Source organism: Lactuca sativa, chromosome 8 (assembly GCF_002870075.4).
Source record: "Lactuca sativa cultivar Salinas chromosome 8, Lsat_Salinas_v11, whole genome shotgun sequence".
Taxonomy (NCBI): domain Eukaryota; kingdom Viridiplantae; phylum Streptophyta; class Magnoliopsida; order Asterales; family Asteraceae; genus Lactuca; species Lactuca sativa.
Genome location: NC_056630.2, coordinates 2,668,095 through 2,740,183, shown reverse-complemented (window position 1 = coordinate 2,740,183; position 72,089 = coordinate 2,668,095). Strand labels below are relative to the sequence as shown.

Below are 72,089 nucleotides of genomic sequence, written 5' to 3'. Positions count from 1 at the left end.
CACCCTATTTAATCCATGTTATGAGCCCCAAACTCGCCTCTTTCACCCTTAGAGTGTCATTTAGCAAACCCTAACCATTCCTTGAGTATTTTGAGCATTTCTTGTGTGAATCTTGAAGTTTTAAAGAGAAAAAGAAGGCTAGATCCAAAGGAGAAGAAGGAGATCCAAGATCTTGCATCCATTACAGAGTTTATTGAGGTATTAATCGGATCCCTTCTGTTTCTATGATTGATTATCCATTAGAAATCCCATTTAGACCATTCCTATCCATTTCTTAGCTTGATTATAGTAGAGAGATCACATTGGGTTGAATAGCCTTTAGATCTAGCCATGTTTCAGTCCTAAAAACTTAGATCTAGCATCTTTATGGAGCCATTTTGCATGAAAGCCCTAGATCTACTCTTTTAAGTGCCTTTAAACCTTTATGGATGTCGTTGTACACGTAAAGATAGGATATTTACGTGCTAATCAAGCCTTAGGAAACCAGATCTATAAGTTGTATGCTTTGGTCATGAGCAGAATCAACTGAATAGTAGTTGCATGCAACCGACTCAGCGAGTCGTTCTTCGGACTCGGCGAGTCAAATCGCGAGTCCCCGTTTTTCCCCTTCATGAGTTATGCCGAGTGGAACCAGAGAGTGATGGGTGGACTCAGTGAGTCGGAGATCAGACTCGTTCATGGAGGGACTCGGCGAGTCCAAGGCAATCTTCATATCTCAAGAACAGACTCGGCGAGTTGTTCATACAACTCAGCGAGTCACACTCATAGTGTTCATATGTTAAAGTAGAACTCGACGAGTTGTTCATACAACTCGGCGAGTCGGATGCAGATTGACTAAGTGTTAGTATCGAAGAGGAACTCGTCGAGACTATGCCAAACTCGATGAGTAGTAGCGAGCAGAAATGAGAAACGGGAGTAGGGACTCAGCGAGTTGGCAGCCCAACTCGACGAGTCAGGTCAACTGTATGTTGACTTTGACCAGGGGTGAAATAGTCATTTTACCCTCAGTATATTTATCAGTATTTGATTGAGTGTACTTTTGGAAATTATAGCTAGAGAGATATCGGAGCAGCAACAGACAGTTTCCAGAGCAGTTCATTCAGCAGCTAGACTACGAGGTGAGTGTCCTTCCAGTAGGAACGGGTCTACGGCGACAATGCCGGTCCGTTTAGTTAGCAGTCAGTTCCGGACTTCGGTCTGATGCAGTAGTTCAGGGTGCTCGATGTCTTTGTGATTCAAGCATGTCTATGTGTTATGTTTTCCAGACTTCAGTCCGATGCAATATGCAGTATATGTGTTTATGCTAGTTGATATGTGTTTATGCTATGCTATGTTCAGTCAGTTCCAGACTTCGGTCCGATGCAGGGGACAAGGTCCCAGACAGTTCCGGACTTCGGTCCTATGCAGTTAGTTTCGGACTTCAGTCTGATGCAGGGGACAAGGTCCCAGTGAGTTCCGGACTTCGGTCCGATGTAGAGGGCAAGGCCCTGGTCAGTTCCGGACTCCGGTCCGATGCAGTGGGCAAGGCCCAATATGTGTTTTATATGTTATTGTTTGGTATGTGGTAGTTTGGGGGAGCTCATTAAGCTTCGTGCTTACAGTTTTAGTTTTGGTTTCAGGTACTTCCGCAATTAAAGGAAAGAGCTTAGGATGATCGCATCGCACACACCACAACGTCAGTTTTTCCTGGGAGTTGATTAGTTTTTCGTAGATATGATTTGATACAGTCTTGATACAGTTTTCTCGTGATACTTTGTTATGGTTTGAGATATTGATGTATGGGTTTTCATTTTATGATATGGATATAATGATTTTAGTAATTATTAAACAAAATTTTTTGGGTTGTATTTTGGGTCGTTACAATATTTGACGGAAACAATTTCAATGATTGGATCCGTAACATAAGAATGGTCACCCGTTACGAGGACAAAGAGTATGTCTTTGACAAGGAGCTGAAGGAGATCGATATCAACACTGCTACTCCTGAAGAGATCGTTGCCTTTGAGGCCCACGAGCGTGATGCCATGAAATTCCATTGTATCATGCTAGCGACAATGACTTCCGAACTCCAAAAGTCCTATGTGTAATGTCCCAAAAATTATGACTAAAAATTTCTTTTTTAAATTAATAAATAAACCACAAATATCAATCATTCATTCAAAACATATCACATCCGAGTATGATGTCCAAAACATTCTTTTATTTTATTAGAGTAAAACATCCCAGGCTGACTAAACAATGGTGTGTGCCATGCGATCACCCCGGGCTCTTCCCTCTGCTACCGGAAGTACCTGAAACCAAAACTGAAAACCGTAAGTGCGAAGATTAGTGAGCTCCCCAACCTACCACATACCATACATAAACACATACTGCAAGCACTGGGCCACACCTGCTACTTCGGGCCTCTCTCAGTACATCGGACCCTGCCTGATCCCAGGCCCCGCCTGTCTCTGAGCCCCGCTCGATATACTGATCTGTTTTACTTTAGGCCCCGCCTGTCTCTGGGCCCTGCCTACTAAACGTATGCAAACATATAACCATGGCACATAACACATAAACTGAACATACCCTACTGCATTACTGTCCTAAGGCCTCGCCTGTCTTGGGCCTCGCCCCTGTCCTGCTACTAGTGAGTCATGGAACCCCATCCACACTCCTATTGATAATGAGATATGATCCCTTGGTTCCTTGGTTAAGGAGACCGCACCCTCGTTGCCTCATAAAATCTCCATAGGCTCATTTACAGCTGGTACAACTCCAAGGTCTCCGATGAAGTTTGTTATCCATATTTCATCCTTCGATGCTTCACTTGCTATTATGTACTCTGATTCGCATGTTGAATCAGTTACAGTCACCTGTTTGGAACTTTTCCATGTTACTGCTCCTCCATTTAGGGAAAATACCCAACCCGACTGAGAGCGAAAATTATCTCTATTGGTCTGAAAGTTGGTGTCACTATACCCTTTCACTCTCAAGTCATCTCTCCCACTGAGGGTAAGGACCCAATCCATAGTCCTCCACAGGTACTTAAGAATGTTATTTACCGCAATCTAGTGTGCTCTACCAGGATTCCCTTGATATCGACTAACCATGCTCAAAGTAAAATCCACATCATGTAACATCCCAAGATCTAGGTATAGCTATTCAATCCCCCTTCTTTTCTCTTGTTGTCAAGTTTAGACCTTTAGAGGAAATATGTGGCAAATGAGTACACTGGGCGTACTCAGGAGTATGCTGCGCGTACTCATGCATTTATTTTGGACGCGAAGTCGCCAAGGTACGTTGGGCGTACCTAGAGTTACGTCGGGCATACCCGGCCCAGGTGCAAAACCCTAATCTGGCTTGTGCACTATTTAAAGGGTGCTAAGGCTCATTTCTCAGCCTCCATACCAGTGAGTGAAACCCTAAGAGAGAGCCTCCCATCGTTCTTAGCGTGTGTGAGTGTTGTTGGAGCTAATTATGCATTGGTGACTTAGTGAAGAAGAAGGAAAGGAGCTTTTGGAGGCTAAAGCTTGAAGTGCAAGTTTGGATCTGAGATCTACAGAGAAAGGGGCTACACTTAGAGGTATAAAGTTCAAAACTTTCCTCTTCTTTTGGTTTGTTGTTGCATGTGCCATTTCTAGGGTTAAAAACCCCAAAGGTGGACACTTTATGAGTGTAAGGTGCTCCATGGTCCGAGATCTGTCCCTTTTCAGTGGTATTAGTGGTTTAGATCCATAAAGTTTCCATCTTGGTTATTGATATGAGGTCATGCTTGAGTAATAAGCCTTCTAGAGTTAGAGAATGGAATATTATGGGAGTTGGTGATTTGTTCAGCCATGCAAAGGCTTAAAGTCATCAACTTTATGGATTTAGAGGCTTAGATGTGTTCATATCTAGAAGTTGGCCTTGGGTCTTAACTGTTTAAGACCTCAAGAGCTAAAGGGCTGAAGCAGGGGAGTAGGCCGGGCGTAATCCTAGTACGCGCCGCGTACTAGGTGGCATTCCCTGATTCTGAGAGGCAGCCGGGTACGCTCAGCGTACACATCTGGTACGCGCAGCGTAACCCAGAAAGTTGACTTTTGGTTGACTTTTAGGGTATGGTCTATTGTGGGGCCTTTTGAGTTATGAGAGGGGTAAAATGGTCTTTTACCCTTCTGAAGAGTGTCATAAGAGGACATAGTATAGCCTTTGAGAGTTATATTAAATAGGGTATTTATTTCATGTGACTAGGCGGAGGCTAGACTAGAGTTTACCGAGTCAGAGATTTACCGAGTTACCAGAGGTGAGTCTTCTCGCTATACTTTACTTAAAGTGGTAAACAAAGTATGTGACAGTGTATTTCAGAGTTAGGTGCCAGTGTATTTGCATGCTATTTATGTGTTATAATTATTGTGATATATGATATGCATGATTCAGAGTTTACAAAGTTAAGATTAGTGGGTCCATAGAGTTAGGACCTTTGGGTCCACAGAGTTAGGGCCAGAGGGCCCACAGAGAGTTGGGACCGGAGGGTCCCACTGAGACACATTGACCAGAGGGTCAAACAGAGTTATAGCCTCGAGTGGCTAATATGTGTTAGAGTGGTATTTTGGGGAACTCACTAAGCTTTATGCTTGCAGTGTTATGTGTTATGTGTTTCAGGTACCAGTGATGAACGCGGGAAGGCGCTGACATGATTCATACACACACACACACATGATTTTAAGTATTTTGATCTTGGGGAATGTTTTGTGAAACAAAGATATGATACAATGACATTTTATTAATAAATGTGTTTGGAAAATGCGACAAATTGTTTTAATTTTCACGGTGTTACACATCAGGGCGAGTACATGTCATAGCATACATGATCGAGTCAAACGATAGAAGCATATGGTACTCGACTCATTTCTACTATTTCAGCATCGGTACTCGGACTCTGAGTCTTACTCAATTTGGTATTGCTCTAGATAGGCAATTCTCCTTTCTTGGAATTCTCCATGTTGAAACGTTTCAACACTTTGTCCAAGTAGGTACTTTGACTAAGTCCTATTAGTCTTTTACTCCTATTTCTCACTATCCTTATCCTTAGAATGTAAGCAGCTTCCCCGAGGTCCTTCATAGCGAAACACTTCTCAAGCCAGGACTTAACTTCCTGCAAGGTTGGAACGTCGTTTCCTATGAGTAGTATGTCATCTACATACAATACCAGAAAGCTAACTATACTCCCACTAACTTTGACATATACGCAAGACTCATCCTCACTTCTCGAAAAACCAAACTCTTTGACTTTCTCATTGAAAAAAAGATTCCATATGCGAGATGCTTGCTTTATTCCATAAATGGATTTCTCAAGTTTACACACTCTATTAGGGTACTTCGCACCTAAAAAACCCTCTGGCTGACTCATGTAAACATCTTCAGCCAACTTCCCATTATGGAAAGCGGTTTTGACATCCATCTACCATATTTCATAATCATGAAACGCAGCTATGGCTAGCATAACCCTTATAGATTTTATCTTCGCTACTAGTGAGAAGGTCTCGTCATAATCTACTCTAGGACTTTGAGTAAAGCTCTTTGTAACAAATCATGCCTTATACGTGTATACTTTCCCATCTATTTTGATCTTCTTCTTGAAGATTCACTTGCACCCGACCGTCTTACTGTTGGATTAGTGTCTAAGTCCATAACTATTTTGGTATGTACTTGACCCGATGGTGCATGGTCCTTTTGGGTTGCCTTCATCAAAGCAACTTGATAGGATGAATTATGGAGAGAAAGGATTAATTATGATTTATTATATATTATGAGAATAATATATTAAAGGAGAAATTATATTATTTAATTAATATTAGTCAAGAATTAATAAGAATTAAGTTTGTGACTAAAAGAGATTAATTAAACTTAAGGGACTGGAATTGTAATTATAAGATAATTGCAATTGGGCCATGGATTACCTTATATTATAAAGGTTGGACGAATTCTATGGGGAAACCTAATAGAAATCGTCCAAGGCCTTTAAGGAAAGAGCCCATGGGTTGCTTAGGGCTTAAGCATCCAAATTAGGGTTTCCTTGTTAGATAACCCTAATAGACTCACTATTTAAAGAACCCTTATGGCTCAAAAACGTGGTGAACTATTTTGATTAGGGTTTCCACACGTTTTGGGCAGCCTCCTTCTCTTATCTTCTTTATCCTCTTGCTCTTGGTGTTTGTGAACCATTAGAGGAGTGACATTTGTGACTCTAAGCTTTCTAAAGTCATTACAAGAAGGATTTGGGATTGTTATTGCTACATAACAATCAAGGTATGATCTAAACCCTAATTTATGTTTTATATTGATTATCATATGCTAGATCTAGGGTTTAAAGTCTTAGATGAATTGCATGTACAATAGAGAAACCTAGATCCAAGCATTAGGGTTTGTATGAGCACATAGGATGTTCTTATGGCCAAAACCCATCAATGGTATCAGAGCCTTGATTGGTTTCTATTGTATTGATGCCTTGTATGTTTGTTCAAGTTGCAAAATCGATTTTTTCCCACCTGCCTGATGAACTCGGCGAGTCCCATTGTAGACTCGGCAAGTAGGCTCCTACTCGGCGAGTCCATAGGGGTACTCGGCAAGTTCGAGCGTCAGAAAGAGGGGATTTCGGGATTTCTTGCTGTTTTACTCATGGATACTTGCCTTATCTATTTTAGGTCATTAAAATCCGATTTTAAACATATTTATGAGTATATCCTTGATTAAACAAAAGATAATTACCAATTGATTAGATAATAATTCCTTATATGATTAAAGTTGGATTATTTGTATTAATTGGGTAACTTATTTTGCAAGAAATTGAAATTATGTCAAATATAGATAATGATAAAATTAATTGTTTAATTTATATTATTTGTTATTTGATCCTTGTGTTAGGAAAAGTTTCAATTTCCCCCTTTAGGTTTTATAGTTTAAATTTGAACTCAAAAGTTTTGTTTTAAAATTTAAATAGTTGAAACCCTAATGTTTCGAAATGTTTCAAAAACTTGCCCTCAAGTTTTGGAATTTAAAACTTGATTACAGGTTTAATTTAGGAATGTTAAATTCTAAAACCCTAGTATTGTTTTGAAAGGTTCATATCACACCCTTATGGTTTTATTAATTAATTAAGGTGTATAATTAAAAGAGGTTTAATAAATCCATAAAAGTTTTGGTTTACAATTTAATTAAATTAAAAGTATAATTGTTAAATTTGATCACCTAGTATTTTAAAAAGTGTAAAATACACCCTATACTATATATAACATTAAAAGTCTAACATTATATATATGTATGAGTAAAAGTCAGTATTACCGTTAGTAGGCCTCATTCACGAAGCTGGTCTATAAGGAGTGTTTAAGGAAATTGCCTATAAAATGACGATTGAATGGGTATCCACTCTTACCCACCGCACTCTTGACTAGTGGAGGGTCGTTAGCCGAACGGGTAGGATAGGACAGAAACCTTCCATTATAAGTATAATAAAGTACGAAAGTAACTAAATGTTTTACAAATTCCCAATCTTAGGTACTTTAGGCAAAAGTGAATTGATGCATTTCCATGAAATTACACTTTGTGCCCTTGCAAGGACGTTAGTGGAGCGTGTGTGGTTAACCGACACACTAAATGGTTCTAAGCGAAGGTAGCAAAGGGTGACTCAATGTTTGTCATAGTTCGGTGGAGCGTGTGTGGTTTACCGGCACATCGAATAGGTGACTGTAACATGTGGGGGCACCATGTAAGTTTGCATGGTTATTCACACCCGCTTTGTGATCCTCGGTATCCCAGTCACAAACTAGAGGGGCATATCAAGATTTAAACATGCCATTGATAAGTTCAATGAATCTCAAAGTATCTAGGAGTTTTCAAAGCATTTAAGACTTAATCGGTTTTTCGATTTTCATGGTGAAAAATTAGTGAATCGTCATTCACTTCCCTTCAAGTGTTCTGCAATTTGGGTTACGGCATCCCTCTCCCGAGTTGTGGAATGTTGTGTTGGGTCCTAGCCTTAATATCTCATTTGGGTGATTTATTAAGGACTCAATCAATCAACTAAATTTAATTTGTTTTCTCCCGTTTTGTAGGTGTCAAAGTATGACAACTATGGTCTTCCCAAATCCCGTGGAACAAGCATTCCACATGAAGATGATATTCCACGATTTGATCGAGGAACAAGATATCATGCTTCACTTCCTCCACCTCCTCCGGTCATTCTCCCTAACCCACAAGATCGAAGAATTGAAAGGTTCAATGTCACTAAAGCCCTATTGGAAATGAAAGATGAAGATGGTAAACCCGTGTGTGCCCACGTTCTAGGAATGAAATCACACATCGATAGGTTGATAATGTTGGGTGCGTCATTCCCTGATAAGTTGGCTGTGAACTGGGTTTTGCAGTCACTCCCTGAATCATATAATGAGTTCAAAAGAAAGTATTATATGATGGATCATGACGATAACCTCATTGACCTAACTTACATGCTCATTGCTGCTAAATCAGAAATGATTTGGCAAAGCAATGGAACATATTTGTTGGGAAAGTCAACCAACCATGCTTCCGAGGACGTTCTAGGAGAACCGACCTGCGTTTGCTGTCAAGAGAAAGGGCGTTGGATACAAGTCTGCCCTAAGAGCCTGAAGAGTCCAGAAGATGGGAGAGTCAAAGAGTATGGCTGTGCTTCAGGTAAAATCCACTATCTAATTCCATTAAGTTCCTATTCGTTGATTCTTAATACATAATGTGATGAGATTACATTTGAATGTTTTGCAAGATCAGTGAAAAGAGAGGAAGCTTGATGGAAAAGCAAGATGAGTCTAATCACAATTGGACTTGAAGATTAGATTTTGAGCTTAGAAAGTTATGATAGAATTGTTAGGAATATTTGACTACATAGTTTTTCAGTTGATTTTGCATTGTAAGGACAAATATTTTCCGCTGCTTTTATGAATAAAATAAATTTTGTTTTGACTCATTTATTTATTTATTTATTTCCTTGCAATGAAATCGTTATGAAAAATTGATGTTTGCATATTTCTACAACGAATGGATGTGATTCTTAATTATGTTAATAGTGGAAATGTCAAGAATTTACCAAATAGGGAAAGTTTTTCATCGCCCAAGTTTCAAGTGGACAGAAACTTGGAATCATGCAACTTGGTTGCATGATGAATGAGAAATTTCATATTTGGAAATTAGACTAATTCGTTGACAAAGTGTCAAGTGAAGGACTAGGAGATCGAATAAACAAAGTTGTGTGTTAATCTAGTCTACCACAAGAATAACAAAGATGTTCATCATGATTTACTAAAAGTTTAGTAAATATGATTATACTTATAAGATTAAGCATAATTCTGAATTGATTGAAAATGTTTAAATCAATAGCAAAATGAATAAGAAGAATCAAGTAGGCAGAAAGATAAAAGTTTCTCTATTCTAAGAAGAAGGGAGAGTACCTTTTATTATGTTTTTATGATAGGTCTTAATGATTAAGAAGCATATCTCAATTGATCCTCAAAGTGAGTCTTAGTGCAATTGTATGTCTAAGAAGAGGAATCGAGAATTGAAGAAATGGTTAAATCAAGAAGCCAATCATACTTCGTTCCAAAACAAGTCTTAGAGTTAAGATTGTGATATTGAGTGACAAGTCTCAAGAAGGTTTATAACATTCATCAAATGTAGAATTTGGAAAAAGGTTTTCTTATTCTTGTACATTTGAAATTGGTAAGTTGTGGTGACTTGAATAAGACAAAGACCAACTAGGACCAATTTATGAAGTGTTTTGATAAAGGCTACGCTAACTCTTGAATAGTTGTTTGTCGAGAAATGTTTATTGACAAGAGAATCTTATATGTCAAGGAGTCAGTGGGAGTCTCAATGGTCTTGAAAAGGTTTCAAGAACAAATCAAAATAAACCTTATCGATCATCACTGGCACACGAGTTGAGGTTCACAACCTATCGTGTTGACACTATCTTGTTTCTATGTCGTTCCAATTGAGTTAATTATGCATGTGGGTCCTATGAGTTCTCATTTGAATGCATAAAAGGCAAGGACCTTGATCAATGAAAAGTACATTGATAGGAAAGGGTGAGCTGCTTAACTACTTGGAAGACATGGTGGGCAGCTGTGTTACCATAAGGCAAGAAATCAAGATTAAGAAAGTTCGGTCCATATGAGTTTGAATTTGTCGTAAACTTTGGTTTTGACAAATTCACATGGATAGGAACACACACACCATTAAAATCTAAGTGTCATAAGATTCCCTCCTTCATGAAAATGACTGTGAGGAAATGCTTTCACTAATAGAGATTTTAAGAAGATAGTGATTGTGAAATTGTATTCTCGAATTCGATTATGGTTACGGTATCCCTTTCCATGATTCGAATTATGAGATTTGGCAATTAGTCTTAATTGTTTAGACACACATATGAGCTGTCTAAAGGAAAGGTGTATAAGCTTAGATAAAGGATTATCAATGCATTAGATATTAGAAACATGAACTTAAGAAATTCAATAGGTATTGTTTTTTTCTGAAAGTTAAGATGTTTCTGAATACATGTCAAAGCTAGTGGGAGCATAAGTGTTATGTTTATAATAATCATTGTGATAGTGGGAGCATAAATGTTATGCTTGTATGATTATTAAGGCAAGTATTGCAAGTTAGCAATATTAATTATAGAAAACAATAGTCATACTTTGCAAAGTTGTATGAGTTGTAAAGTTGTTTTTCTATAATTAAGGGAGAGAATATTATGCTTCATTTCAAATCTAAAGGCTTAGGTTGTGGAATATTAATATTTTTAGTCAAGGATACACGTGTTCTTAAATTTCGATCATGATTACGACATTCCTCTTCATAATTCGAATTATAAGAACGTAGCACATAAAATATTATGGCAGAAGATTGATAAAGTATCAAATCTTTATGTAAGACATTATGCATTGTGTCCCATACGCTTTGGGTATAGGATCGATTGCAAATGCTGTAATATTTGACCATTCTAAAATTTTCCAAATGTCTAGCGCATTTAGGAGGAAAAGGACAAGAATCGGTTTTGACTAAGATAATTAAACAACTATCAAAGGACAATCCAAAGTTCGCCAAGGATTGGTCGCTTGTGAGTAGTTGGAAGTATATTATTGGATGGACCATATCGACATTATTATGAACAGAAAAGATTCTATTAAAAATGAGTTGTCATATGGAAAATATGGAAACGTTTCCAAATTGGGAATTGGATGTTGAGAATCAATGTCTAGATTAGAAACTTTTATGCAAAAGGATGTTCAAATGAATGTACTTTGAGTGAGAGACATCATATCTAAGGAATTTTCTTGTAACAATCTCCAATAGAGGACTTCGTAATTTCATTGGCAATAGTCATTGTGACTTTAGTGCAGTGACATTACGAAAGGATCATTGCATAAAATGTTAGAATCTAGTATATTCTATAAGTGGCAAGAATTTGATATTGTTTCACTTGTGGAAAGGATTAGGAGTTGTGAAATGAGTATGATTGGAAATGTGTTCATTTAATCTATTTCACAAAGTAAGAACCATAGGTAAACATTGTGTGCATGCTAAGAGCATGGGAAAAGTGTTGTAATAATTCAAGTAAGAAGTTGATTACCCGAAACAACAAATAATGAGTAATCGATATGGTGATAAATAAAAGGTGTTTTATTTATACTCAAAGGTTTGAGGCCATATGGGATTAGTATTATTCTTGTGTTTCACTTTGCATGTTTTGACTTCCTGAATAATTTAATTGGTTAAGAACAGTCAAATTATTTGAACGTGCCACAGTCGTTCATATGTTGGAAGTAGATATGAATGAAGACTGTCATAAATTGGTGTGTGGATTGTCTAAAGAGTATTAAACATAAGCAAATGTTTGTTGTAACGTTCATGAGTGCTTATGAATATGATTTGAGAATTGGAATAAACCCACGCTCACTTGGATCAATTCATGGATTTTTATCACAAGTGATTGGTGAGATGATAACATCTTATATTCTTAAAACCGAGATGTGTGAGTTGTATCTTGCGAGTCGGTTGCACATTGATAATATGTAAACGCACCAGTAACTTGGTGTTATAAAATATATTGTTGTGTGTGATTCGGTGAGTGAGTGCAAGCGAGCATTGAGTCAAAGTTTATCCATTCCTTTTATCCAAAGCAGGATAAAAGCGATATCTGTGGGCCCCTCGATGATTTAGTGATGGCACCTAAGTGCTTGGCCAAGCCGGGACTAATTTGATGTGTTCAAATTGTAGTCTGTTGTCAGTCATCATAAATATGGATTCGGGAAACAACACATAGACAGAGAGAATGATTTAGATCCATGTCTCAGTCTATACGATATCTAAAATGAAGGAATATATGATCCCTTATCTAAAGGGCACGCATATCTGATAAGATCAGAGTTGACAACGGCTTTGGAAAGCTATGATTGCAGATCAGGATCTGAAGTCATACGCAGAATAGTTATTAGACTTATCCAAGTGGGAGACTGTTGGATTAGTGTCTAAGTCCATAACTATTTTGGTATGTACTTGACCCGATGGTGCATGGTCCTTTTGGGTTGCCTTCATCAAAGCAACTTGATAGGATGAATTATGGAGAGAAAGGATTAATTATGATTTATTAATATATTATGAGAATAATATATTAAAGGAGAAATCATATTGTTTAATTAATATTAGTCAAGAATTAATAAGAATTAAGTTTGTGACTAAAAGAGATTAATTAAACTTAAGGGACTGGAGTTGTAATTATAAGATAATTGCAATTAGGCCATGGATTACCTTATAATATAAGGTTGGACGAATTCTATGGGGAAACCCATTAGAAATTGTCCAAGGCTTGTTAAGGAAGGAGTCCATGGGTTGCTTAGGGTTTAAGCATCCAAATTAGGGTTTCTTGTTAGATAACCCTAATAGCCTCTCTATTTAAAGGACCCTTATGGCTTAAAAACGTGGTGAACTATTTTGATTAGGGTTTCCACACGTTTTGGGCAGCCTCTTTCTCTTCTCTTCTTCATCCTCTTGCTCTTGGTGTTTGTGAACCATTAGAGGAGTGACATTTGTGACTCTAAGCTTTCTAAAGTCATTACAAGAAGGATTTGGGATTGTTATTGCTACATAACAATCAAGGTATGATCTAAACCCTAATTTATATGTTATATTGATTATCATATGCTAGATCTAGGGTTTAAAGTCTTGGATGAATTGCATGTATAATAGAGAAATCTAGATCCAAGCATTAGGGTTTGTATGAGCACATAGGATGTTCTTATGGCCAAAACCCATCACTTACGACCTGGTACATTTTCAACCAAGCTCCAAACTTGATTGTCCTACATAGATTGAATCTCGCTGTCCATCGCCTCTTTCCACTTTGCAGACTCTTGGCCCACCATGGCTTCCTTGTAGCTGTTAGGTTCATCAAAATTTATCAATGTACTATCACTGATAAATGTATCACCTTCAGTTGTTATATGAAAACCATATAATACAGGTGGAACGCTAACTCTACTGGAACGTCTCAGAGGTATGAACTCGTCAACTGGTTCAACAGGATTCTCATCGTCAGGTTGATTGCTAGTGTTATAGGTTTCTTCATCGCTTAACTCTTGAAGCTCTTCAAGGTCAATTTACCTCCCAATATCCTCTTGGCATATGAGTTCTCTTTCACGAAAGACACCCCTTTCACGCTATAAATACCACGTTCTCACTAGGTTTATAGAACAAATATCCAAAGGATTTATGTGGGTAGTCGATGAAAATACACCGCTCACTACGAGGTTCGAGCTTGTCGTGAGTCTCTCGTCTTATGAAAACCTCGCAACCCTAAACCTTTATATGTGCTAACGAGGGAACTTTCCTTGTCCACATCTCATGAGGTGTTTTGGCAACCTTCTTAGTTAGGACTAGATTAAGGATATAGGCGGCAGTCTCTAAGGAATACCCTCAAAATGAGATAGGTAACGAAGCTCAACTCATCATGGAATGAATCATGTCCAACATTGTTCGATTGCGCCTCTCAGCCACACCATTAAGCTGCGGTGTCCTAGGTGGCGACAGTTGTGAAACAATTCCACATTCTTTAAGATAGTTGTGGAACTTGATACTAAGATACTCACCACCTCGATCGGATTGGAGCATCTTTATCTTCCGGCCCAATTGATTCTCCACTTCTTGCTTAAACTCTTTGAACCTTTCAAAGGTTTACGACTTGTGCTCGATTAAGTAGCACTACTAGAAAAGCAGCCTTTTACGACGTGCAATACGTGTCGTAAAACGCTCAGACGACGCGCAAATGCGTGTCAAGGAAGGCCATGTCATAACGAGAGACGATATGCTTTTGCGCGTCGTCTATTTACGACGCGCATTTACGACACACATTTACGACGCGCATTTACGACACGCAATGCGTATACAGGAAGGCCCTGTCATAAAGGAAGATGACACGCATTTGCGTGTCGTAACCTTATGACGCACCTTTAGGACATGCATTCGTATCATTAAATCCCCAGTAATAAATGAAGATGACACACATTTGCGTGTCATAAACTTCAACAACCATTTACGATATGCATATACGATCTGTCTTTACAATACTCTTTTACGCATAATACAAAAATATAGAATCACATATACCAAAACAATCAATTTCATCTAATTACATCATGTCAAAAAATTTAATACATTGATATTAAAGGGATCTTATTGTACATTGTTATTAAGAGGTTTTCCCGAACTATATAACCTAATACTACATTGCTATAAAGGGGCGCCTTCTTGTTTCAGTAACTCATCATTAAGCTGTCTGAAGAAGCTCTAAAACCCTTCATGTATCTAACCAATCATCATGTCTCTTAGCTTCAATATCAATCCCAACTCTTGATTTACAACACGGAAATCCTACACAATAATCATGTTATATATATATATATATATATATATATATATATATATATATACATATATATATATATATATATATATATAGATATACGTAGAGATGACTCTTTAAGTGGAATAGAGTAAGCCCTTGAATTCCCATTAGCTTCAAAACTGATTTTGGAGTAGCCTCTAACAAAATATAGAAAAAAACTCCATAAGCTTCCTTTTTATTTCGTTTCTTATGTTTCATAAACAAAATTTTTAGGAATACACTTACTATTTGCTCATCCATGCTGGTTGACTGCTTATATGAACCGGTTCATGGAGATCTGGTGTCCATTTGAGATTACCAATACTTTCTTAGTGGTAAACTCAGTTGCATTGTGTGCAAAGGATGTGTGGGAATCAAGCTTAGGCATAAAAAACTATGAATTAGAATTATGTAAGCTCTGAAACTCTTCAGTGGTTCAATGTCAGGATTTGGTACATAATGCCTGTACATAAAATCCAAATTACTAATATGTAAAATATACACCTCAATAATAACAATACCATTTAATTCTTCAAAATAAAACTTTAAGTGACTAAGTACAATACATATGAACCTCTGAGTTTTGAGTTAGTTTTAGAGCTATATACTGCATAATGTGTATCTGTGTGTTTAAAGATATTGGTTTTTGTGCTCAAAGGCTATTCTATAGCTTAATTAGTGCTAAACTCGGTTGCTTTTTAAGCAGAGGATGTATGGAACACTACTAGAATTGAGTAGTTTTTTGAAATAATGAGGAAGAATTTTGAAAGTACAATGTCTTGAAAAGAAAAAAGTACCTGCTCTGTGCTACCAGACACAAGAAGGGTTCCAGTATCATTCATTGCTAATGCTAAATACCCAAAACATATAAAAATAGGCAGTTAGTTTTTGTTTTTACTATCTGCTCAATGATATGTTCACCTTTATAAATGTACATAATTCAAGAAAAAATGAATACCTCCCCATTAGGTGTCTTATGAAGGGTTTCATCTTTAAATCAAACTTTAACTCTTTTATCTCCTTACTTTCCTTGATTTACTGCCAATTGTACTTCAAGCTTCTTTATTGACTCCATACACTCTCTCTGATATTTCAATCGTTCCTTCTAAAAAATTAAGGGAGAAAACAACTCAAGTCTATAAATTAATAAACATAAACTTGAAAAAAAAAACTAAAATACAAATACCTCGAAAGCATCTTTATAACTTTTTTTAGCCTCAGTCATTTGTTTCTTTGCTTCCAACCATATTTTTTGAACTTCATCCTGATAAGCTTTTTTTCCCTCACATGTTCTACAGTGAGTGACGTTCTTGATTTTCTTGATTTACTGCTGCTTTTTTCTTTGATTCCAACCATATTACATTAAGGGAAAATTTAAAGTGAGTACCTTGGTTTGCTTCAAGAAGTTAGAGAAGAAATCAACAATAGTTCAGATCTCATCAACATTTCTGCATTCAAAATTGTCATAAGACAATTTTACCCATGATATACACCCTTGGAATGACAATGGGCAACTGCATCAATAAGCTGTTGAAAGTATCCCCCGACTTCCTTTTCTGGGAGCTTTCGTTTGTGAACCTGTCAATCAACACAAGGGTCATGGGGGTAGTTTAGTTATTTTATGTATCAAATAGTATTGCAGGACAACAAAAATAACAGGTTGCTAGAGATAACGTTTATTGGTGGCTAGTGTAATAACAACACTAGTGAATTCCTTAATATAACCACTTTCCTGAATCAGTCTTCCTAATCTTGCAAGAACACCATAAGCAAACAAACGACCTAAAATACAATCTTTGATTTCCTATATGACATAAAGAAATACACAAACATTTAGAAAGGTAATAAATAAGTTAGCAGTCATGTTCAAAAAAAGTTCAAAAGAAATTACAATCCCACTTGTTCCGTCATAGAAGAAGAGACTTCCAATAAGTTAACTATTAGTTTCAGCAAAGAGTCCAATGAAATATCAACAACTAAACTAACTAACATAGTCAAACCCATTACAATCTAGGGGTGTCGAACGGGTAAAATTTTCGGGTTTCGGGTAGAACGGGTATTTCGTTAAGAAAATAATACCCGATACCCGACCTATATTGTAATTCGGGTTTTCGGGTTTCGGGTATTCGGGTTTGAGGTCGGGTCGGGTAATTATCGGGTATACCCAAAAATTTCTTAAATGACACTTATTGATAATTTTTTTTTTAATTTTTTTTACATGTTAGTTGGTTTAATAAAGAATCGGGTAGGAAAATACTCTATACAATTAACAAGTACATATATAATAACAATACAAATCATTATAATATGTTATGTACTTTTTTAATTCCATTCCGTGCGATAGTGAGAAACTGAGAATTATGATGACGGTTCAGTACTTCAGCTTCAACGTCGTATTCCCTTTGCAAGTTTGCGTCGACTGTCGAGCTGTCGTTCATAAGAAGGAAACAAAGGGTTTTGTTTTATTTGAAGTGTGCGTACGTGACTGCATTGTATATTTGGTATTATTTAAAAAATGAATTCGGGTATTCGGGTATACCCGAAAATAAATATTCATACCTAAAACCCGACCTATATTATTATCGGGTTAACCTATTACCCGAATGTTCATACTCGTTACCCGTTCTACCCACCCAACCCGTTTCGAATTCGGGTAGAATGGGTTGGGTAGAACGGGTAACGGGTAAAGTAAAATTATCGTATAAGAGGTAGCCCATCATATCCTTGTAAGAAATGGAAGTATTTCTAGGATGTTAGCCTTAAAATTAAGTGTTAAAAGTCAAAACGAACCCAAACAAAATGTGATGTAGGCAAGGAAACAAATGTTCTAAACTTACACCCTTTTTCCCCTATGTAGATTTTCTAATAAAACAAACATGTCATAACATGAAACCACATATTTATGAAGCAAAACATCCATTCAATACCCTAAATTTTATTTTAGTATGCAATTAACAATCATAATCAAAAGTTAATTTCCCATATACACAAATACAAAAAAAAATCTCCAATCAAAGATTGTTAAAAAAGAAGGTTGACTTAGTCTAGTAGAAGAATCTTTGTGAATCATTAAAAAATATGGAGCGTAATAAAAATTATAAAAAAAAACTCAAAAATTAGCCCAAGCAGAAGCATGCTCACAACAGGTGTAAATCGACTTAGATGTCTATGGCGCCATTTCAGAGAAAGTTTACCTAGAGTGAAAAAACCTAGTAAATGTGATTTGGGAGTTATTGTAGATTCACCTATATCACTTATCCAAGAATCGTGCTTGGTGGAAGAAGGCAGTGGCGGTAACAGACATCATCTCTGTCGACTGATATTGGGGGAGGAACCGGAGTTAGGCTTAGACGGGAAGGGGAGTGCTGAATCGGTGGGGGATATCTATGAGAATGCGATATGTTATAGGCATACTTCAAAACTCTTGGTACATTACGACGTTACGAAGGTAGGATACGTGGCGGTAAACAAACTCTATAGATTTGATTTTGGGGGAAGGAGAATAATAGGGTTTATATATATAGTAATGAAATGATATTAAAGAGTAGAATGATGGAGATGGGGTGGGGATGAGATCCAAAGAATGGAAGAAAGGATAAAAAGCCATTGTATCTTTATTGTACGTGCTTGTTGTTGTAGGAGATAAAACTGAGGTTGACTGAAGAAACAAACGCCATAACCTGTTTCTACATTTGTAAACTGAGGTTGGGTAAAAAAGCCCTAGTTCATGGGTGCGCACTTGTGAGGTCTAGAGCATAAAAACCCTAGTTCTTCAGTGATATCGGGGACAAGAAAAGCCTTAAAATCGCCGGCGTTTCGAGTTTAAGGAGTCGTAGGCCCCTAATCGCCGACTCCATGAAAGATATTGTGAGGTTCGATTTTTGGGGAACGCGTACTTGAATTTTTTGGGGATTTGGTTTCCCCCGTTAGTTTCATGAAAGAAGGACGCGCATATTAAAATTTTATAAAGCGACATCTCTACACGACGCCCACTTAAATTTATGTGCCTTCCGTGTTTTTAATTTTTTTCGTTGGACATTAATTTTAGTGAACGCACAGATGCGTGTCCTTTATCCTTCAAATTTTGCAAAACTGACATTATTTTTTACGGCATGCACAAATGTGCGTCCTCTATCAACGCGTATTATTGTTTGCGCGTCATTAAAGGGCTATTTTCTAGTAGTGTAGATATATCCATATGTGTTGTAATCGTCGATAAAGGTTACATAGAAGCGGTTAGCATCCCTTGTGGCAGATTTGAAGGGTCCATACACATCGGTGTGTATGAGATCCAACAAACCCTCACCTCTTTCACAAGTACCATTGAAATGTGACTTGGTCATCTTTCCAAGAAAACAAGATTCTCACATGTCATCCGACTTTAAGTCAAATGACTCCAACACTCCATCCTTTTGGAGTTAGGCTATGCACTTCTTGTTGACATGTCCAGGACGATAATGCCACAAACATGCCTTGTCCAAACCATTGGACAAATCAATATGAAATACATTATTTCCTAAGTTGTCTACAATGTGATAACCCTATATTTTCCAAAAGCATTGTAACGCTCAAAAGTCAAATACAACTAAATTAACCTTGAAAACAAAGTGTTCAAATATCAAAGTTGGGATGCATCAAATATTAGATATCATGACAAGGTTTCCAAAAACATAAAGAACGCTCAAAACCGGGTTATATTGAAGAAATGATAACCACTCGTATATTTACGACACGCCGTTAAAACATTATTTGACGTAAAAAGTAAAATCTCAATAAAATGCATTTTAGCCTTAAGTATCTAAACAAAAGTCGTAGGTCTCGTTGAAAGGTGAGTGTGCATAAAAAGATCGCCCAAATTGGACCTCGTATGAAGAAGTTACGAATTTTCAAAGTTTCATAACAGTAGTAGAGGGCTAAAAACTCGAATTAAAGATCGAGTGTTAATTAGCTAACACAACCTAAATGAGAGTTGAAGATCTCCACAATAGGAGCAAATTGATAAAAAGACAAACGAAAACCGACGTCGAATAAAGAAACTATGAATTTTTAACGACCTTTAGGAGGCCCGGCCTATTAAAATTATATCATTAAAAATAAAGTCAAAACTAGTCGACGGAGTCTAAATGAAAGTTGTAGAGCATAATCTCACCTTCGCGTGGATATAAAGAACACGAAAAACGGAGCTCGTACGCGAAAGTTACGGAATTTAGAAGAGGACAGACAGGATTACGCCCCGCGTTCTCTGGGAGTACGCCCCGCGTACTAGACCCAGAGTCGAGTCCCATCGGCTGCCCCCTCTACGCTTAGCTAGCCCGGAGTCGTAATCCATGACGCATTCTTACGCCCAGTGTAACGAGGTACGCGCTGCATACTCCAGAATTACGCCCCGCGTACTCACCACTCCAGCACTATAAATAGATGGCATAAGTTGCGAGTTTTAGGCACACTCTCTCAAAACTCCATTTACTCCCACACACTTCCAAGCACCAGAAGCTGTCCCGACGACCTCGATTTCCGCACCCGAGCCCCCGACGAAAGATCTACGCTGCAGAGATTCCCGAGAGCCCGAGGACGCAACTTTCCGCGGTCGAAACTCTGCTCAACTCTAGCCTCTCTCTTCAAACTTAAAGAGTGAGTTCATACCCCTACTTTTCAATTTTTTTCATGTTTTAGGGGGGGGGGATACAAGTACATTATAAGTCAAAGTATCGTTTTTATAAACATCTTTATGCTTAGAGGACTATTATATCACCAAGTTATTCTTACTAAATGGAAACATACTTTTGAGAAGCTATAACGAGCATAGCTAACAAGTTATTCATACATTTTACATATACATCTTGACAAATGAAATACTTTCAAATGAAGTAAAGTCTTTATCATCGTATATCTGTTTATACCAAGTAATGTGAGACATTCAAACTTCAACGTACTCGTATGCATGCATTTCAAGTCTTGTATTATATACCATAATCTCTTGGAGAGAGAGCGTGATACTTGTGTATAGATCTATACGAGATTGACAATCCCGCACCTAAACTACTAGCTATAGTTAGACCGGCAGGTCAGGGGTGACAAATGTCATAACACTACAACACCTGAAGAATGTTGTTATAGGCCGTCAGTGTCAATAGTATGGTTATAAAACTCACATAAAAGTATAAAAACAAGTTTGATTCACGAGATTCATATATGCATTCAGTTTTCTACATCATTTTGGCACAAAGTTATCATTATTATTCAAGTATGGAACACACTAACACACATCAACTCTGGAAACTTTTTCAAACCATTTATAGAAAATATTGGATTTTCTGAAAACCTCGTTCATTGATTTACTACCAAAAAGGACATGCATTTCAATGCAAAACACTTATGAACTCACCAACTTAATTGTTGACACTTTTTTCAAAACCACTTGTATTTCTCAGGGAATCAGTAATACAGGTAACTACCAGCTTTTGGAGGGAGAACACTAAGGATGTTTTATTATTGAACATTTATCATCATATTGTAATATTCTTTTGCTAATATGTATAACGCAACAATATACGTTTTTATTATATATATGATGGTTGTGTTACTTTCTTTACAATATTCAATTGTTGTGATACTACGTGAAGTCATCCACCCCCGGATGTTTCCGCCATTCTGGTTTGGGGGTGTGACATACAACCATCACAGTTTCATATATACCATTATAAGGTAATGCTTCAAAATAAAATTTACCATCACAAAAAAGCATTAATATAACCAATTTCATTGTTGAATGAAAATCTAAAACCTTGTTTATACAAACCATGAAAAGAAATAATGTTTCTTGTCATATCTGGCGAGTAGCAATATTTGTTCAAATTTACCCTAACCCATTACTAAGCAATAAAGAATAAAATCCAATCTAGGTGACAGACGACATTTTCCTATTCCTCATGATCAAGTTCATCTTCCCGTACTCCACATCCCCACTTCTTCTTAGACCCTACAAATCAAAACAAATGTGAAAACCACATCCTGTATCAAGGACCCAAGAACTAGCATGTGATGAGTTATTAGATTGAATAGTGTAAATACATGTGAATGTGGGCTTTATCTTCCCATCCTTAATGTCCTGCAAGTATTTAGGACAACTTCATTTCCAATGCCCTTTTTCATGACAATGAAAACACTCAGATGTCTTTGGATTGGATGAAGGAGCATCAGGACCACCTTTGGACCCACTAGAAGAGGATCCATCATGAGACTTCCCCTTGTGATTCTTTGAGGAAGCTTTCCTCTTCTTTCCCTTCCCATGTCCAATTGTTAGGAATGGGGCAGCAGTAGGAGTGGATACTATAGACTTGCCTTTTAAACTACTTTCAGCAGTTCTCAGTAGGCCTTGAAGCTTGCTCAGAGTGACTTCCTCCTTGTTCATATGATAAGTCATTATGAACTAATCATAAAAAGGAGGCAAGGAATATAGGATGATGTCAATAGCCAACTCTTCGTCAAAATTGACATTCAACTTTAGCAAGCGGTCCACATATCTTTGCATCTTTTGCAAGTGGGCCATGATGGACTCTTCATCCTTCATTTTTGTTGTGATCATGGAGGCAATGATTTCATACCGTTCTTGTCGAGCACTCTGATGGTACCTTTCCATCAAGTCTTAGTGCATCTCGAAAGGCCATAAGTCCTCGTAGGACTTCTAAAGCTCATAATTCATAGTGGCTAGCATGATACACGACACCTTTGATGCGTCCTTCTCATGAGCCCTATACTCTACCAATTGCTCAGGAGTAATAGTTTCTTCATCAATCCCCTTTAGATATTTGTCGAGTACATATTCCCTTTCCTCGTAGCGAATGGCCATGCGAATGTTTCAAATCCAGTCATTGAATTTCGACCCATCGAAAATAACCCTCCCACATAAGTTCATGAGGGAGAAAGAGCCAGAAGAATTTGAGTTTGAAGCATTGTTTGAAGCAGACATCTGAAAAGAAAGACAAGTTTCATTAGATAGAAATTCCTTAATATAACACCCAAATGAAATATTAAGGTTAGGACCCAACACAATATTTCACAATTCGGAAGAGGGATGCCGTAATCCAATTGCAAAATATTTGAAGGTAGGTAAATGACGATTTACCAATTTCACCACCCAAAACTAAAATTTTAAAGAATTAAGTTTTATGAAATTCCTAGTTCTTTGAGATTCATTGAACTTTTCAATGACATGTTTAAATCTCGATTTTTCCCTTCAAGTTTGTGACTAGGATACCGAGGATCACAAACAAGGTGTGAATAACCATGAAAATTGGCTGGGCATCTTGAGTCATTTACCACCTAATCAATGTGCCGGTTAACCACACACGCTCCATTGATCTATGATAATTCTCGAGCTACCCTTTGGCATTCTTGTTAGTCCATATTAGTGTGCCAGTTAACCACAGACGCTCCACTAACGACTTGGTAAGGTACAAAGTGCAATTTCATGGAATAGCACCATTTTGACATTTATCCTAAAGTAAATAAGATTGGGAATTTAGAAAAACATTTAGTTACTTTTATATTTATCAATATACTTTTTAATGAGAATTAATGTCATATCCTACCCGTTCGGCCAACAACCCTCCACTAGTCAATGAAGCGGTGGGTGAGAGTGGACACGCATTCAATCGCCATTTTATAGACAATTTCCTTATACCCCCTTATAGACCAGCTTCGTGAATGAGGCCTCCTAATGATAAGAATGACTATCTTATACATATATATAAGTATTAAGTTATTAATATTATAATAGTATAAGGGTTGAATTTAAAACTTTTAAAACTTTAGGGTTTAGAATTTAAATATTTCATAATTAAAACCTTTGAATCATTTTTTTTAATTCCAAAACTTGAGGGCAAATTTTGAAACTTTTCAAAACTCTTGGTTCAATTTGAAAACAATTAAATTAATCATGTAATTAACCATATCACATAATTGACCTAATTTAATTTCATATAGCAAGATGATTCAAATTCTACAAATAATTAGTTATTCACAAAATCAAGTAATTATCTTAAAATTTGACAATCATCATTTAATTGGATGAGGATAATCATTACCTTATTAGTAAAATCGAATTTTATCAGTCAAAACAATTTGTGGTAATGATCCTAATCCAAAACTGGCCAAAAAACTCGAAAAACTGCAAACAAATGATCAAACTCGTCGAGTTCATGGCATGGACTCATCGAGTTGGACCAACTCGTCGAGTTCCCTCATGGGAATCGTCGAGTCCAGTAGTCAGAGGCAAAAAATGAAGTTTTTTCAGCTTTGACAATAACATAATTGCATCAATATAACAGAAAACATCCTATGCTTTGATACTACTGATGGGTTTTGAGCACTATAACATCCCTATGGTACACATACAACCCTAATGCTTTGGATCTAAGTTTTCTCAAATTATACTTGCAATTTCATTTTATCCAAAGCATATACCCTAGCTAGCATGCAATTTGAGATATACAACATAAAAGCTAGTTAGATGAATACCTCTTAGTTGTAGCTTGTAGCTCTTGGCCTTTCAAGAGCTTAGTACCTCAAGTGTGATACCTCAATGTGTCACAAACACTAAAAGCAAAATGAGGCTTGTGAGAGAGAGGTTAGGAAGCACAAATCGGCTAGGGTTTCACCTTGTAACTCTTATGTCTGATTTTAGTGATGCTAGGGGTTACTTTTATAGTGTGGAATTCCTAGGGTTTTTTACATGTAAACCCTAATTCACCACGACTCTTCGGATTTGGTAGGCCTTTTGGATTAAACTTTCATGGACAATCATATAGGTTTAGTCCATCCCTAACCAACATGGATCATTCGCCCAAACTATAAGAATTAATGATTTACCTAATCAGTCTCCATAAATTTAATCAGTCTCTTTTTATTACTAAATTAATTCCAAATTAATTATTGATCAATACCAACTAAATAATATGGTTTCAATTAATATATTACTCATATAATATATTAATAAATCATAAATAACCTCTTTCTCAAATGTCCATCCTATCAAATTACTCTGGTGAAAGCAACCCAAAAGGACCATGCTATTATCGGGTCAAGTACATACCAATTATAGTTATGGACTTAAACACTTAATCCAACACTTCATCCATTAAGACCTTCTACAAGATGTATGGGGAAATTCTAGACATTGGGTCCACATTTTTATGGCTTAGGACCCTTCCTAGGGTCTGGGAGGACAGCTCAAAACAACAATAACCAAACATGCACAAAATGGGGCCTTTAGGACAAGAAAAGCAACATAAAACTCCCAAATATGGGATCTAACAACCAAGACATCAAGGTATAGACTTTATATCTTCTAGAGCTTCACAAGAGGGTAAAGATCCCATATTTACAAGCTTGCTTCCACTTCAATACTTCTTGATGCAACTTCTTCTTCCTTTAACACACTCTTGAGCTCAAAACACACACTAAGGGGCTAGGGTTTTGCAAAAACATCTCAAAGGACGTGGAGGCTGAAAAGGTGGAGAGAAATGAGTCATAAGGATGCTTAAATACCTCCCAAACCCTAAAATTTAAGGTTTCTTCCTGACACTTGTACGCCCAACGTACTACGGCGCGCCCTAGTACGCTCAGCATACCCTCATGTACACTTAGCGTACTCCTCCTGCCCAAAATTACAATATTGCCACTAGGGTTTCAAGGCACCTTCTCTTGGACTTAGTGACCAAAATGTCACATAACAAAATTATAGGGATGAATTTAGAAGTACCTAAACATCGAGATGTTACAAATTTTATAAACAAGTTTATAAAATATAAACTCTAACTTTTTGGTAAAAGACAAAAAGATTTTTCTAGTCCAAAATATTATGCATGACGTATTAATTCAAACCATATGAAATAATGTGTTACTTTTCATTGTAAAATTATTATTAAATGAAATAATATTTTCCAATTAGTTATAAGAGTTTATAGAATATTTATTAAAACCAATTTCTAATAAATAATCAACTGTATCAAGTTGTTGTTAGCGTGACCCTTAGGATCATATGTTAATTAGAAATATCACTTTAATATGACTCTTGAACATACAAGATCTTTCAACGCCCCTCTGTACAGGGTTCCAAGGGGTAGCACCCCTAGTGGTGGTTCCGCTAACCGGTCAACGGACGGGGTCAAATGGCAGCGCCCCGAAACCTAAATGGATTTCTATATCCAGAAGGAGTCCGACCATGCAAATTTCAACCAAAAATACGTGATGACATCATGAGGATGTCATATTCATTTATGTCTAAATAACCATATTTCTAAGCTCCATTTTGGTGCCAAAATGCATGTAACCTCCATTAACTAGCTCCCAACTGTTTCCTTACATCTATATAAGGATGATAAGGGTTCCAAAAAACGGATTGGAACATATATACACTAAAATAGATCATTTCATCTCTTTGCCTCTCAAAACACATCAATCAAAGGTATTATATGTTTTCTTAAATCAAATTAGGCATGTAATTCGAATTGGTTTTGTTCTTGGATTATCCCACTTCTAAATTCGAGTACCCCAGACAATAGGGATGAATTACAGATTTCAGAAATTGTTGCAAAAACAAGGTCCTAAAGATTATCCAAGTTTACATATTGTTATTCTGATTCCCTAAAACTAACATATGTTATTTCATTTTTTGGTTTTTTGGTTAAGTAACACGTTGTAAGAAAGGTTGTAGTTTAGATCAGATAAAGTGGATTTATAACCCCTCAAGCTTATGTAATTGTTTTTTACTAGCTTTGTACTAGTTCTTTCTCGTATTAATATTAATTTATTTTCAGAAAATTATTAACATTAGTGTTTATTGTTCTTTCCGCATTCACTTTATAAGCATCAATAAATAAGTTGCTAGCGAATGATGACAAATCAAGTGAATAAATGAAAACAAGAGACTAATTACCTAATAATCAGATCCAAAAGATTAATAAATGAAACTCATGGACCTTACAAAGAATAGATTAATCTCCATGTAAATATACTAAGATAGTGATTGCGCCATTTGAATGGTCCATGGCGAACCTGCCTGATGCCCATAATGTGGGGGTAAATTGCGGAACACTAACATTATTTTGTTCATGTCAGGTTTTGAACCCTTGACCACTTTTATGGAATTCCACATCTCAACCACTAGGCTCCCATCTCAAAGCGGTTTCACAAACATACTCACATGACCGTCACCTTTCATTTTTTTCATATCACTTAACAAACCAATCCATCACAAAGAACCTAATAACTTTCCAAACTAGAAGAGGAAAGTTTAACTCTCTCTAGCTCAAACAATGTCCTTTATACAACTACAACTCTTTTGTTTTCCATATACAGACGTGTATCTAATTATAGATTGATAATTAAATTTTTATTGAGTTGAATGTTCATTTGGGCTAAGAGAAAGATAAAAATTGAAAATGCATGTTTAATAGCCTATTAAAGAGCTTTATTAATATATATGCATTTATACATCTTAAACAAAGTCGAATCAAATAAAGGTAAATTGCACGTTTGTTTTTGTTAGACTTCTTTATTTTTCTTAGTATGTCATTAACCGCCTGTGGTGGTTAGCAAGCGGTAATGCTTGTTTCCCCCTTTTTTTTCTAGTACCTGGCTAACTAGTTAATATATATATATATATATATATATATATATATATATATGGTTAGATTATTTTGTTTATTACATTTATTGTGTGCTAGAATGCACCAATAGAAATTTAGTAAATTAAATAATTATTTAATTAAATAAATATATATATTAAATGATTTCCATAATTATATGTATATTAAATGATATCCATAATTATAATTCTCTTTTTATGAAAACTAATTAAATCCGTTATTAATGTCAACAATAACATTCTTCCAGAATAAATTCGCATCTTAGTTTTTATATATGAGTTCGTATTTTGTTTAAGGACTCACTCATTTAAAATATAATAAAGTTGCATGAAATATGAAGAATGGGAGTGTATTCTACTAGAATATACTCTCATTCTTCTAGATATGTATTAATTCTGAAATAATATTATTGTTGACATTAATGACGAATTTAATTGGTTTCTATAAAAATTAGTTACAAGTATGGATAGCATTTAATATACACATAATTAATACTAAAATCCTATTGGTGAATTCTAGCACATAATAGATGTGAGAAAACATTTGAACCTACCTCTCTCTCTCTCTCTCTCTATATATATATATATATATATATATATATATATATATATATATATATATATGTGTGTGTGTGTGTGTGTGTGTGTGTGTGTGTGTTTTCTAAAAAAACAAAGGTAAATAGCGTTCAATATAACAATAGAGATGAAATTTATAACTTATAAGTTACTCTAAGAAATACAACTCCAAACATAATTCCAAAGCAATCAAACATTTCCATCACTCCTCAAATTTATTATAGCAGATCAAAGTATTTGATAATATGATCCATGACAATCAAACATTTCCTTCGCCAACTTCTTGTGAGATTTGATTGTTGCATAATGAAGTTCCCTGTCACACATGGAAATTAGATTATTACATGCCCTTTAATGGAGTAAATGATTTGTGATCAGTTTTGGTAAGATACACTCAAAAAAACTAACCTGATTAGGCATTACCTGATCATAATAAGTATACATTTGTTCAGATACATAGTCATTGTTTTCTCCCAACACATTGAGTTGCATGCATGCAAGCGATGCATTTCCATCTATGTCGTTCCCAAAATCAAAGAAATCATCAAATGCTTGATTTGGTTGAAAGATATGATGGCTTAAACCTTGTCCACTATTTTGTAATCCAAAACCATTCATCAATGAAGAATCACAACTTTGTCCAACACTAGGTATAGTTAACACTTTTCCACTGTTTTGTAATCCAAAATCATTCATTAATGATGAACCACAATCTTGTACAGAACTAGGTACACTAGGTATAGTGAGCACTTTTCCACTGTTTTGTAATCCAAAACCAGTCATTAGTGAAGAATCATAATCTTGTCTAGCACTAGGTACAGAAACCAGTTGTCCATTGTTTTGTAATCCAAAGCCATTCATCAATGAAGAATCATAATCTTGTCCAGAACTATGTACACTAGGTATAGTGATCACTTTTGCACTATTTTGTAATCCAAAACCATTCATTAATGAGGAATCACAATCTTGTCCAGCACTAGGTGCAGAAAGCAGTTGTCCATGGTTTTGAAATTTGAAACCATTCATCAATGAAGAATCACAAAATTGTCCATCACTAGGTACAGAAAACACTTTTCCACTGTTTTGGAATTTAAAACCATTCATCAGTGAAGAATCATGAAAATATTGATTATTCATGTCATCCAAATCCATATGTACTTCATTGCTTGAATAGGTAGCATCAATATGAGTGTTTCTTTCTTTTTGATTGTCCACATGTCTTGCTACAGGAGGCATACGACCAAATCTTCTCAAACCAAGTCCTTGCGAGTTATTACTTGAGAATGTATTATCCTTTGATGAACTCGGTTGTCCTCGTTTTCCACTAAAGTTCCATCCATCTTCACGACATTTCTATTGAACAATAAAATTTCCATAACAACAATGAGATTTGGAATGATAGTAATATTAGTTTACTTTTCTGAAATAAAACATACTCATATTGTCTATAGTTCCATATTTATGCTATGAAATTATTTTACAAGTTGTTACCCACCCTTTTTCTTATTCCTTTTGCTTATTCTAATTATAATTATTATTTGTCTCGTCATTTTGGTTTCCCCTACTACAATTAGTCACCTCTTTCTTCTTAATACACCTGTTACATTTAACTGTGAGGAGAGCCAAAGTTGGAATCTTTGAGAAATTGTTCAAATATGGTATGTATTAGTATGTAATTAGAATAATTCATTCAAGTAATTTTCCTAGGTTTCCAAAGATCTAGGATAGTAGTCTAAATTGAATGCCTTGATGTATATATCTAGATACATATGATGTTCATTGTTTCAGTAAGCCATAGTTGGATATTAGGGATGAATTGTTTAATAACTAAACAATTAGAGCAGTACATATGGTTTTGATTGCTATGGGAGTTGTGAGGTTGTCCATACGGGACCTCTGCATGCAAGCTATGTATGTTCAATCTTCATTTCAGAAGTTCTAAGCAAATGTGATTTGTCATGACCTTCAACATCAAACAAACATGATGGTCAAGACATCATCCATTTGACTTATTATGGAAGGTATTATATACTTTCCGATATAATTTAGGAAAGTAGTGTAATAACTTACAATGTCCCACAATGTTATGGCAGAATGCTAATATATTGATGTTTGTTGTTTGCCATGACAACTTAAAATATATAAAGTAAATCATTTTTTAGAACAACATACAAAAGGTTTATTGTAATTATATTATGATAATCAGTAAACATCATACAAAGGGTTTGGTAGCTCAAAAGAAAATCATGCTTTCTAAGAGATGATTTATTATAATTGTATGCCTTATGGTTATCAACAAGAAAGAGTTCAGGATGAAAAGCTAACCTGAAGGTGACTTGCAACTTGCATCCTTGTAAGTCCAGGTACTTTCATAGTGTCAACTATATCTCTTGGTAAACACCCTATAATTAATATTGAAAAAAAGTATATAGTGCTTTAGTTGATGCTTGGTAACTGAAATTATAATAATAAAGTGAAGGACAAATTAATACTTCCTTCTCTAGTTAGCTTTTGGACAACACAAAGGAATTTATCATGAAGTTCTTCTGTCCACTCCAAGCAAATCTTCTTCTTGGAACTACAAATTCCATCATCAAGCAGTTGGATGTCTGAGTTTCTTGTATTATAACAATTTCTTACGTTCTTCCTTGTATCACAATTATCCTTTCTATTTTCACTTTCGAGTTCGATGCTCTCATGACACTTTCTAAATGGCTCCAACTTATGTATCCGCTCTCTGATCACATGCTGACGTGCATGGAATACTACATCATCTGTAAGTGGTCTTTTGATGACAAGAAATGCACCATTCTTAATCATTTTCAACAAGAAATTATCGTCTACTTCCTCACGCATTACTGTAGTTCATAAGAAAAATGATATTACAGTTAAGGTTATATATATATATATATATATATATATATATATACTTCCCCGCTATGATTTAGGGAAGTTGTATAATAAAAAGAAATCTTAATGGTTTATTAAATCAAATAGCTAGGATGTAATTAATTTATGGATTACCCATTGATAGAATGTTCATATGCTTTGTTAATCGGAGGAATGTGATAATATCCACATCTCTCAAGTCACTATCTATTAGTAGGAGATCGAATTTGCCTTTCTTTACTGAGAGTGTTCTTAAAGCAGCACCAGCATCTTCAACCCATGTAACTAATTATATATCACAAACATAAGATCACAGCAAGATGTATAACAAAATATTATGAAGATTTAGTGAAGCTAATAATCACACACACACACACACACACACACACATATATATATATATATATATATATATATATATATATATATATATATATATATATATATATATATATATATATATATATATATATCAAAAACCTACAATGCATATTCAATGGAATTACTAGCTAGTACTCTGTCTTGCCTCAAAAGTACTTGAACTAATTCAATAATGATAATTTCAATGTTGTATGGTATTTTAACATGTACTATAATACTTTTGTAGCTTAAACCGAGGAAATCATCAAATTAAGTCCAAGACCATTTTAAGCTAGCTAGGAAACTAGATCATCACTGTCCGCACCCAATACTTAATTATTTAGGTTTTCATCTTGTTTTCTCGACCCACATACATATTTATGCATAAATTAAATTATGCATCAGATATTTGACCAACAATGGAACAATGCTATGGATTGGAAGCTCCAATCCAGGCTAAATTTTTTTCCAATGCTTCGCACAAATTAATTATATTACTTGTGATAGGAAGTTATGATATTGTCAAGTGTTGTAGACTTTAGTCTAACAGGGTTCTTGTATTGTAATACATTCCTCTTAATTGGTTATAGATAAGCATGACTACTCGTATAGAAGAAAATCCGATTTTCTCTCTCTCTCTTTATTTATTTATTTATTTATTTATTATTATTACTCTGGTACATATGGTAAAAAAAGTACACTATACCTAATCAACCACCCAAAATTAAAGAGTGTAGTCAAGACGATTGGTTTCTCTTTTACCTTGTTCATCTTGAAATACAAAACATGGGCCATAGCATCTCTATTAAATTGTTGGTTGATGAGGTTTCATGGCTCAATCAATTTCTTTCCATTGGTGTCTTTAGATGGCTTGATTGGCTTTATAACCTTATTCCTCATTTATATCGATCTTTGCTAACCGCCTCACTATCTCTTTTAATAGATTTTGACCATTAAAAAAATAACACTATGATTTTCAAATTGTGGACCCTAGTTCCATTATATATATATATATATATATATATATATATATATATATATATATATATATATATATATATATATATATATATATATATATATATATATATATATATATATATATATATATATATATATATATATATATAAAGCTGTAACATTCAACTAGGCTCGTCAAGGAACCTCCATGTAGTTTAGAGACATATGCATGTACCGAAAACTGATTTATGAAATAGAGAGGATTGTATCCTTAAAATAAAAAAATTAGATTGGGTAAAGAAAACTGTTGAAGGACATATGACTTACATGCCTGACTTTTAGTTGACATGGAAGAGAACTCTATGAATATAACTGACTAATTAATTAGAATAAATCTTTAAAATCCACGATAAATAGTGAAAATCCAATGCATTACGTAGCCATCAAGAATTTAGTTGGATCGGGATCTTTTTCCTTATAATATAATTGTCGGTTCCAAAAATAAAAAATAAAAAATAATTTAAAAAAAAATTAGTCAGTTCGTGTATGGTTTGACTTCACACTTTTGATTCTTGATTTTAAAAGAAAAAATGAAACATTTCATTTTCGTGTTCTCCAAAACTATATATTTAATTTTTTTCAAGTTCTTAGTAAGATTACTTTATTTTTTGTTATGTAGTAATTGATCATTGTTTAAAATTAGTAGGTTCAAATATGGCCCATAAGGTTCCATTGATATCAATATAGACATTTGATAGATAGTCAAAGATATTTATAAACAATGTGTAAAATCAAATATTACATTTGTCTAGATGAATAAACGGTAAATAATCAAAGTACAGATGATTGATACGAATTTGGAACAACATTATATATTAATAATTGAAGTCCTTTCTTTTTTGTTTATGACCAAAAAAAAAAAAAAACTCATGCATAAATTCTCACAAGTGTGAATAGTATATTTGAGGATAAAAATGTAACGTAAAAGTGTAATTATACCATACTCAAGATTTTATCTTAATTTTGGACTTGCTTCTAGTAAAATACGAAGAAATTTGTCATCTTGAGAAAAAAAAAATACTAGATAGTTACCTTCAAATGAACGTGACATAAGAAAGTCACTAACACTATTAAGCAAGTCCTTGTTATGGTCGATAACCATAACTTTGATTGTACTTTTAAAGACACTTGCCCCATCTCTATCACTACGAGTAGCCTTCAACATTGTAGATAAATATCAATTGAGAACAAAGAAAGTTCCAAGAGAAACGAAGAATAGGGGTCACGCAATGAGGTTGGGGGATATGTTTGGATTAAATAACTATATGTTGCTACAATACATGTGCCAAATTTTCTAGATAAATTATACTTGCTTGAATTCGTGTGGGTGTTATAGGCATTTTATGTATACTCTGGAAGCTTTTCAAGCATTCAATGACAGATATTGCAGTTAATAGTTATTGGAACAAACCTATGTTGTACTTATTGTATTAACTATCACATTAAATTGTTTTATGTTATTTGTCAACCATCAACTACATAGGCTATTTTTAGTCATTTTAACATATACTTTTAGCATGATATGAAATGAAAGTATAGTTGTATACTACCAAACCGTGGTTAGTTTTTATTTTATTTTTTTTATTTTTATTTTTTACACAAAACGCAACCATATTTAATGCATTTTATTGCAGCTACATTTTTACGTATCAAGAGATCGTGATTTCAAGTTAAAACACATAAAGACCGAGGTTTATAATCTAACATGATGACTTCAAGTTTATGATTAAAGGAGAAGTAAAAACTTAAAACGTTAATCTGTGGACCCTGATTTACTTTTTAACTTTATATTTTTTTGGACAAATAAAACATGAGTTTTGTTTATGGATTTGTCAAAGTTTTTTGGTTTGTCTTATTGCAGTTTTTGAGGTCAACTAATATATATATATATATATATATATATATATATATATATATATATATATATATATATATATATTATATATATATATATATATATATATATATATATATATATATATATATATATATATATATATGGCTAGGTTATTGTATTTTAACTATCTATTGTGTGAATGTAGGTTAATTGTGGGTCAATTATTTTAATTAGTTTAAGAAAGTACTTAATTAAGATTATTGAATTAAAAATAATTGAAAAATATCATCTAACTTCACTATAAGAGTATTTTAGTCAATTAACATAAATTTAAAAAAGGAAAATTCTAGATTTTAAGGGATAATTAATTCTATTGATTTAAAAAAATCAATTTTTTTTAAAATTAATTCAATTTCACAATTTATAAGAATAATCGATTTTGTTCTGTCAGAATGTTATTTTGTTATAATGATATTGTATGAAAATTTTCTGTCAGAATGTTATTCTGCTAGAATATTATTGAAGAATAACAAAATTCTTAGTTAAATAAAGGGATATATACAGTAAAGCCCCGATATTTTCATCCAATTGACACGAAAGTCCCAAACTAATTTTTTTTGACACAAAAGCCCGAATTACCGGCATTTATTGACCCGGTTGACCTTTTCTGCCGGTAACTCATTTAATAGCCGGTAATCGAGATGATGTGGCTACTAACGCTTACTTGGAAGATGACGAGGACATCATTAAATGAAGAAGGGTTAATCGAGCTGGAAAAACCTCTCTTTCTACTGCGACAATTCTAGGGTTTTTACTGTGAAGGAGATACGAATTCGAGTCAAAGGGAGATACGAGTTGGAGCCTTGAAGATGGAAGGTGTGTTGGACTTTGACACGATCGACGTGGAACTAGATGAAGACCTTCTAAAGAAACAGAGTAGGAGATGTACAGATGAGTTCTTGAAATCACTGTCTCTTGACGATGAAGATGAAGACTTCATTATCCCATTATTCGAGAATGTTGAAGATGATGAAGCACCCGTGGAAGAAGAACCTTTGGATGACGAACAGGAGGAGGAAGAAAATGTAGATGAAGTTGTGGATGAAGAGGAAAATGATACTGAAGCTCAGTTTAAATATTCCACACATGATCCAAATGTGAAATGGAATAGAATGAAACCTCAAGAGGGAGAAAGGTATGAATCTCCACAGCAACTTAAACTCTGTTTAACAAATCATGCCATATCTAAAGGTTATCAGATTAGGTTTAATAAATGTGATAGTGTTAGACTACACTGTGTGTGTGCTAGTGATCATGAGAAATTCGGTTGCCCTTATTATGTTAAAGCCTCTTGGATGAGCACTGAAAAGTCATTCCAAATAAAGAAAATGTATCCACATCATACATGTGTAAAGAATTTTAACAATGGAAAACTTATGGGACCAACATGGTTAGCTAGACAATTCCTTAAAGAACTTATTAAGACACCTAATTTGAAAGCTAAGGAAATCCAAGAAAAAGTTCAACACAAATTTCACACTAAGATTTCATGGGTAAGGAGTTATAGGGCTAGATGTAGGGCAATGTCCATGATTGAGGGAAAATTAGGTGATCACTATGCAAGGGTGTGGGATTATGGTGGTGAATTGCTAAGATCCAATCCAGACAGCACCATTAAAATTTGTGTTGAAGACAACAATGATGGTACAACTATTTTCAAAAGGATGTACATATGTTTCAAATCAATCAAAGAAGGGTGGAAGATGGGTTGTAGAAGGGTAATAGGGATCGATGGATCTTTTCTGAAAGGGCAGTGTAAGGGACAATTATTAACAACCATAGGTAGGGACCCAAACAATCACGTTTTTCCCATAGCTTGGGCTATAGTTGATATTGAGAATAAGTTTAACTGTAAGTGGTTCCTTCAGTTGTTAGAGGTTGACCTTGGAATGGATGCAGGAAGGGGCATGTGTGTAATTTCAGACCAACATAAGGGTCTTCTTGAGGCAACAAAGGAGGTGTTACCATATGTTGAGCATAGACAGTGTGCACGACATATCTATGCCAACTTCAGAAAAGTATATAGTGGAATTCAGTTAAGGAACCTATTTTGGAAGGCTGCCAAATCAACTGTAGAGGGTGAATTCAAGAATCACATGGATGAGATTAGACAGATTAGCCCAGGTGCTTATGAACATCTAATGGCAAGGGAGCCAAATACATGGTGCAGGGCTTTCTTTTCCACTGGATTGGCCTGTGAGGCTGTAGAAAATGGTATGGCAGAATGCTTCAATGCAGTTATACTTGATGCTAGGAAGAAGCCACTACTGACCATGCTTGAAGAGATAAGGTTGTATATGATGGACAGGTTTTACAACCTCAGGGAGTTAGCTGAAAAATGGGAAGGAGATGTGTGTCCATCTGCAATTAAGAAAATGGAAGAATTTGGTGAGGACTTGAAGTAAGTTCTCCTTGTTTTGTATACATTTATGCTAAGTTATTAATAACTTTTATGCTAATTTAGTAACAACTTTTATTTGTAGGTTTTGGAGGGTACACCCTAGTGGACAAAATGAATTTGAAGTTAGAAATGGTCTTGAATCATATGGAGTCAACATAGAGAAAAGGAGTTGTGCATGTAGACTTTGGGATGTATCAGGGATACCATGTGTCCATGCCCAAGCATCTATCATGTTAACTCATCAGGATCCAAAGACATTTATCAGCAAGTGGTTTGGTAAGGCAATGTACATTTCAAGTTATAGTTCTAACATTCTACCTGTTAATGGCAGCAATTTATGGAAAGAAGCTCCTTATATTAAGCCCTTACCCCCCTTAGAGAGGAGGATGCCAGGCAGGCCTACTGTGAAAAGGAAAAGGCATGTATCAGAGAGGGATGACAAGTTCTCTCAAGTGTCCTCAAAGGGCAGAACTGTCCAATGTCAAAACTGTCAACAAAAGGGGCACAACAAGAAAACCTGTAAAACTCCACATGTTGAACCAGATCCTAAACCCAATAAGAAAATAGGCAGGCCAAGATTGGACCCTAGTCTAACCCAATGGACAAGACGTGGTAGAGGGGGGAGAAGGGGAAATAGAGGAGGTGGTAGGGTACCTAGAGGTGGGGGTGGCTTTCATAGCTGGTTTGAAAGAGGTGAAACCTCAAATACAGTACCACCCCAAAAAAGGGTCAATGAAGAATATAATTCTGAAGAGATGGTGGATGTAGATGTGATGAGTGATGGAGATGGGCTGGATATGGCAGATATGGACTACATTACACAACAAATTACAGAGTTGAGGAAATCAGGTTACACTGATGTAGACATTATGAGATGCCTTGGAATTACAAAAGCTCATTTAGAAGAGTTTGGATATGTGGTAAGGTTTCATTTAGTGTTTATGTATATGATTAAGTGTTTTTACTATTTTTTTTTCTGTTTTAGGTTGCCAATGTTGAAGGTGGACTAGAAGGAGATGGACAGGGTAATGAAGAAGAAGGAGGACATGGACAAGGAGATGGAGTGGAAGGAGGTGGAGATGGACAAGAAGGAGATGGACAAGAAGGAGAAGGAGATGGACAGGGTAATGAAGAAGAAGGAGGACATGGACAAGGAGATGGAATGGAAGGAGGTGGAGATGGACAAGAAGGAGAAGGAGATGGATAGGGTAATGAAGAAGAAGGAGGACATGGACAAGGAGATGGAGTGGAAGGAGGTGGAGATGCACAAGAAGGAGATAGACAAGAAGGAGAAGGAGATGGACAAGAAGAAGATGAAGAAGGTGTTCCAGTGAATGATCCAGTACAACAAGGGCATTTTGGGAATAATATGAAACAAAGAACAAGGAGACCCTCAGAGAGGATCATTCTTCAGAAGCTGAAAAAGAAGGTGGTTGACCCTCTTGGTATAGGAATGTGTGAAGATAAGGCATTAGTTATAGATTAGTGATAGGGGTTATCATCTTTTGGTTCATATTTTGTAAAAGGTGCTACTATGTAAACTGTTGCATACCATCTTTTGGTTCATATTTTGCATACCACCTTGTGGTTCATATTTTGTAAATGGTGGTACATATCCACTTATATTGGTTCATATTTTGTAAACAATTACTGGTAATTAAGCAAGGGCATTAATCAATGGTCACAATTGATCAATGTCATATTTTATTTCAAGTTTGGTTGTGCAGGTTAGCCTTGGTTATTGACAGTTTTATTATTCATATGTGGTTCATAGTTGTCGTACTTTGATTTCACCATAACTCAATACAACATAAGTAAAATGTTCATTACATTGCAAAAGAAACAACATCGTACATAGTGACTACATATCCCACTACATTATCTTAAAATACAAACCAAAACATAAACCCAAAATAAACCAGAACATTGACCACCTTGGAACAACACCACCTGCACCTTGAACTTGAGCTGGAACAACTTCTACTACTGCTTCTTCCATTTGTTCTACAACATCTCCATTCCACCCATTGTGCAATTGTAAGAGCAAGTCCTTGTACCACTGATTAGGGAGTGGAGGATCCACCCAATCAAAGAATTTGCAATCTTTACTCGAATCCTGGATAATCCAAGATTAAAGAAAGAAAAAAAAACTAAAAGATGAAGAATTTCAACATTAACAACTAACCCTATAATTTGGGCACCCAATGAATCTTCTTCCAGGATTTCTTGTCTTCCATGAAGTCCACCTTCCAACTAAGTCACCGCAGTCGCAATGTGTCCTTTGAGGGGGATTGAACCTTCGCATAACCTTGCTTCCAACAGATGAAGAAGACGACATTCTCGTCTTTTCCTTTGACAAATACGAAGCTAGGGTTCATGGGAATTGACGGTATGGTGCTTAAGTAAGGTCGAAAACTCCACATAAGCCTCTCATTTAATAAATCAGTGGTCCATGTAAGCATTTGGTGCCACTTCACCAAGTAAACCGGATGCACTGGCAGAAAAGGTCAATTGGGTCAATAAATGCCGGTAATTCGGGCTTTTGTGTCAAAAAAAATTAGTTTGGGACTTTCGTGTCAATTGGATGAAAATATCAGGACTTTACTGTATATATCCCTTAAATAAAATCAACATTATTATATATTTATAGACATCCGAACTTAAATACATATTCTTACATAATAATAGTCTTATACATTTTAATATAATTATAAATATTCTAACAGAATGCCATAACAAATGAATAAAATTCTTGTAGTATTCTTACATATACAATACTTGAGCAAATACACTTGATCTTCTTGAATGGTTAAAATAATCGGCTTGATTCCAACTAATCTTACGAAAATATGATGTATTATCGTAATAATGTAATTTTTCGTAAAATACACTTGTTCTTGAACTCAATTCGAAGTCTTTCTCTTGTACATGTTTGTATGTTCTTGAACTCGATTCCACATCAATGACAACCTCTTCAAAACCTAAATTCATAAAAAAATAGATAAATAAATAAATAAATAAATAAACTATGTAAGCAATGCACCACTACAAGAATTTTATAATTAACTTCAATTCTTTTAAAATTTACAAATCTAGCAACCATTACATATAGTTCATTTTGAAAGAACATTTATGGTAGAATTGATCAATTTCCAAGATCTAACATACTTTTAGAGATTGATTTTATAAATATTCTAACAGAATGTGTAACTAACATATTTTTCGGTACTTTAAGAATGATCCGTGTAATGGTCTATATCTATCATTAGTTAATCTACAAAAAATACAATTTAGACTATTGCTAGTTTATATATCACATATAAATTATCTTTTATAGCCGGAAAACGAAATCAATAATTATTGCAAAAAAGTAAATTTAATATAAGCCTCAAATACCATAATCTAGATTTGTGATCAAAAGGCAGCAATATTAAATTGGACAAAACTGCAATATTGGTCCCTGTGGTATTCAAAAACTTTGGATAGGGTCCAAAAAGTTTCCAACTTGCATGGAAGGTCCAAAATCAAAACATTTCCGTGATTTTGGTCCAAAAAAACTTGAAAAGACGATTATGTCTTTTTATTTTCTGTTATATATTTTTTATAATTATTCTTGTACTATTTTAATTAAAAATAAAGAAAAAAGAAAAAAAATTATCCCCCACCCCACCAACCCACCCACCATTCTCTCTCTCTCTCTCTCTCTCTCTCTCTCTTATAGTGACATAACTCCTGAACTTCATCTTATTCGTGAACTACTGGGTTGTTTTGTTGGGTTTCATTATCTTTGAAGAAAACCTGATGAATCACATAGTGAAAGGCACACATCATGACCATCTTCATCAGCACTATCAGATCCTTCTCTCACAGCTTTCGTCCATGTCCCCATCACAAACCCTAACCCTAATTCGTTAAATTTAGCTAAAAGAAAACACAATCTTTATGGTAGCCCAGGTAAACCCTATCAGATGCCCATGACTACACAACTTTAAATCATTATTCTATGATTTCCTCCACCGCCACCATTAAATCAATGACATCGCAGCTTCCCTAGCTCCATCTTCAGTGATTAAATCGACAACCATTTTATGACTTCACTTCAACTTCTGGATTTTATTTGGGGATTCAAGTTCAACAGTAAAACCAAGGCGGTGAATCGACTTAAACAATACAAATCTATCAATCTGTAGCGGAGAAGGGGAGAGGTCGGTGAAGGTGGAGAAAAAGAGATTGACGAAGGCGGAGGTGGAAGCGGAGGCAGAGACGGGCGAATATGAAGATTTGTGTTGGGGTAGGTATATCATTATTCTCGTTTTCTTTACACTACCCACTTGCAATCGTAATACATAAATCACGCAGAGAAGAAGAAGAAAAAGGACCACTTTTCTTGTTTTCTTTACACTCAAACTTGTAAAATTTAGATTCAGAGTAGGAGCTGCGCATATCATTTTTTTTCTTTTGGATTCTAACATGCAACTGCAATTGTGAGAGTAAGAGAACTGAAATTATAAGCATTACTAGTAAAGAGAGGTAGGCTAGATTAGAATGTACAGATCGATCCATCCCAATTGTACAAAGTTATGATATATCAAATAGCTCAGAGGCAAAAGAGAGAATTGTGGATTTGAATTTGTTGATTGAGTTTTTGGTATGGATTTGTAACACTAGTCAAAATAGGTTAATAGACAATCATATGTGATTATGCCAATCATGTAATGTGATTATGTTAACCTAGTAATGTGGTAAGAGTGTTATGTAGTTCATGATAAATTCTAATACAAATATGAACTTTCTTTATGATACAACTCAAAGTATACGTCCATACGATTCAAAAAATATAGAGAACATCTGAATTTGACTTCGCATGAAGAAGTTATGATAAACTGAACACTATAAATCTCTATAATAAGAGGAATTTAAAATAGACTTAGAAATAGCTATCGGAGTCTAAAAGAGAGTTGTAGTGCTCATAAATACCTACGTATGGATATAAAGAACGTCAAAAACAGAGTTCGTATGTGAAAGTTATGACCTTCCGAAGATTCAGCTTTTAGAAACCCTAATCTAACTAAACTCACGACGTAAACAAGGGTTTATTCACGACGTGAGGAGTCATTTTGGCACATTTCGGAATCTAGAAGGTGTGACGAGGCTGCGAGGGATAGGATCCAAACTCACGACGTGAACAAGGAGTTTTTCACGACGTGAGGAGTCACATGGCCACCTTCCGAAGCTAGGGACGCAAATGGCAAGTCTACGAGGTGATCATGCAAGACTCATGACGTGAGCCTTATGAAACTCATGACGTGAGAGTCTAAAATCCTTACTATAAATAGCAGGTCCAACTTCAGCTATTCCTTACACCATTTCCTTATCTCCTCTCTCCCTTGCTGAAGCCATCTTGCATCCCGAGCCCCGACGATCTCGCACGTTGACCGTTTTCCTTAGATAAAATAAAATCACGCTACTAGGGTGAGTTTCACGGCCCCACTTTCTAATATTTCGAGGGAAAACGCATGCTAGTTATTATATATATGTAATTATCATGTCTATATGATAGTATATAGTTATGATAACCGGGATATGATTGTTCTAAATATAACATTTTGAATACATACAACTATTATTAACTTATCAGTATGTTAATTTACTAATGTCGATCTTGAGTTATACTTAGGATTCTATATATATGTTGTGTGCGATATAATACCGAAGTTATATTCGAAAGTTCTAAATGTTAAGTTATATAGTATGTTGCTATTAATAGTTTTATGTCAAGATAAAACTGGATATGTTATATGTTGTTATTGTTAGTTTTATGTCAAGATAAAACTGGATATGTTATATGTTGTTATTGTTAGTTTTATGTCAAGATAAAACTAGATATGTTATATGTTGTTATTGTTAGTTTTATGTCAAGATAAAACTTGGTATTGTTATTGATAGTTTTATGTCAAGATAAAACTAGAAACGTTATATGTTGTTATTATTGGTTTTAGGTCATGATAAAACCTGGTTTTACTTCAAGATATAACTGTTATACTGCCTAAATATTATGAAGTTAGGAGTAATGTTTAAAAGCATAGTCTAGTAACTTAGGGTTTTAGAAATGAAGATGCTTTTGTTGTTAGAGCTATAGGAAGCCGTCAAAGTCTACATGAGTAATTGTATTCATCAACTAAGATTGGGGATCTTAGCGGAATCCTCTGAACTGTAACCATTAATCCCGTGTGAGCGAGGAAGTCGTGTATAATTAGTATACGGGCTGACCACCCCACTTGTGACTGTTAGCGACAGTCAACCAAAAACAAGTGATGAACTATCATTTTATTTGTTATTATTCCGGCGTCGATGAAGCGTACGGTGTTGTTTCTCATGGTAAATCATGAGTGTGTTTGTTTCTCATGGTAAATCATGAGTGTATTGTTTTATCAAAGGTATTATGTCATAGCAGCGGTTACAGGCTCATGGTAGCAAATTGTTAGAAACATTATACCTTGTCGTATACAAGTATTAATGTTAAGTATAAGTTTTCCCCTACTTATACCTTAAGATTAAGAAATGTTTAGGTATAACACTTAATTGATAAGTATACTATTATACCTAATATACATACTAAATGTTGGAGAGTCAAAATGATACTTTCAAAACTATACTTTTGAATGTGTGAAAATGTATTATTTTATGGAGTTAAAGTCTGTGGACTCACCAACTTTATGTTGACGTATTTTTAAAATGCATGTGTTTTCAGGAACTTGAAAAGTTGGTATGTATTCGAATAGGAGAAGTTTTACTATTATCTTTCTGTTTATTAAGAAGTATGCCATAGTCGGATATTATGTAATAAATACTAGGAACACAATAATGTAACTTTCAATCATCAATAAAGATATGTATTTTCTTTAAGTGTTGTTCAATATATGTTATATAACTATGATACGAAAAATGACGTTACACTACCCGGTGTTTCCGCCAATGGCCGGGGTGTGACATGATTTCTATGATTTCTGGTATGGATTTCCATACACACAGTCACACACACAAAGAGAGAGAGTGTGCGCGTGTGTGTGTGTGTGTGAGAGAGAGAGAGAGAGAGAGAGAGAGAGAGAGAGAGAACGATGGGTGGGTGGGGGATACTTTTTTTCTTTTTTCATTATTTTTTAATTAAAATAGTATTAGAATAATTATAAAAAATACAAAAAAGAAAATAAAATGGCATAATCGTCTTTTCAAGTTTTTTTGGACTAAAATCACAGAAATATTTTGATTTTGGACATTCCATGCAAGTTGGAAACTTTTTGAATCCTATCCAAAGTTTTTTAATACCACAGGACCAATCTTGTAGTTTTGTCTATTAAATTGTCCAACTGTGTACATTAAAAGTTTGAAAAATCACTTAATTGCATGTGATTCATAAAAAAACAAAAATAACCGTACAACATAATGAATTATGTGGATGGAGAAAACCAATTCTCAAATCGGAAATGCACCATGAAACTCCAATTACTTTTATTTAGAAACTGAATTATCATTGATTAACAGTTTATGCATTTTTCATATAATTATTACATAAATGACGTATGGACGGTGATTTATAGAATGAACCAACCTTAAATTAGAGAGAAAGTGATCAAAGGTGTGTTGACACATTGTGTGATTGGATTATTTCCCATTTAGATTTGCTAATTCAAAAAGGAGTTGCTACAGCTTCATTTATCATCAAAGAACGTCAACAGAATTGGACTAAGAGACGAATTGTATAGATAGACTGAAGAGGTGATCGATTGACATAAGAGGACGTTGGACTCAGATACAAGGTGAGGTGCAGGAAGAAAACGAGATAAAAATTTTCTTGGTCAATTAGGATTTTAAATTCTTAAAATATTTTGCATAAATTAAAGCTATTAACTAAATATTTATTTAATTACCAAAATTAATTAATTAATAAGAGTTTTGAAATGATTGGTCTATATTATTCCTACATTCACACAATAAATAGTTAGAATACTTGAACCTCTCTCTCTCTCTCTCTCTATATATATATATATATATATATATATATATATATATATATATATATATATATATATATATATATATATATATATATATATATATATATATATATCGCTCGTGTTCATCTGTGGACGTAGACGATCATTCTGATCGTGTGAATAATATAAATTGATTTTTTTTATTACACTATATGATAAATCATCTATCGTTTGTTCAAAAATTCTTAAATTCTAGCATAAAATCTTTTGGTCTCCGAATTAAAGAAGTTATGCATGTTGGAAAAAGAAAAAGAAAGTTTTTGTTAAATGGTTTATTTTGAACAAACTGATCAAAATTTTCAAATGACTAAAAAAATGGTATTATATTGGTAATCAATGAATGGTCATCAAATAAATCTTAAGAGAAATTTTCTTCTCTATATGAAAAGTTTACAAGTCTTATATTTTGATAAAATTAATAATATTTTAAAACATTTGTAATTGTTTCATATGGATAAGAATATAAGTCGAAAAAAAATAGAACAATATTTAATTTCTCAAATTTTAATTTTATTTTTTGTTAAAGTACTTTCAATAAATGTACCATCACACTACGTGCCTAAGTAATGAATGATCATCATTAAAGTTTGTATATTTCTTTCAAAATTTTCCAATATTTGTTTTTTAGTGCATAATTGTTATTTACTAGCCGTTGACGAAAACGTATACTCGTAAGTATACAAGATCGTGCAAGTAATATAATCGTAAGACCAAATATCGTACCCACAAAGACTATCTATCTTAAAGGAATATGAATCATGTAGTTGTTGGTAAAAGTGATTTGTTTTGATTAAATTAAGAAAATTATTTTTAAAAATTAAATTAAAATAAAATATGTCAAGCAACTAATATTTCTAAAACAAACTAAAAGAAAATCAAAAACTCAATACTAAGACCGAAGTGACCGGAGGAAGTAAGAACACAAATTGAGATTTCACAGACAAGAGAAAAGCGAGATTTAGTTGACATTTACGGGTTAATGATTCATCTAATGCAATTAATCAATAACGCAAATGTAGTGGTAATAAATTTGCTAACAACATCTAAAATCATCAATTACCTATCGATCTCAAGATTCAATTTAATTTCACTCACTCATATCTCTATGCAGTTCATGAAATTAAAAAACATAGAGATTTGTGGTTATGTTAAAAGTTCACCAACACACATCTATGTTGATTTTAAATGGGATCACGAAATCACACACTCATGTTCAAATGATTTCCCAAATAAAGTTTCTCTCAAATTCAATAGTTGCAAACAATTACAAAATGAAATCCGAATTAATATTTAACATCTATTACTGGCTAGATAATAAACATCGTCAATTAACCTAAATTCATGAAGCAATTTTGACACTAAACACACATTTAAACATCAAACAATTACGATACATAATATTAATTAAATTAAAGCACTAGAATTACCACTTAATCCAAGTCAACTAAACCCACAAAAAGAAATTACTCCATAACATTGAACAAAATTAAACCTAATAAAATCGGTGTTCAACTTATTTCATTACAATGCTGGGAATAATTCAAAGTTAACTAAGATAAACAAAAATTCCCACAAGAATTACTCTCCTTGACTCTTTTGATGCCTGCATGTGTAGCCCAACAAAGGAATGCAGCAGCCCACAACGAGATGTAGTTAGCCCAACACCCCTCTACCCACTGCATGCGTTTCAGCCAGCAAAAAGAAGAAATCACAGTTTGAATATTCGATCGGCCAGAGTAGATTATCTTCGAGATGATCAAGATTCCTAAAAAAAAACTACCTAATTTTCTAACTTAAAAATAAGTATAATCCCTGGAAATGACACCAAAAACTTGTTAACGAAAACGCGTACTCACACATATACGAGGTCGTGCAAGTAATATGGTCATAAGACCAGATATCGTACCCACATGGATTATTTATCTTAAAGGAAGAATGAGTAGGTAGTTGTTGGTAAAATAATTTGGTTTGATTAAACTAAGAAAACTAATTTTAAAAACTAAAATAAAATAATATTACCTAGAAACAAACTAAAGGAAATTTAGTAACACAATACTAGAACCACACTGACTTAAAGGGGTAGACACACAACTGAGATTTCACAGACAAGAGAAAAACGGGATTTAGTTGACTTTTACGGGTCCATGATTCATCTAATGTAATCAAGTAATTAACAAAAATGTAGTGGTAATAAATTTGCTAACACGATATAAAATCATCAATTACCTCTCGGTCTCATGATTCGATTTAAAATCACTCACTCATATCTCTATGTAGTTCATGAAATTTAAAAGCATTAAGTTTAGTGGTTTTGTTAAAAGAGCTCCAATACATGTCTATGTCGATTTTAAGTGGGATCACGAAATCACACACTCATGTTAAAATGATGTCCCAACTAAAGCTTTTCTCGAAGTCTGAAGTTGCAATTAATTATAAAATGAAATTCAAATTAACATCTAACATCTACAATTAGCTAGATAATAAACATTCAATTAATTAATTAAATTTCGTAAAATAAATTTGGCATTAAACACACATTTAAACATCAAATAATTACCACACAATTTATATCAATTAAATTAAAGCACTAGAATTACCATTTAACCCAAGCCAATTAAACCCACAAAAAGAATTTACTCCATAACAGTTAATTGAAAAAAAATTAAACCTAATAAAATAAGGGTTCAACTTATTTCGTTAAAATGCTAAGAATAATTCAAAGTTAACTAAAACAAACAAAAATTACCACAAGAATTACCCCCTTGAATCTTTTGCTGCCTGCATGTGTAGCCCAACAAAGGAATGCAACAGCCCACACAATGAGATGTAGTCAGCCCAACACACATCTACCCCTTGCAAGCGTTTCAGCCAGCAAAAAGAAGAAATCTGAAATCCCAGCCCCGCTTTTCTGCGACACGTTCATTTTTGTTCTCGAATTGATAGACACCCACCGAGCATCGCAGGTATCAAACTTCTTTCTCAAAATCGATCGCAGGTAGCGGAGTTAGGTTGATCACCACACCCTTCTCTCTTCTTCTCTTTTTTTTTCTGCTGTGATATGGTTATGGTGGCTGGCTAGTGGTCCGACTGGTGGAAGCTGATGTTAGTGGTGATAAATGGATGAAGTCTGATTAGGGAGGTGGTGGTGTTGGGTGATGTTTATGTCAGTTGAAGGCTGGTAAGGTAATGGGTGTTGACAGGTGGAAGAATGGTGATTGTAATGGTTGAAGATGGAGACTGTAATTGAGGTTAATAGAGGTGGGGTTATGGTGAAGGTTGGCTGGAATGGAGCAATAATAGAGATCTTTGGTGATTAAAGGTGCCTGACAGTGGTTTTAGGTGGGAATGGTGGAGGTAAGGGTAGTTTATGGTGGAGGCTGTGAAGGGAATTAGGGAGAAGGGTGGCGTTGGATGGTGGTTCAAGATTGGTTCGATGTAGGGTATGATGGTTTTTCACGGAGGTATAAGGTGGGGATATGTTGGTGGTTGATGGTGAAAATGGTAAGGGGTGAGGGGTGATGGAGAAAGGTTCAGGTTGGAATGGAGGAGGGTTTTGATCAAAAGGATTGTGCAACAACATCTTTATACCAGAAAATCGTCTAAGAAGAGTTTAAGTCAACAAAAATTTTTGTTCTTGAAATCTATGACATCTAAATAGATACATGTTCCAATTTTCTTGACATCGTAAATCTCACAGCAACAAAAAAGGATAAATGAAGTCTTTTCTTTTAGATTATAAACTGGGCAAAAGCCTGACTTGTTGAGCAATCACATCACATTTGGTTGTTTCTTTTTATCCAATTTCTATTTTGTGGTTCTCCAAGAAGCAAAGAATTAAAAATTACTTGAATTGGGCTTCTTAAAATTGCAATTTCGAACTCCCAAAAGTCAAGACATGGATGATAAAAAAATGTTTACCTAAGCACTTTATCTTGCAATTTGATGGGTAAACCATGTATGTGTTTTTGAAATGGTTGCAAAATGTTTTAATCTCTTGATCATATTTCAACCGAACCCGAATATCTCCAAAATGAAAAAGATCATTAATATAATTTTGAGCACTTATGAACCATAACCGTCAATTCCTTGTAAAAATCATATGGACTTCACAAAATGAAGATCATCATATCATCAATTCCTTAAGATTTTTTTTAGAATTATAAAAAAAATCCAACTCATTATCTTGTCGAATAAGAGATGAGGAACCTATCGTACTTGCTTTAACAAGTGAAATAAATTCCACCAATTCATTATAAAAAGAATTTGGACTTCATGAAAAGAAACCAACTCCTACAAAAACCTTTAGAATAGGCGGTAGGGAACCCATGAAACATAGGTTGCACTTGCAATAACAAGTGAAATAAAACCGACAATCCAATTTCAAAGCACAACATTTTATATTTTGTTTTTCATCAAACGAAAACCAACTCCCACCAACGTATTGAATAAGCAGAGAGGAACCCGAAAGACTCAGGTTGCACTTGTGATGACAAGTGGTGATGCAAGTCGTCAATTTATATAAAAAAGCTTGTAAAAAGCTATATTTGGATTTTGTGAAATGAAAACCAACTTCCACCAATACCCGTCGAATAGGCGGTGAGGATCTAAGAAACTTAGGTGAACTTGTAAGAACAAGTTAATGAGCCGTCAATTCGTGTCAAGTAGCTTGTAAAAAACTATATTTGGATTTCATGAGATGAAAACCAACTCCCACAAATACTAGTCGAATAGGCAGATGAGGGACTCACCAAAACAGGTCAATCCCAACTGAATGCGACAAAGAAACATCAACTGAGAGATTGAAATCCATCATGAAATTTAACGTAAATTTGTTTTTTTATGCTCAAAAACCATGTAAAAATTTTTAAAATTATGGCAGGTTTTTTTTAGAGAATTCGGCAAATGACCATAATGTAGGGTGGGTTTGAAGAAAATGACAAAAAAAATGAACATTTCAGAAAATGACCACAGGTTCCGCAGAGGGGGTTCTGCGGAACCATAAACACCTCTACGGAATGTGAACACCTCTGCGGATCTTGGTTTTTTTCATTTTTTTTATTCGTTTTTTTGTTTTTTTTTTCTTTTTTGTTTTCGTTTATCAATATTTTTTATAATCACATAAGGTATTATGTGATTATTATGTAAAAAAAAATTGTTTTCGTTTTTTATTTTCTTATTTAATTACCCGTTTATAAAAGTTATGTGTTTAATAAAAATTATACAAATATACTATGTTTTTTATAAAATTATACACACCGGTATTCTGAATAATAAACAATACTTTAAGTAGGTTTCAAAACATACTTTAAAAAACATAAACATACAACCTTCATAATAAACATACTTTGAAATAAACTTCATTGAAGGCTCTGCGGATCCTCTACAACTCTGCGGAATCTTTGTTTTTTGATTTTAATTTTTTTTTCGTTTTTTCATTTTTTTTGCGTTCATTTTCGTTTATTAATATAATTTTTTTTAAATACACTAATACCTTATGTGATTATTATGTGAAAAATTCTACAAAAAAATGTTAAAAATAATGAAATGTTTTATGTAATACGTTTGCCTCTAAGGAACCGAAACACCTCTGCGGATCTTGAGTTTTTTAATTTTTAATTTTTTGTTTCTTAATTTTTTCTATTTTTTGTTTTCGTTTCTTAATATTAATTTTTTTAATACACTAATACCTTATGTTTTATGTAAAAATTTGACAAAAAGAGGTTAAAAATAATGAACTTATGTTTAATATCAGTCCACATAACTGTTTGGGAATCCACAAAACTGTTATCAGCGGATCAGTGTACACCTCTGCGGATCAGTGTACACCTCTAAGGATCAGTATACACCTTTGCGGATCTGTGTACACCTCTGTGGACCAGTGTACACCTCTGCAGATCTGTGTACACCTCTGTGGACCAGTGTACACCTCTGCAGATCTATGTACACCTCTATGTATTAGTTACAAAAGTTATAGACGTATTTTAATGGGTTTTTGTGAGTTTGTGAGTTTCAATTACCAGTAGAAATTGTTTTTTCATTGTGTTTGTGGAGAATGATTTGTAAATACAAAACAGTAAAAATACATGAAAAACATACATAAGTAGCAAACGTATTATATAAAACATTTCATTATTTTTAACTTTTTTTGTCAAATTTTTTTTTTTATATAATAATCACATAAGGTATTAGTGTATTTAAAAAAAATTAATATTAATAAATGAAAATGAACACAAAAAACGAAAAAACGAAAAAAAAATTATAAAAAAAATCAAAAAACAAAGATTCCACCGAGCTGTAGAGGATCCGTAGAGACTTTAATGAAGTTTATTCCAAAGTATGTTTATTACGAAGGTTGTATGTTTATGTTTTGTAAAGTATCTTTTGTAACCTACTTAAATTATGTTTATTATTTAGAATACCAGTGTATGTAATTTTATAAAAAACATAGAATATTTGTATAATTTTTATTAAACACACAACTTTATAAACGGGTAATTAAATAAGAAAAACATAAAACGAAAAAAAATTTACATAACAATCACATAATACCTTATGTGATTAAAAAAAATATATTAATAAATGAAAACAAAAAAAAACCAAAAAATAAAACAGAAAACGAAAAAAAAATGAAAAAGACCAAGATCCGCAGAGGTGTTCACATTCCGCAGAGGTGTTTATGGTTCCACAGAACCCCCTCTGCGGAACCTGTGGTCATTTTCTGAAATCTTCATTTTTGTGGTCATTTTCTTCAAACTCACCTTACATTTTGGTCATTTGTCGAATTTACTTTTTTAAATCATTTAGTGAACGTAAAACGGGCACTAAACACATCCCCAAACTTTAAACATTGTTCGCCCCGAGCAATAAAAAGAGAATTAAGCATTAAGTGCAGAAAACTCCCTGATGGTGTGTCATCATCAAAATAATCTGATTTTTCTTGAACACACAATGCTATGGTCGATTTCTCATTTGGCTCATCTCGATCACCAACTAACAAATAAGGACTGCACACTCAACAAAATCATCAAAACAAACAAAACATATAAAATTACTAAACTAACAATACATAAATGAAAATAAATGTTCTTTTAGTTTTATTTATTTTTTAAATTTTTAGAAAATTTTCTTATGTTTTTAGGTTTTTAATAATTTTTTTATTTTAGCTTAACCAAAAAAAAACAAGAACAAGAACAAAAAGAAAACAAAAACAAAGACAAACTAAAAAATAAAAACAAAATCAAAACAACTGCATTACTCTTCAATCGGCTTCAGATAGAGAACAACCAGTTCCTCTTTTTCTACTCCAAAATGGCTTTTTACTCATTCCTTTACGCAAAATATTTATTTCTTTTGCTCTTTTCAAAACATTGATGCACCGCCATTTCTCATCCCAAAACTTTTGAATTTTGGTATCTTCAAGATTTTGCTTTTTAAGTTCACCATGTTTGAACAACCGCTTCATTCTTTTCTTCTCAACCTTCTTCAAGGATTCTGGAGGCCGCTTCTGCTCTAAAACATATACTTTTTCAGGGGATGACAAAGTTGATTCAGTCACACTATCATTCAAGTCATGCTTCTCCTTGACCCGACTCATTTCTTTTTTAATCGTCGACTGTCTATTTTCCTCAATGTCACGAGTCACCTTACTCAAGTGGGCTTCGTTCAAATGTACCACTCCGTCTGTGACTCTTATGAATGAGAATTCTTCTAGATTAGAAGGTTGTTTGAAATCCTTAAACATATTAAAAGTCTTTTGCTCATCATTTACTCTCAGTGTAACCTCTTTCTTTTTTACATCAATCAATGCTTCAGTAGTCGCCAAAAATGGCCTTACCAAAGTTATTCCACAATGGTCTTCAACTTCATAATTAAAAATGATGAAATCTGTTGGAATAAAAAGATTATCAACTTTGATGATGTATCGTCAATTTTAACTTCTGGACAAATTATTCATTGGTCAGCCAATTGAAGTGAAACAATGGTTGGTCTAGCTTCACCAAGTCCTAATTATCGAAAAATTGACAAAGGCATCAAATTGATACTTTCACCCAAGTCGCATAACCCTATCTTGTTAAAGTTTCATATTTTGTACGGTAAAATGAAACTACGTGGATCATCATTCTTGACAAGTAATTTGCTTTTGATAATTGATGTGCAACTTTTCGTCATTGCAATGGTCTCAAACTCTCTCCAAACTCTTTTTCTTGTAAGAACTTCCTTCCTGAACTTGACATAGGTAGACATTTGTTTTAAAGCTTCAAAAAAAGGAATGTTGATATGGAGTTGAGAGAGTACCTCAAGAAACTTCTTGAATTTCCCACCATCTTTTTTGGATTTACTTTGCCTAGGTAGGAAAGCCAAAGAAGATGGTGCTATTGGCACACCATTGCAGACCTCTTTTTCTTGGACTCTTTTGATTTTTGATACTTGAACTTGGATTCGTTGGACATTGTTCACTCAGTTTCTTCCGTTTTGTACTCTTCATCGATAACATCTTCTATCTCGATGTATTCTTTCTCATCATCCTTCACTTGTTTCTTTTTCTTATCACCATCAACACTTACAGTTTGTTGGTCATCATTGGTAACTGGCAAATCATAATCCTCTTATTCAATTCATTGCCTGGTCTAAACATGATGGCATTGCATTGCCTCGCATCTTTACCATTTCCATGATTTTGAGTACAACTTGGCAATGCTCTTGGCTCTCTAGAGTTTAGTGCTTGCGCTAATTCCCCTAACTGATTTTGTAAATTTCTCATGGAAATTCCTTGATTTTTGTTAGGTGTGTCAGACCCAACAAATAATAGGGTTACGATATACTCCAAAATAATCCCACTATATTGCACTAAAAGGTAGTGCAAGGCAAGTAGGGTCGATCCACAGAGACACGTGATAATTAGTCTATACCTCTTTGCGCAAGGTACAATGGTCACCAACAGTAAAAATGGGGGTTTAGAGTGCAATGACTAAACAAACAAATTTAAAACACGAGTAGACAACTAAACGAATAAATTAAGTTCAGATTTTGTAAGGACTCTAACTCCATGTATGACAATCCAGTAATGTGAATCAAAGATGACAAGACATTTGTTTCATTCTATCTAAGTTGGTACTTGAAAGTGTTAACAAGCTCTAACAGTTTCCATTCACCACATTAATCAATCAAAACAAGCTCTTTGATTAATCCTAACCTTACTAACCTAATCTAAACAAGCTCTTAGAAGTAGATTAAAAGATTGCATTAAGCTTATTATGAATGTTCCCAACAGCACCCAATACTCCTCACAAGCTCGGGAGCGTAAGGATGTGTGAAAAGATTTACACTAAATTCATTCATAAGAAATCAATTTAATGCTTGTTACTTAGTTCAATTCACAAAACAATTATGGATTTTGCAAAATGAATAACTTGAATGACCTAACCCTAATTCAAATGGCCAATAAGAATCATTATTAGAATCAAACATTCAATTGAAGTAAAATCAGTTTCACTAGATAGAAATTAAACACAAACATCAGGTCATATGATTTGATTCACAACCAAAAAGTCAAAACATGAAATTGGAGAAGTTAGGGTTCTAGCTACACATGGCTAGAACAAGATTAACAAATTCAAAAGATGAAATTAAGTGCTAAAGTGCTTACAAAGAAGAAATTAAATGTTTCCAAATGATTAATGGACAAATACTTGCTAAAACCTTCGACTTCCCCTCTCTTAAAGTGCTCTTCTATGCTCTGACATCCCCCAAAATAAACCAATTCCCGACATATGAAAAATGGAAAAAACTGCCAAAAGGCGGTTTTTAAGTCGGACACGGCCCATGTTAAAATAGAGTAAATCAACACGGGTCGTGTTGACTGACAACATAGCCATCAATCCTCGATTCTAGCTCCAAAGTACGATGCTCAAAAGTCTTCATTTCGACAAACACGCCCCGTGTCCAAATAGGCTAAATGGACACAGGTCGTGTTCAGTGAAGTCAAAATGCCTGGAATGGTCAAACACGCCCCATGTTTGATTTCTTGGCCAAACCCAACTCGCCCTGTGTAGCCCTCCGACTCCAAATTCAAACTTGATTTTCTCAATTCTTCTATTCTACGCCCGATCATCCCGCAATCTTCACCAATGCCCTCCGGCACCTCCAAAAGCGCGCTCCAACCTCCGGTTTACCTGAAAGAGACATGAAAGTGTGCAAATAAGGTCGTTCTAGAGACTAACATGAATATGATAATAATGCAAGAATAATGAAATATAACTAAGCTATTTACATGCATAAAAAGGGACTAAAAGTTATGTAAAAAGGTGCATAAAATACACCTAACAATTTCTCTCACGTTCTTCCGTCTTTTTCTCTTGCTTGATCATGAACTCTATCGTTGCTTTCTCGAAAGCCATCATTTCTTGAGCATGTGCATGGGTTGGCTTTGAACTAGTTCCTGATGTCTGGTGGAATACACCTTCTTATGATCTCATTTGCTGATTTTGGATATGATAAAACCCTAATGGATTTTTAGACCTTTGTGGAAATTGCCCTTGTTGTGGTTGCATTAGTTGTTGTTGTCCTCCCTTCGAAAAATTTGGATGATTTCTCCAACCTGGATTGTACATCTCTAAGTAGGAGCTGTTTTATTTTGGAAAACTTTGTCTTTCCATGAAAAACACAGATTCTGGATTTCATGGGCACTCACTATAATCATATACATCTTGACAAAATGTGCAAAATTCAACCTTATTTTCTTGCAACCCACTGCTAGACATCATATTTTTCATCATGCTCTTGATTTAAGTCAACTCAGCTGCTAATGCGTCATTATGAGCTGCAAGATGAGCCTCAGATGTTGTACTTCCTCTTACATTTCCTGATTTTATTCTCCCTGTTGGCCGTTGGAAGTTGTTAGTTGCTATTCTATCTAAAATCTCCATGCTCTTCGTGTAACTCTTCCTAAGTAACGCTCCTTCGGCAAAAGTATCTACTCTAAGCATCTAATCCTTGGTAGAATGTCTCTAATTTCACATCATCAAGGATTCAATGTGTTGGACATTTTCTCAGCATATTATTCCATATTTCCCAAACTTCCCATAATGATTCTTCATTAAATTGTTGAAAAGACATGATAGCCTTTATTAAATTTGCATTTCTGGTGGGTGGCAAAAATATTTTCAGGATTTTTTCTCTTAATTCCTCCCAAGTGGTGATGGAATATAACAACAAAGAATCAAACTAGTCTCAAGCTTTCCCTTGAATTGTGTACGGAAATAATCTCATTCTAAACACATCAGCTGTCATATCTTTTTGTTTGAAATTATCACACATCTGGTTAAAGGAATGCAGATGGGACGATGGTTCATCGCTAGGCATACCTCCAAAAAGACCATTTTTATTGATCATTTGGAACATCATGGCTTAGAATTCAAAATTTTATGCAGTAACTGCAGGATTGACAATCGGTGGATTGATCCTGTCGAAACCTATTTTTCCATTATCTCCCATTTCTTCTTGAATCAGTAATCTCCTCAACCTTCTCAAATTTTATTCAATTTCCAAATCAAGCGTAAATTCTGGTAGTTTGAATCTTCGATCGGCCAAAGTAAATTATATTCGAGATGATCAAGATTCCTAAAAAAACTACCTAATTTTCTAACTTAAAAATAAAAATAAGAATAATCTCCAAATTGGGCCCAACCCCTTCAATGGGCCTTAATCTAAGGTCCAATATTTTCCCAGCCCAAAAACACAAGAATTCTGTAACACCAGCGAAATTAGGGTCAAAAATTTAACTTTTATAAAACAATAATTGGGATATACCAAGTGGTATATATCGTAACGAGGTTTCCAAAAATATAAAGAGCACTAAAATCTGAGTTATAACGAAGAAGTTATGACCAATCGAAGATCCGCGACAATACCGGTAAATCACTGTTAAATGTAAAACGAAAAATTTCAATAAAATACTTTTTAGCCTTAGGCATCTAAATGAATGTTGTAAATATCTTTAAACCGCGAGCATACATAAAAAGAACGCCCCAATCTGACTTTGTATGAGGAAGTTATGATTTTTCGAAGTTTCTGACCTAGCAGTAGACAGCTAAAAACTCGAAATAGAGATCGAGTGGTCTTTAGCCGACACAACCTAAACAAAAGTTGAAGACCCTGACAATAGGAGTACAACAGTAAAAAGTCTGACCAAAATGGACACCAGATGAAGGAGTTATGGAATTTAAATGGACTTTTCCAGGCCCGGCCTGTTAAAAATAATATAATAAAAATAAATTTAAAATTAGCCAACGAAGTCTAAACGAGAGTTGCAGAGCCTTTTCTTAAATACGTGTGGATATAAAGAACGTCGAAAATGAAGCTTGTATGCGAAAGATATGATTTTCTGAAGTTCAGGACACGAAGGTGTTCACGACGTGAACAGTCTGACCGATGCATTTCAGAGCCACTTGACAGATGACGCATGCCATGACGAATTTGGGACAAACTCACGACGCGAACTTCGATTTTTAGCCTATATATAGAAATCAAAGCCTTTTGAGTTTGGCTACTCATTCCTAACCTCTTTCCTACTTCTACTCTCTGTTAAGCCCCTCTAAACCACCCCGAAGCCCCGGTAACACTCCTGGAACACGACGCAAGGTCCGACGCCCCAAAGTTCCCGAGACACTGCTTCTCTCCAGTCGAAGTACTGCATGCGTGAAGCCCTGGGTTTTATACTCAAGCTTTGAAGGAAGTTCTATACTCCTGAGATCCCCGAGAATCCCGAGATTTCAACAATCTATAGTCAAAGTTCTGCTCGATTCTTCTCTCGAGTACTTCAAAACAACCACTTCAATCAAGTGAGTTCATACCCCTACAAACACACTTTAAATACGTTTTAACCGCTTTTAAACATTTTTAAGGGGGGAATACAAGTAAACACACGGATAAAATCGTGTGAAACATCGATCTTTTGCTATACTTTTTATATTGTTGTTTTAACTATCATATGAATTTGTTATCATGCAAAACACCTCACAACACAACTTTACCGTCTTGGGATACAATATGTTTTATAAATAGAAATATGTTTTATTTATACGTTTGCATACTACATCATATCAAGGGTAACCATTTTCAACTATAACATGATGCTTTTACAAGAAAACTCAACTCATCATCACACCTTTGTAACACGGTAGAAAAGGAAATCATTTCATAGAAATGATTTTTCATCATATTACTTGTGAACTTGTTGGTAGCCATCATGTGAGTTCATACCCCTTTTATACACCTTCAAATACTTTAGAATGTACTTTTTATGCATTTCGGGGGAGAATACAAGTAAACACCCGGTTAATCCCTTGTGAAAATGTGAAAACTCTTGTTATACCTTGCATACACTAGATTTATACAAAATGCATAGTAGCCAGGGTAGCCATCCTTGTTAAAACTTTTTATGCATTCAAAGAACTTATGATTTATGCTTTGTCAAACATTGTTAAAGAGGATAAATATTGTATACAAAACTATCACTTTAATACAAACTTGGTTGAGAATTCGTGAGACAATTACATCTTCAGTGCTACCTTTTTGCGAAAAGGTACAGCCTAAAGTCTTGTCTATTATAACCAGAGTCTCCCGTTTGGAGAGCGTGTCAAATGTGTATAGATCTATACGGGAAGTCATGATCTCGTGCCCTGACTGTTAGCTACAGTCCTTTGGGTGACAGTTTGTCATAAACGTTTCGACGCCTGAAGACCATTGCACATGCATATTATGTTTAGTATGGTTATAAAACTCATTGGAGAGACAATTATTATGGTATTCTGATTTTATGAACGAGTAGCTATTAAAACTATTCTTCATCTAACAAGTGCGATCTTCTTATAGCTTTATTATATAAAACTATGCCTCAACCTTTAAGCATGTCAGTTGCTTGCGATTTTTGGTCTTAGAGACTGCCTGTTACTTTAGGAAAATAAGGGAATTTCCTGTATCTAAAACAATCAACTAATAGGAAAATAAGGAATTTTCCTGGTGCAACTATTTACAATTCACAACACGAACATTCATATGCATTTCATACTTTTATAAGAAAATAAGGGATTTTCTTGGAAAACGCACGAACTTTGGAATGGCATACATTTTCTCAAAACCGCTTATGAACTCACCAACTTAATTGTTGACACTTTTTCTTTGAAATAACTTGTATTCTCGGGGAACCGCTAAGCAGGTTTGGAAATCATCTTTTGGGGATGAACGTTCTGGCGTTAATGACTTCTTTTGAAACATGTTATTGTATTTATATTTTGAATATGTAACAACTACGATTATGTAAACACTTTTAAATATATATATATATATATATATATATATATATATATATATATATTTGGTGGTGTGTACTTTCCTTACTATGCAATTGTTATGATACTGAATATGACGTCCTCCGCCCCCGAACGTTTCCGCCGTTCTGGTTTGGGGGTGTGACAGATTGGTATCAGAGCTTTGTTTATAGTGAATTAAGTATATCAAAACCATTTTTGGTATACAACTATAAACACAAACTGGGCAAAAACACTCTGAGTAAGATTCATACTTTTAAAATAAAATTTATTTAATTTTGTTGTAAAGTAGGCATGCATTCATTTCATATTAATAAAAGGGTCAGTATCATAATTAAAACAATATAGAAGTATTATAGATGTGTTGTATAATACAGGTATGCCTTGAGATATGTAATCGGGACTGGGATGAATATAGCCTGATCAACTATATTTGTCCGAGAGCCGACCAACATATGCCTGGGGATAGCTACAATGGACAACAAATCTAAAACTTACCAAACCTATCAGCCTTATAATCAAACATAACATTTAGAATACTATAGGAGTATTTTATGCATACAATAAGTTTAACTTTGATGTTCAACCTTATGTGCTTAGTTCTAGACAATCCTTATCTCTCTATTCTCGTACAGACACAATGGCTAGATTCCACCTACCAAGAGACCCCTACTGCCCGAACCGAGACAGTGGAGAAGGGATAGAGAATGATCCAGAAGAAGAAATGCAAGAAGAATCAGACTCAGATCCCGAGGACAATAACCTACCCTTAGTGGCTCCAATTCAAAATCCTAATCCTCGACCGGAATTTCATGGCTCGACACCTCTATGGGCAACCGACCTGAATCGGTGGAGTCGCGAACAGGATCAACCCCTTCCATACAATGGAGACCGAAGCTTTTACAATCTAAGCGAGGGAGGCTCAGCAGATAGAGTCCTTCCTATATTGGTTCGTCGAATTGCTCACATTGAGGAACAAGGAAGGACAACCATCCATCGAACTGAGGAGAATGATGCGAACAACGGAGTCAATACAGTTCGCATCCGACAGTTAGGATTAGCTCACGGGAGAATCGTAAATCAAAATGAAGCTTGACAGGGAGAACTAACTGAAACTCAAATTGAAGTCAGGGAACTTAGAGCACGCCAGGCAAGGTATGAAATGCGTTTGCTCGAGATGGAAAGTCAAATGGCAGAACTTAATACTCATCCAACCAGTTCCCGTCGCAAGTAGAAGATACTCTACTCACTCCTCATTTTGGGTTTTGAAATAACCTTAGTATGTACTCTAAGTATCACTCTTTTCATGTAATTATTCCTATCTAGCAAGTACCATCTCGTTAAATCTTTGTACTGTCAGGTTTCCCTATGTGGTAGATTATAGACCTACCCCAAGGTCAAATTTTCCAAATTCTATGTAACTTTATACCAACTAATATGACAGACCTCTTGTTTCCTTTAAGGATTATCTTTATCAATCCGTGCCTTGGCTATGTAGGCAGTTCACGTCCTGAACTGTTATAGCAACTCACTACATTGTCCCTATCGATCTAATCTATTGTAGTTCAATGTTATTGAACTCAACATCACTAGCGAAGTTTTGCCACCATTTCATCGGTAACCCTATAGTTGGAAAATGCCTTCTCACTAATCAAACGGACTAAACCCTTCGATAAACCCAACTTTTCTATCACTTACACCCTTTAGAGAGAGAAACGGTTATCATAGGATAACAAACCTTTATAACTTCAACTAGGGAAATCGAAACAACGACGGAGATAAAAACGTGCCTGAGGAAAAGCAAGGACGCCGTGCTCGTAAGATACAGGATATAACAAATCATTACCACCGAGGAGAGGACAAAGGGAACCACTCGTGAATCATGAGAGGTGGTAGAGAACCTGATGTGTCAGACTAATAAGTAATAATTATTATTACCTAATGAGTTGGTAAGTATAATACTCACGCTTTGAGATGGATACATCACATCCTTCTTCATAACTCGGAAAAGTAAAGGATATACCCTCTCCCAAAACGCATGAAACTAGATCAACTTGAGATTTCAACCCTAAAGTATAAATACATCATAAGGAATGTAAGCCGGAACATTAGAAACCGAATATCAAAGTGAGGAAATTATACGTATAGAATCCAACTAACAACAATCCTAGTTATCTAACCAACTCGTTTCACATCATGTAACAGAATCATGTCTTCACCTGGAAGTAATCAACCAACCAACGACACACCAGTTCTGCATATTGACTCAGCTACTCTTCGTGCTGCAGTCACAATCTCCGTATCAGCCATCATGGCTTATATCAATGCAAGTAATGCTAGTAAAAATGGGAATGGTGTCGGCCATTCAAATCTCTGCAATAATCAAGGAAACCAACAAGTGCGAGCCCTAAGAATACTCCAACCCACAAACCTCGTAACAAGAAACGAAAACCATGGATTAGGAAAAGGAACAGTTTGAAACAAGGGCCTCCCAAAATACAACATATAGTGACAACTCACACTGTTACTATTCCTACCACCCCAACACCCCTAAGGCCGTATAACGGCAACCAGCCTAAGTGCAACCGACGCAAATTTCATCATCAAGGACCTTTCCGTGAAAGGTATTGCGCTAGGTGCAACAGGAAGGGGCACACCGTTCGCTACTGCAGAGGACAAATCCAACCACCCGCTCTAACCACAAATGTCGGAGTTGGGCGTACTTGCTATGAGTGTGGAGCAACGGGGCACTTCCGAAGGGACTGCCCGAGAGCAAATAACAAAAATGATGATGGGAGAGGTCGAATTTTTGCAATGGGCCAAGAGGAATCCGTTGCAGATCCCACTGTTGTTACGGGTACATTTCCCCTCGATAACTCCTATACATGCATTTTGGTTATTAGTGGAGCGGAGATGAGTTTCATAAGCCATGGATTTAAAAATCTACTCAATCAAACAACCCAATCATTAAGCAAAACCTTGATAGTAGTAATATCAATAGACTGAAAACACATAAGTAGAATGCACTATCCCACTAACGAACAATTTTACTGATCGTCTTCTCTATTAATACGACAAGAAGTTCCCAAATAGCTACTAGAAATGGATTGGCTTGGTCTTCACAATACCAATTGCATGTGCTATAAAAAGACCCTTCCCTTTCGACGTTGACTAACAAAAACCTTTCGATCTATAACGACAAACCCAACACAATTTCCAAAATCATAGTTAGGTTTCAAAACCCCGAGGTACTCATGTGAGGAGTACTATATATTTACAACCTTCCCGTAGAATTCCCCAACAGATCATTTAGAAATACCATGTGTACAACGAGTCAACTTCAAACACAGAAACTAGGAGTGAATTCAACCATGAACTTCAAAACGAAGCTGCCCTAAGCATCGAGTGAATATGCTAACATTTAGAAGAACATAAGTAAATAAACCCAAAACCATACGATCCCTATCGGTCGAAGCGATAGACGGAATAATGAAGATCCGTCGGAACACCCACGCTAAGAGTTGGATTAAGTAGAGAACAAGAAGATTCAAATGGAATAGAAGTACGCTCACCTTTCCCCAACCATCGATGTCCCATTCTAATGCGAATTTCGGGACGAAATTCTCTCTAACGGGAGGGATAATGTAACACTAGCGAAATTAGGGTCAAAAATTTAACTTTTATAAAACAATAATTGGGATATACCAAGTGGTATATATCGTAATGAGGTTTCCAAAAATATAAAGAACACTAAAATCCGAGTTGTAACGAAGAAGTTTTGACCAATCGAAGATCCGCGACAATACCGGTAAAACACTGTTAAACGTAAAACGAGAAATTTCAATAAAATACTTTTTAGCCTTAGACATCTAAATGAAAGTTGTAAATATCTTTAAACCACGAGCATACATAAAAAAACTCCCAATCTGACTTCGTATGAGGAAGTTATGATTTTTCGAAGTTTCTGACCTAGCAGTAGATAGCTAAAAACTCGAAATAGAGATCGAGCGGTCTTTAGCTAACACAATCTAAACAATAGTTGAAGACCCCGACAATAGGAGTACAACAGTAAAATGTCTGACAAAAATGGACACCCGATGAAGGAGTTATAGAATTTAAATGGACTTTTCCTGGCCCGGCCTATTAAAAATAATATAATAAAAATAAATTCAAAATTAGCCGACGGAGTCTAAACGAGAGTTGTAGATCCTTTTCTTAGCTACGTGTGGATATAAAGAACGTCGAAAACAGAGCTTGTATGCGAGTATGCTAAGCGTAACCCTCGTACGCCCAGCGTACGAGGCCTCACATCCGCGATCCAGCACCACCTTAGTACACTAAGCGTACTAAGTGGCACGCCCCACATACTATCTTCTCAGCTTGTACACTAAGTGTACCAAGTGGCACGCCCCATGTACTACTCCAGGGACGAAAATGCAATAATTTAATATAAAAGAGATAAAAGGAACATACCCCAAATCCAAGTGATACAGAAAACAAACTCCGACCAATACTCGTTGAAAGGCTTATGGAAGAGGTGTCTACAACGGTCATGTTGGCTTGGTTGTTCGATTTTAGAAAGGCTATACGCCGAAATGGTCATGCCTCCCAACTGTCCTACCTGACTGATCTTTACTTGATAGATCATGAAAGTAGACTTTGAGTTGATGATGAATCTAGACTTATAATTAGTCGTAATAAATATTGTAACATCCCACAATATGGTCCCCAAAATTTCATTTTAAAAATAGATAAAATAGTATTTTCAAATATCACCCATACATCTCAACAAATCCAATGTATCAAAAGTCATAAAAATCAGAGTGAAATATCATATGCGAAATCCCAATGGTGTGTGTGATGCAGTTAACCCGAGCTCTTCCCTTTGTAACCAGAAGTACCTGAAAAATAAATAGAAAACAGTAAGCACAAATTTAGTGAGTTCCCCAAACTACTCCATGTTGGATTAGTGTCTAAGTCCATAACTATTTTGGTATGTACTTGACCCGCATCACTCCATACCATACATAGCAAAGCATACATTGGGCCCCCGCCCTAGATTTGTCATTCTTTAGGCCCTGCCTGACATCGAGCCTCACCCAGTATACACATACAATACATAACATATAATCATGATAACATATATAATATCATGAAACAATAGCATACATTCCAGTTATCAGGCCTTACCTGGCATCGAGCCCCGCCCAATATACATAGCAGCACATAACACATGAAAGGGTCATGCAGACTCCTAGCATCCTAACATAAACAAGAAGGGTCGGCATTGGTGCCTTCGAACCACTAAACCCAGTGAGGAAACTCACCTCAAATGCTGAATCTCACAGAAAGAAATCGTTAGTTGCTACCCTGACGATTCCCCTAGCTATATATATATATATATATATATATATATATATATATATATATATATATATATATATATATATAATAACACCCAATCAATACTTGGGTTCTAATCGATATCCAATACTCCATACTTGAGACCATTTTACCCCTGGCCTAATTTGATCCTTGACTAAGGCCCAAATCCACAATATAAAAGGCCCAACACTAACTAATCTTCCAAGGCCCACTTGTAGCCCACTTATGGCCCGATTTTCCAAATTGGGCCCAAAACCCTCCAATGGGCTTTATCCTAAATACCAATAATTTCCTTAGTCCAAAATCCTGCATTCAAATGGCCCACTAAGGCCCAAAGCAACTAGGTCCATGAAATGGCCCAAACCGAGGCACAAAGGTGCGAAGCCCATTCTATTTGAGTACGTAGGGTGTACTCAATGTACGCTGCGCATACACGCTTAATGGCTTGTATGTTGCGTGTAAAGACTGTACGCACAACATACTCCTCTATTAAGCCAACTTTTTCCATTAAGCACTTAATGCTTAACTCAAAGGTCAAAACCACAAATCTGAGTCCTTATCAATGTCTAGACCCATAAAGTCACTGACTTGGTGACTCTGCATGCCCGGAATGAATCTAAACTTAAAATATAAAACTCTAATTTCATGAAAATGGCCCTAACTCATGCATGGATGGATCTAGATCTCAAAAATGGCAACTCTATGACTCAAGGGCCAAAATAACACCAAGAGTGGCAACTTAAAGCTGTAGAAATGATATGAGCTTATAAGATCTCATAAATGGGACCAAAAAAGTCCATAAACCTAAACCAAAAGAGATATAAGCTAAGAAGGATCAAGTTCAAGACTTTATACCTCAAATAAGTGCCAAATGATGATGGGGTTCTGGATCTGTAAGCCTTCACTCCTCTAATGAAGCTTCAAAGATGATCACCTTCCTTCAAAGCACCAAATACACCTCAAAATGGCCTTCTAAGCTCAAAAACACACAAGTATGGAATTAGGGTTCGAGTTTAGGGTAAGGAGGACAAGGAGGCTGATAAAATGAGGGTTTATAAGGATGCTTAAATAGTGGCCAACCCCATAAAATAGGGTTTCCAAAGTCTTAATGTACGCCCCACGTACACTTCTGTACCCTCAGTGTACACCTCCGGATCCCCGATCAATACCCTCGCATGTACGCTAAGCGTACCACTTGGTACCTCCCGCATACTTGCTTCACCGCTTATACACTAAGCATACCTTGTTGTACGCCCCGCGTACAACTCAAGGGTCAAAATGGGACAAATTAAGTAATGTATGGTCAAAAGAGAAACTTACCGAGATTCAAGTGTTGAAAATATTAGACTTAGTGATAATAATACTAGGTTTCGTCAATGGAAAAGAGAATTTTTAGAAGCGAAACGCAACCCAAATTTCGAGTTGTCACTTTAACAAATGAGTGCATAGTTACTTTTATCTTACACATAGATATGAAGCATTTGATATAAATTACATGCTATATGTGCCTGTTATTTGTGTTCCTGATATCTATGTTGGATGAACGATTTATACATAAAAAGAATAAATTCTGCTTTGTCACCTTGTCCCCATGCCTTTTGTGATTGATGGAGAAAGTGATAAATCAGTGTAGTACTCGGTGGATAGGAGATTGAATGCTGCTCTCGGGGGGACACTCCAGAATTGAATATTCCGGAGGCAATATTATGCCAGAAATCAAACCCAGTGACATCATCTGCAAACCATCTAGCTGCATCCCTCAAAAACATGCCAAACTCGGGAGTCATAGCCTCTTGGGGATTATATATCCCCACCCTCCAAGAAAATTCCATAAGGCTGCATTCCCGATACTCACCCCCGAGACGGAATACCAAAGCTTGTTGATAATAGGGGTCTTGGACATTCTCTTGGAACGTCACTGTTGAGAAAAACTCAACACAAAACTCCTTATATACCCGCTCTTGGATGCGAAAAAGGTTGAGCCATCCCGAGCAAGTGAACGAATAACCATTTCCAATAAATATTTTGGTCAGAAACGGGGACAACCTATCCATGAGTCCAACATCCCTCAACCGTGTCCAGTTGATGGTGGATGCGACTGCAATCTCCTGGTTGTACAACCATCCTAGCCGGTTGTTCCAACACGTATAAACATCTCGTGACATACTCGTTGGAAAGACGTAAAACGGGTGGAGACTAGCAACCCCGGTTGGAACTTCTCTTATGGGAGCCATACCTGTAAAAAAACAAACCAACAAAGACATCCCAAAAGATTAGCATTAAACAAAATTTAAAACTGTAAATATCCAGGATTCATGTCGTGAACCCCTAAGGATTCACGTCGTGAGTTCGTAAGCAGAAACTAGAATCAGACATATCAGGACTCAAATCAGGTCAACAATGTCAATGGGGTTCACTCCTAAGGCCATTTCAAACTAATTACAAGAACTTGCAACAACAACTTCACATATACAGGGTAACATTTTTTAAGATTCAAGTGAAATGCAAACCCTAACGCCTAAATCTAGCAAATAAGTCAACAATAAACAATGGGAAGAAGATTAAATTACCTAGGATGATGAATTACGTAAGCACAAGAGGATTAAAGAACATGTGACAGCCGAAATCGAACAAGGGGGGACCAGTTTCCTCTTTCACTTCATGGGAATAAAGAAATGTTTTGGTCAAAGAGGGTTCTGTGTTCTCTAATCTGTGGTCCTCGAGTATTTTAGGATTCACGTCGTGAATCCTAAAAGGTTCACGTCCTGAATTCAGTCTGGGCTTAAAAACTGGGCCATTCAATCTATACCAAAATTGGACTGGACTAAAAATAATGGGCCATTTAATTTTAATCCTCCAAGGACTAAAATGAATAGATAAACTTCGATAGTATATGCCTGTACTAACTATTCCTTGAATTATACACAACAACGCGTTTTATAAAATCGAGTTACCGATGCGTTTTCGTATTATCAATGTACAACCAACTCACATTCAACAACTCATATATCTATATTTGAATACTTATATGATATTATCGTCTCACGATCACTTGAGATAAATTTCATGAAGTGATACAAGTGAGCGCGGGTTGAATCCAATACTCAGGCCTTATGAGCACTCATGAATGTTGCAGCAAACTTTCCTATGTCTAATACCATTCAGACAAATCTACAAACCAAATTCATGACAATCTTGATTCAATACCTACTTCCAACGTATGATCGACTGTGGATAGTTTGAATTATATAATTATTCTGGAAGTCAAAACATGCAAAATGAAACAATAGTAAATGATTGACACAAGACAATACCATACTAGTAAATAAAAAACACCTTTTATTTAAGCATAAAATGTCAATTACATTTCAACTATTACGAGTTTCGAAAGCTATCTAATCATTAAAACTAATATCATCCTTCAGCCCAATGCGCCTCGCATGTTGTAAATGTTTAACCCTACTCAGTCCCTTCGTGAGGGGATCTGTTGGGTTCTCATCTGATGATACCCTCTTTTCCACGAAGAGTCCTTCTTCTATTTGATGTCTAATGAAGTGGTATTTTCTGTCGATGTGCCTGGATCTGTCGTGATCCCTTGGTTCCTTGGCTATGGCAACTGCACTCTTGCTGTCACAGAAAATCTCCATAGGCTCCTTTATAGCTGGTACAACTCCAAGGTCTCCAATGAAGTTCTTCAGCCAAATTGCCTCCTTCGCCGCGTCTCTTGCTGCTATGTACTCTGATTCGCAAGTTGAATCAACTACTGTCTCATGCTTGGAACTTTTCCAAGTTATTCCTCCTCCATTTAGGGTCAAGACCCAGCCCAAATGAGAGCGGAAATTATCCATGTCAGTCTGAAAGCTAGCGTCGCTATACCCCACCACTCTCAAGTCATCACTCTCACCGAGGGTAAGGACCCAGTCCTTAGTCCTTCGCAGGTACTTGAGAATGTTCTTTACCGTAGTCAAGTGAGCCTTACCCGGATTCCCCTGATATCTGCTGACCACGCTAAAAGCAAGGCAACATCAGGGCGAGTACAAGTAATAGCATACATGATTGAGCCAACAACAGAAGCATATGGTATTCGACTCATCTCAGCTATCTCAGCCATTGTACTCAGACTCTGAGCTTTACTCAGTTTGGCATTGCTCTGTATCGGTAAGTCACCTTTCTTGGAATCCTCCATGCTGAATCTTTTCAACACCTTATCCAAGTAGGTACTTTGACTAAGTCCAATTAGTCTCTTACTCACGTCTCTCAATATCCTTATCCTAAGAGTATAGGCAGCTTCTCCAAGGTCCTTCATAGCGAAACACTTCCCAGGCCAGGACTTAACCTCCTGCAAGATTGGGATGCCATTCCTTATGAGTAGTATGTCATCCACATACAATACCAAAAAGCTAACTATGCTCCCACTAGATTTGACATACACAGGACTCATCCTCGCTTCTCGAAAAGCCAAACTCTTTGACTTTCTCATCGAAACAAAGATTCCATCTGCGAGATTCTTTTTTCAACCCATAAATGGATTTCTCAAGCTTACACGCTCCATTAGGATACTTTGCATCGACAAAACCCTTTGGCTTACTCATGTAAACATCCTCAGCCAACTTTCCAATAAGGAAAGCGGTTTTGACATCCATTTGCCATATTTCATAATCATGAAATGCAGCTATGGCTAGCATAACCCTAATAGACTTAATCTTTGCTACTGGCGAGAAGGTTTCATCATAATCAACTCCTGGTGTTTGAGTAAAGCCCTTCACAACCCGTCGCGCCTTGTAAGTATTTACTTTCCCATCCATGCCAGTCTTCTTTTTGAAGATCCATTTGCACCCGACTGTCTTACAACCCGGTACATTGTAAACCAAGTTCCAAACTTGATTTTCATACATGAACTGAATCTCGCTGTCCATGGCCTCTTTCCATTTGGCAGACACGAGGCCCAACATGGCTTCTTTATAGTTATTAGGTTTATCCAAATTTACTAGTGTGCTATCACTGATGAATGTATCACCTTCTGCGGTAATATGGAAACAATAAAACTCAGGTGGAACACTAACTCTACCGGAATGCCTCAGAGGTACAAACTTGTCAATCGGCTCAACAGGATTTTCCTCCTCAGGTTGATCGCTAGTGTTTGAGGTTCCTTCACCGCTTGACTCTTGAAGTTCTTCAAGGTCAATTTGCCTCCCACTGTCTCCTTAGCCTATGAGCTCTTTCTCGCGAAAGACTCCTCTCATCGCAACGAAGAAAAAAATTGCCACTCGGTCTGTAGAAGAGACCTAAGGATTTCTGTTGGTAGCCGATGAAAATACACCGCTCACTTCGAGGTTCGATCTTGTCTTGAGTATCGAATCTCACGAAAGCCTCGCAACCCCAAACCTTGATGTGGTCCAATGTGGGAGCCTTCCCAGTCCACATCTTGTGAGGTGTTTTGGCAACCTTCTTGGTAGGGACTAGATTAAGGGTATGGGTGGCAGTCTCTAAGGCATACCCCTATAATGAGATTAGTAACGAAGCTTAACTCATCATGGAACGAACCATGTCCAACAAGGTTCAATTGCGCCTCTCAGCCACACCATTAATCTGTGGTATCCTAGGTGGCGTCATGAAACATCCCAAAAATACAACCCGAAAATTTCTTTTAAAATTAGTAATAAAACCATATTCATCAAACGTCATATAAGAGTCATAAAGAATTTATCTCGAAATATCTTAACAACTGTCAAATATATCAGAGTATAAACATCTCAGGCTGAACAAACGGTGTGTGCACTGCAATCTTTCCGAGCTCCTCTTTTGAAAACTGAGTACCTGAAACCAAAACTGAAAACCGTAAGCACGAAGCTTAGTGAGTTCCCCCAAACCACCACATACCATACATTACATATAAAGCACATACTAGGCCTTGCCCACTGCATCGGACCGAGGTCCAGACTAACTGAGGCCTTGCCCCCTGCATCGGTCCGAAGTCCGGAAACTGGCTGGGACCCCGTCCCCTGCATCGGACTGAAGTTCGGACTAACTGACTGGGACCCCGTCCCCTGCATCGGACCGAATTCCGGACTAACTGGGGCCTTGCCCCCTACATCGGACCGAAGTCCGGAAACTGACTGGGACCCCGTCCCCTACATTGGACCGAAGTCCGGACTAACTGGGGCCTTCCCCTGCATCAGACCGATGTCCGGAAACTAACTGAACATAGCATAGCATAACATATCAACTAGCATAAACACATATACTGCATACTGCATCGGGCCGTTTCCCGGAACACATAACGCATAACACATAAATCCTGTCTGAGCCACGAAGGCATCAAACATACTAACTACTGCATCGGACCAAAGTCCGGAAACTACTGCTAACTGAACGGGCCGACATTGTGGCCTTAGACCCGTTCCTACTGGAAGGAAACTCACCTCACACTGCTGAAGTCCCGTAGACACAATCCCATACTGCTGAAGTCCCGCAGACTCCACCCCAGCTGTTGGTTGACAAATTCCCGAATTGTCAACACCAAATAACACCCAATTAATAATTGGGTTCTAACACATAACTAAAAAAATACATGCTTTGGATAATTACTACATTACCCCTAGCTTGGCTTACCCAAGCCCAAGGCCCAATCCATAGGCCCAAAGTCAACTAGGGATCAAAGCCCAACATATGGCCCAATTTTCCAAATTGGGCCCAAACCTCTACATGGACATCCCTTAAGGCCCAATTGATCAGTCCAGTCCAACATGTATCATTCTAGGGCCCAATATCATACAACCATCTAGGCCCCAACTATGGCCCATCTATGGCCCAATTTTCCAAATTGGGCCCAATCCTTCATATGGTCCTTACCCTAAAGCCCAACTAATTACTCTAGCCCATTTGATTATTCTCGGATGGCCCAACACAAAGCCCAAGTGAAATTAGGGTTTCACATCAAATGATAACTAGGGTTAAGTGTTTCTTACTTAACTCACTAAGGACTTAACACACTAGGGACTTAATCCATTAAGTCCATTATTGCTTACATTAATTCCTGCCAATGATTATTATTTAATATTCACTTATTAAATAATTCTCGTGTGTGCTGATAATCTCTCAAATATTAGTATTTTCTCAATTAGCTCATTAAGGACTTAGTCCATTAAGTTCTTTACTCTACTAGATAAATGAGATGGAGTGATTGGACTTAATACATAATCCCATCTCAATGGCCCAAAAGTGGGTCCAATAAGTCTAAGGCCTATTACTCATAATTAGGGTTTTCCACCCAAACATGGCCAATTAGGCCCAAAACCAAATCTCTAAGCCCATTAGGGTTTGCTAGCAGGGCACCACCCACTACCACCTCGGGTAGTGGTGGTCGATGGCGGCTCACGGCGGCGGCCACCACCTTACGGTGGTGGTTACTACTATTTTTATTATTAACCAAATTAATTACAATTACAATGTTTGATCAAAACATAACCACACACACACTAACACACTAACTAACACACACACACTGCCACACCATGGTGGCCGACGGTGGCGCTTGGCGGCAGCCACCACCTCATGGTGGTGGTAGTGGCTTCCTTGCTATATCCGGCTAGACTAAACACCCAA

At 35.7% G+C, this 72,089-nt stretch overlaps 2 protein-coding genes and 1 long non-coding RNA gene across 3 annotated transcripts; 1 reads left to right on the top strand and 2 right to left on the bottom strand.

The window, feature by feature from the left end:
* Positions 1 to 28,410: 28,410 nt before the first annotated feature.
* LOC111920982 (two-component response regulator ORR24-like) lies at positions 28,411 to 33,585 on the bottom strand. The gene is made up of 6 exons (XM_023916556.1): positions 33,453 to 33,585; positions 31,176 to 31,325; positions 30,644 to 31,009; positions 30,477 to 30,553; positions 28,560 to 29,504; positions 28,411 to 28,467 (listed from the first exon to the last, which is right to left on the bottom strand). The coding sequence occupies exons 1-6, from the start codon at positions 33,583 to 33,585 to the stop codon at positions 28,411 to 28,413; spliced, it is 1,728 nt and encodes a 575-aa protein (XP_023772324.1).
* A 1,541-nt stretch (positions 33,586 to 35,126) lies between these two features.
* Positions 35,127 to 37,925, top strand: LOC111920981 (uncharacterized). Its single transcript, XM_052766049.1, has 3 exons — positions 35,127 to 36,718; positions 36,801 to 37,638; positions 37,704 to 37,925. Exons 1-3 carry the CDS (start codon positions 35,127 to 35,129, stop codon positions 37,923 to 37,925), a joined length of 2,652 nt encoding a protein of 883 aa, XP_052622009.1.
* Positions 37,926 to 46,235: 8,310 nt separating this feature from the next.
* On the bottom strand, positions 46,236 to 48,611 carry LOC122195703 (uncharacterized). Its single transcript, XR_006186258.2, has 2 exons — positions 47,519 to 48,611; positions 46,236 to 46,448 (listed from the first exon to the last, which is right to left on the bottom strand). It is a non-coding gene; the product is annotated as an uncharacterized LOC122195703 (long non-coding RNA).
* Between the last annotated feature and the right edge of the window lie 23,478 nt (positions 48,612 to 72,089).

Coding starts and splice junctions, on each gene's coding strand:
- LOC111920982 (XM_023916556.1), bottom strand. CDS start 33,585: ATGTTGAAGGCTACTCGTAGTGATAGAGATGGGGCAAGTGTCTTTAAA. Junction 31,326..33,452: donor TATGTCACGTTCATTTGAAG/GTAACTATCTAG, acceptor ATATATAATTAG/TTACATGGGTTGAAGATGCT. Junction 30,554..30,643: donor AAAGCTAACTAGAGAAGGAA/GTATTAATTTGT, acceptor TATTAATTATAG/GGTGTTTACCAAGAGATATA.
- LOC111920981 (XM_052766049.1), top strand. CDS start 35,127: ATGGAAGGTGTGTTGGACTTTGACACGATCGACGTGGAACTAGATGAA. Junction 36,719..36,800: donor GAATTTGGTGAGGACTTGAA/GTAAGTTCTCCT, acceptor TTTTATTTGTAG/GTTTTGGAGGGTACACCCTA. Junction 37,639..37,703: donor TAGAAGAGTTTGGATATGTG/GTAAGGTTTCAT, acceptor TTTCTGTTTTAG/GTTGCCAATGTTGAAGGTGG.